At 31.9% G+C, this 60,977-nt stretch overlaps 2 protein-coding genes across 2 annotated transcripts; one reads left to right on the forward strand and one right to left on the reverse strand.

Annotated features, from left to right (window-relative positions):
- The first annotated feature begins 9,333 nt into the window (after nt 1–9,333).
- LOC114173095 (myosin-6-like) lies at nt 9,334–19,074 on the forward strand. Its single transcript, XM_028057317.1, is given in 24 exon segments — nt 9,334–9,517; nt 9,739–9,867; nt 10,254–10,397; nt 10,495–10,640; nt 12,110–12,266; nt 12,398–12,456; nt 12,564–12,723; nt 12,961–13,110; nt 13,210–13,352; nt 13,449–13,595; nt 13,696–13,797; nt 14,420–14,477; nt 14,564–14,665; nt 15,616–15,653; nt 15,788–15,914; nt 16,019–16,190; nt 16,193–16,407; nt 16,497–16,606; nt 16,702–16,762; nt 16,883–17,060; nt 17,165–17,370; nt 17,755–17,874; nt 18,604–18,702; nt 18,854–19,074. Coding segments are annotated over 24 exon segments (2,916 nt in total). The 5' UTR covers nt 9,334–9,514; the 3' UTR covers nt 18,944–19,074.
- Nucleotides 19,075–37,888: 18,814 nt separating this feature from the next.
- LOC114174021 (uncharacterized protein At5g23160) lies at nt 37,889–39,512 on the reverse strand. The gene is made up of 2 exons (XM_028058753.1): nt 39,005–39,512; nt 37,889–38,436 (listed from the first exon to the last, which is right to left on the reverse strand). Exons 1-2 carry the CDS (start codon nt 39,347–39,349, stop codon nt 38,047–38,049), a joined length of 735 nt encoding a protein of 244 aa, XP_027914554.1. The 5' UTR covers nt 39,350–39,512; the 3' UTR covers nt 37,889–38,046.
- Between the last annotated feature and the right edge of the window lie 21,465 nt (nt 39,513–60,977).

Below are 60,977 nucleotides of genomic sequence, written 5' to 3' on the forward strand. Positions count from 1 at the left end.
CTATGCTCTTCAGCGGAAAGGTCAAGTACTTGAAAAGTTCAATGAATTTCATGCTATGGTTGAGAGGCAATCAGGCAAGAAGCTGAAATGAATCCGTAGTGATAATGGTGGTGAGTACCGTGGACCTTTTGATGTTTATTGCAGGCACCATGGTATTAGACACGAGAAGACTCCTCCTAAAACTCCTCAGTTGAATGGTCTAGCGGAGAGGATGAACAGGACCTTGGTTGAAAGGGTTACATGTATGCTTTTAGAAGCAAAGTTGCCTAAGCACTTTTGGGGAGAGGCATTGCTTGCAGCTGTGCATGTTATTAATCTCAGTCCCGCAGTTGCTTTGAATACTGAGGTGCCAGACAAAATTTGGTTTGGTAAGAATGTTAGCTATGTTCATTTGCGTGTCTTTGGTTGCGGGGCATTTGTTCATGTTCCTAAGGATGAAAGATCCAAGTTAGATAAAAAGACAACGCAATGTATCTTTATTGGCTATGGTGAGGATGAATTTGGCTACAGGTTTTATGATCCTATTGAGAAGAAGCTTGTTAGAAGCCGTGATGTACAATTCATGGAAGACCAGACCATTGAAGACATTGATAAGGTGGAGAAGACCACACCCGAGAAAGATAGTAATCTCACTGATGGTAATCCGATGAGGTTGCCCGCTCACAATTTGGAAAATGTTGAAACGGAAGCTCAAGACAATGAGCAACATGGTGATGTTGATGATCAACAGGTTGGAAGTGGAGTAGAGGTTCCAATTGACGATGCTCAAGAGGAACATGATTATGATGATCTTGGTGATATACCTGAATCACCTCAAGTCCAACTCAGGAGGTCTAATAGACAGAAACAACCTTCTATAAGGTATTCTTGTGATGAGTACATAACCTTGACTGACGGTGTAGAACCTGAGTGTTTTGAAGAGGCTTTGGATGGTGAAGAGAAGAAACAGTGGCTGGATGCAATGCAAGATGAGATGAAATCTTTGCATGATAATCACACTTACGACTTGGTGAAATTGCCTAAGGGCAAAAGGGCATTGGAAACTAGGTGGATTTTCAGGGTGAAACAAGATTCAAATTCTATGCTTCCAAGGTACAAGGCCAGATTAGTGGTGAAAGGTTTCAGACAGAAAAAGGGTGTTGATTTCAATGAGATTTTCTCACCTGTGGTGAAAATGTCATCCATCAGAACTGTGCTAAGTTTAGCTGCTACTCTTGATTTGGAGGTTGAGTAGATGGATGTGAAGACAACTTTCCTTCATGGTAATTTGGAAGAAGAGATATACATGAAGCAACCTGATGGTTTTCTTGTTGAAGGCAAGGAAGATTATGTGTGTAGGCTAAGGAAAAGTCTATACGGTTTGAAGCAGGATCCAAGGCAGTGGTATAAGAAGTTTGAGTCTTTTATGTGTGAGCAGGGTTACAAGAAGACTACTTCTGATCATTGTGTCTTTGTTAAAAGTTTTTCTAATGATGACTTTATTATCCTGTTATTATATATTGATGACATGCTTATTGTTGGGAAAGATATTTCCAGAATTGACAGGTTAAAGAAGACACTTGGCGAGTCTTTTGCCATGAAAGACTTGGGAGCTGCTAAAAGGATTCTTGGCATACATATCTCACGTGATAGGAGAGAAAAGAAGATTTATCTATCACAAGAGCAATACATTAGGAAGGTGTTGCAGAGATTCCAGATGGAAAATGCTAAAGCTGTGAGTACTCCTCTTGCTACTCATTTTAAACTGAGTGTTAAACAGAGTCCTTCAAATGAAGTTGAGAAGACCAATATGAGTAGAGTTCCTTATGCATCTGCGGTGGGCAGTTTGATGTATGCGATGGTGTGTACAAGACCAGATATTGCACATGTTGTTGGTACAGTTAGTCGATTTTTGTCAAACCCAGGTAGAGAGCATTGGAATGCTGTGAAATGGATTTTGAGGTATCTTCATGGTACAGTTGATATGAAGCTTTGTTTTGGAGGTGATAAACCTACTTTGATGGGTTACTCAGACTCAGATATGGCTGGGGATATTGATTCCAGAAAGTCCACTTCGGGCTATTTGATAAAGTTTGCAGGGGGAGCTGTGGCTTGGCAATCAAGACTACAGAGGTGTGTAGCGTTGTCTACTACAGAGGCAGAGTTCATTGCTATTACTGAAGCATGCAAGGAGGTGTTATGGTTGAAGAAATTCTTGCAGGAGCTTTGTTTTAGGCAAGATAACTATTCATTGTTCGTTGATAGCCAAAGTGCTATCCATCTTGGTAAGAATCCAACTTTTCATTCTAGATCCAAACATATTGATGTGAGGTATCATTGGATACGTGATGCTTTGGATGCTAAGTTGTTGGAGTTGGAAAAGGTTGATACAGATGATAATGGTGCTAATATGATGACTAAAGCATTGCCAAGAGGAAAGTTTGAAGTTTGTTGTGAGATCGCCGGTTATCTCCACATAGTTGTGAGGGGGAGATTTGTTGGGTATTGGGCTCCCTTCCTATGTGGAGAAAAGGCCCAAAATTTGAGAAACCCATGTCTCACTTAACCTAGTGGAGAGGAGGCTATAAAATAAAGAAAGAGGTAGAACAATAGAGTGAGAATACACTGAAAGCCCTAACACATAGAGGGAGAGGTAGAGGGAAAATTCTGTTCACGTTTTTCATAGAGCTGTCGCAGTAAATTCGGCGCTGCGGATTCGTTCACCGTTGGATCGGGCTGAAATTTTTACAGCAGGTTCGGAACTCATTGCTCTTCATTCTGACCAGTCGGATCTTTGATACGAGGTATGAGTTGGGAGATATTAATTTCACACTGCAGCAGTGATTTGTAGAGGTTTTCCCCTCTTGTTCTTCTCTATTTGAAAGCTTTGTTGCTTTGTTATTTGGTTGGGTGTCGGCACTAATTTGTGTTATTGATTGAGACTCTTTTGTACTCTTGTTGATCATAGTGGAGCTATTTCTTTGGTCTGGACGACTCGTGGTTTTTACCCTTGATTTGAGGGTTTTCCACGTTAAAAATCTTGGTGCTTTTATTTGTGCTTTTGGTGATTTATTATTGTTGCTCTTTGATTATTGCTCCTCATAGATTCTTGCAAGTTAGGGGAAATTATATCCACTGCATTCTCTGGTATATTGTTTGTTGTTGTTTTCCCCATCAGTGATCACCACCAAGCTTCTGATTAGCATGGAAAGAAAGATCCATCACACCTTTCACAGATATTTTATAATCTTTAAAACCTTCATAGCGTCACCATCCAACTTTGTATTAATACTTACAATAATTGATTAGTTGACGTACACAAAACAAAAAACATGAACAAAAATCCAGTTTAACAGAAATAGCAACCTTCAGAACTAAGGGATCTTCAAGCAAAAGCCCTAAATTTCGAGGGGTTCCAGAATGAATTAGATAAAGAACATGACAATGACTATTGTCACCACATAACTGCATCACTGCTACCTTTCCGGGTGGAACACCTATGAAAGTTTTATATATAAACATGCAGAGAATACTGTCCCACATCGCCATTAAATAACCTTTTCCTCCACATTTAGTGCGCCAACTACTACATAAAGTCTAACATTTTATATTAGGGACATCTATTTAATGATTAATTAAGAATATGAAATGTTATAAATTTACCCTTTAACTTCTACACTTCCTGTGTAGGTAGAAAACAGAAATTGAAATGAAATTTTCCTCTTATTAGGGAATGCCATTCCAACACGTCTTATCAACACTCAACATATGTACCAAACATAAACACAAACACAAACAATTTGCTTGTAGTCACTAGATGTACCTTGACTCTACAGAAGCCACTGGATCACAACCACATGTGATGGAGGGCCAGAGTGACGGAGAGGGCGTAACGAAGTTGAATCACGGAGCTAGCGCAACGGAGACGGCGCGACGGAGCTGGCGCAATGAAGATCACTGCAACGAAGGCTACGACATGGCTTAATCGCGGAGCGAAATTGATTGGCACTCTGAACTTAGGTTTTCGAGTGAAAGAGAAAGATTCATTACTTTTATATCTTTTTTTTTGTAGTGGGTTATGATAAGATGAAAAATATATTAGAGATGTGAATGAGTTTCATAAGAAACCAAATAATTAGAAGAAATAAAAAATAGACCGTGTATATCTATATATATATATATATATATATATATATATATATATATGGTTATTTAATTAATTGTGAATATTTTAATAATTTAGACGGAGATATGACGGAGACGGGTATTATGGCGGGGATATAGACATCCCCATACCCATCCCCATACCCAATTGAAAAAGTCGGGGATTCCCCATACCCATACCCATACCCAGTCAATGTGGGGATTCCCCGTCAAAGCAAGGACGGGTTCGGGCAATACCCACGAGGACAAATTTATTTGTCATCTCTACATGTGACCTCTACAACTAGGACACCTCCTGTCTGATCATCCCATTATATAAATTAGAAAAAAAATATTCCTTTGCTCCCTTAGCAGTTGACTTATTGTTTGGACTCACATGAGAAATGAACCATATATATAAAACTGGCAAACAACATAACAACTTCTTTCTCTTAAACTCATAACACATTCAAATTCCCATAAACATCAGCTAAGATTGTAGTGATCGAACTTATGTGACCCCACCAAGCCCAATTGCACCTTCAAGCCCAAGCCCAAAAGGCCCAATAACAAGAAGTATGATGAAAAAGATTCAAATGGGCCTCCCAATAGATGGACACAAATCTAATGGGCTTGTCACATTATTTTCATGGGCCAAAGAAATCACCAAGACTTAAAGAAGTGCATCAAAGCCCAGTAGAATAGATTTTAAATTGGGTCAATGTTTGGGCTTTGCTTTCAATAATGGTGTAAGACACAAAAATAGGTGTTACATGTACAAATGGGCTCGGCCCACTAAGAGTCTCCCTTAGGCTGTGACTTCCTCATGGATCATGCATCCCATGGAGCCAAGTCCACACTCCACCCATTCGTCTCCTTCATCCAAGGGTTAATAGACTGTCTTCTTTTCCAAGTCTTCATCCAAAGGCTATGAAGATGCCTCCTTGTCCAAGCCACCATCCAAGGGTGATGATTAAAGCTTCTCTTCCAAGCTTGATCTAAGGCCAAAAATTAGTCTAGCTTTTAGGCTCACATATAATAGCCAAAAGTAGACCATTTGTACATTTTTACTCTTGAATTTTGCAATAGAAGCATAGTGTTGAGAGTACTCCACCCTATTGCATTTAAGAGTCTCCTTTGCTACAAGATTGAATCATCTCCTCTAGCCACCTTTCCCTAGCTTTCTCTTAAGCTAAACCTTCAAACACTTAGTCCGAACCAATGCTTAGCAAGAGCCTTAAACACTTGCTTCCACTCTCTTCCATGGAAAACATCTACTTCATGGAGCTTTTATCCATTCCGCACCAAGAGCTCCACCACGAACTTTCTTCATTGACTTTATATGCTATGAAGACGTTAATAGTTGAAAAGTCAATAAAATTATCAATGCTTGGGAAAAGCATAACACTATAAGGGTGAACGCTAGTACATCCATAAATGTTTCCCCGATTTCTTTGTTAGCCAATTGGCACAAATGCCATTCTGGAAACCTTTGAGGGATGCCCTTGGAATTTCCCTTTTTGGTAATTTTACTTCCCAACTTTGTATGGTGTACTTTCATGATCCCGGTCGGGGTCGAAACAAAGGTATTTGCATTGCATGCTTGTAATTGGTTTTGCATTCTATTGGTAGATCCTGAATGTGCCCTAATTTTTCTACTATAACACTAAATGAAAATTTTGGAAGATAAAGCATCGAAGTTGTGGATCATAATATTGAACCAAAATAGTGATGATTGGGACATGTGTGAGAACCTCTAAAAGATTCAGCAAATTTCCATATTTCCTTAGAAAGGTGTTCCTCTCAGTAGTCTTCATTTTTCCCAAATTCCTTAATAATCAATCGACCAATCATACAAGATTCATTAAATAACTTACATACCAAAATCACTCATACAATTAATGATAATTACCAAACTCAATTAGTCACAAACATGCCAATATCAATCATCATACTAGATCATAACCATCATACATGCTATATTAGAATTCCTCAATCACAGCTAATCTCATTTCTTAACTTAAAAGTAACAACATGCCAAAATTCCAGATTTATTAAACAATTTACATATACCAAAATCACTGATACAATTAATGATAATTACCAAACTCAATTAGTCACAAACATGCCAATATCAATCATCATACTAGGTCACAACCATCATACATGCTATATTAGAATTCCTCAATCACAGCCAATCTCATTTCTTAACTTAAAAGTAACAACATGCAACCATAAATTTTTGTTAAACTCACACACACAGAGAAAAACTAGCTTCCCTTACCTGACAAAGCGGCTCAACTGGCCTAAACAACTCAACAGACTTAAGGAACATCAAAACACATTTAACTCCACATGATGCTCTATTTACACATAAAAACATCACAAGAACGATCAAGACATATTGTTATGATCACTAATTAGTAGAGACTCATACTGATGATTAAAACGGCACATGCAAGTAGGAGAGGGCTCACATGCGACAAAAAATAGAAATAGACAAAAAAGATGTTAAAAACTCAAATTACGTGAACAGAGAAAATGAACAGACCAACTTAAAGAGCTCATCAAAATGATCAATACTACAGTCTCGGTTCTTCAATCAGACGACTAGAGAGATAAAACTCCTAGAGAGAAGTCAGAAAACTCTATAAATGTGGTCTCTAGAGAGATTGTGTGTTTTAAAATAATGAAACTCATTTAACAATTTTATTTATACTAAAATAATTGAGTTTCACTATTTTTAAATTACTATCACTTTTAAAACGCCATTTTTTAGGATCTTACACCTAACTTGCCCACCTTATTGGTCCGTGCAGATTACAAATTATGTGGTTTAACAAATTTAGAATTGCACTCTGTCCCACACTTTTAACCAAAGGCTTGTGGGCCCGCTCGTGGGCCGGTCTGCTTGACCTGTTTCACATTATTATCTTTATAAAATATAAAGGGATACCATTCTTTTTGTCCACATTTTATTTTCCAAATTTACCTTTAAATATATTTTTTAAAATTATTATTTATTAAAATATAAAAAGTTTTTTTGTGTCCGTAATTTGTTTTTCAAATTTATCTTTTAAATAGAAGTTTATTTTTCTAAATTAAAATAATTATTTATCAATTTTACATTTTTTTTAAATTTAACCGTTTTTTCAATTTTATCATTTTTTTTCAACTTAACCATTTTTTAATTATAAAACTACATATAAAATAAACATAAAAATATTTACAATAAAGCTATAAAAATTATTTATATTTAATTTCATAATTTATACTATTATATAAAGATGATTTTTTTTTTCAATTTCATCCTTTTGAGTAATATTTTTTTAAATTTAACTGTTTTTCTATTTAATTGTTTTTCTAAATTTAATTAACTTTCCTAAAATTAAAGAAACAAAAATAATATACAAAATAAATAAAAACTATATATAATTAAATTGTAAAAATTATTTATATCTATTTTTGTAATTATAATTTCATTATTTTTTATTATCACTAGCGAACACACAGACGTTGTCGTGTATGTGTATCCGCATTTTTTAATTTTTATAAGATAATAATATTTATTTTTAAAATATATATATAATAAATTTTAAAATAGTTGTTAAATAAAATAACTGTTAAACAAATGTTTTTAGAATAACGGTCAAAATAAAAATGATTTTAAAAAACAATTAAAAAAATAATTATAAAATAAATAATTTTTAAAATAATAGTTAAGGGTAAAATTGGAAAATAAAAAATGGATAAAAAAGAGGAATTTTCTTTATATATTGTTATAGATAAATAAAAACAAATACATGTGCGCACGAGTTTCGTGGTTTTAGATAGCTCTTTTATAGATAGTTACTCTAATTTTAAAAAGTGGTTAAATTTTGAAATAAAAATAGTAAATTAAGTAAAGATTAAATTAAAAAAAAACTGAATTAAATAGTAAAATCGGTAAAATTGATTTCAGAATAAATATTACTTAAAAGGATAATAATATAGGGGGAAAAAATTGTAAACACTAAGAGAAATAATCTTTTATGCAATAGTATAAACAATTTACAAGTATATAGATAAGAAACAAATTACAAGACAAATACAAAAATAATTATAATAAGTTTATAATAAGATTGGAATTTAATATCAGTACTAGTACTATAATAGAAAAAAATAGATTAAAAATAGAAAATGAGGTAGATTTAACCACGTAGAGAAGCGAGTTAGATCTCCGGTTTTCCTCGAATAAGGGTAAACAAACATTGGTATGATTCATATCTGTTAAGGAAAAAAGTTAACATGCCACCGTTGCACCGATGCAACAAGTGACATGTTCTAAGCCATTGAATTCTGCCAAAATCAATTTTTCTATCAGCTATTCAGATTCAATCCAATGGTTGAAAAACTACCACACTGGTGATGTTACACCGATGAGTTCTTCAACGACGATGAGGGTGGATGCTAGAGGCTTTGATTCAAGAAAAGGCGTGTAGATTTTGTGTTATCTCTTAATTTCTTTGGATTTATCATAGGATTATCATTCGTGGATGATGATGCATGGTGTGGAAGAAGAAGAAGGGCCAAGGGAGGAGAAAGATTGAGGACACTTTCTGAGATTGATCAGGTCAAAACTCTCATCACATGCATCGACAATTTGCAAGACATGGTGTATTTGGATTCAAGAAAGAGGAATCCCATGATGGCATAGTGCATACGTGCATGTGAGATTCATGTACGAACAATGAATCCAAGGTGTGAAGAAACAACGAGGGATTCAGAGATTTTCTATTTTAGTTGGAAGTGTATATATGGCATCTTGTGAGAGGAATAAGGACAGCATGTGAAGTTGGATTTCATGGGGTGCCAGTTACATAAGATTAGGATACAAATGGATGTTGGAGATATACCTACACACGTAGTTGTTGTTTGTGATCACGTTTCATGGGTCATGCTATAACGTGTTTGCGTTGTTGGGGAAGACACGCACCAGAAAATTGGCTTGGCTTGACACATAGAAGGAAAAGAGTGAGGCAGAAGCAAGAGAAGAGAATAGAGGGAGATAGTTGCAGAGGAGGGTTTAGCATAGGTTGGATCATCTTCTTGTGAAAAGCCACGTGATTGTGGAGCCTCTTCTGCAACGCTACTTTCCTGGTGTGACTCCCATTTTGAAGCTTTCAATCTTCACACCAAGAAAATGCTAACTTATATATATAACAAGTGCAAGTTTCTTTCAGGTAGAGATAGATAAGCAGATAGCTCATCAAGATATTTTACTCCTTGCACCCTTAAAAGTTCAATATTCTCAAGTCATTTCTCCACATTGCTTGGTAGACTCTGGTGATGCAATCCAAGGTTTGAGTAGCTGATCCTCGGATTCATTTGGGTGCATAATATTTTGTTGGCAATGGTAATAATTTCTTTTACACTTTCCATTTCACATTGTGTAACTATGTTTTTGAAGTTTAAAGGGTGCTTAACTAGGTGGTCTTTACTATGTTGTGATGTAAAAATGACAGCGTTGGTTTCATTTATAAGATTGACCTTTACTTGTAATGTGGGAGCAAAGTCTCACCAATTTGTTTGCATGCCCACAAATGATAAAAGCACTGATGATTCTTTTGAATGCAGGCTGATAAAGTCAATTTCGTAGTGGGATCCCATGTTTGGGTAGAGGACCCTGAGTTAGCTTGGATAAATGGAGAAATCCAGGAATCTAACAAAGACGAGGTCACGATCCTCTTTGAATCGGGCACGAGGGTGAGTATCCTGAATATATGGTAAATCCGTATATATGTGTCTGTAGCACACACATAAACGTGCAAACAACATTTTCTCTTTCTGGTATATGGAGTTCATATCTCCAATGCTTTGTACTTTTTGAGGTAATTGTGGGTGTGTGATGTATTATTGTATGGGTCAAAAGGAATATCATGGTATGTGATAGAGCTTGTACCTTCTCTGTTCATCTGATATTCACATCATGGATACTTCTTTAGCAAGGAATTGTGTGGTTTATCTAAAATCTTGTCAAGAAGTTTGTTTGCTAGATTCTCCATTATAATTCAAAGTTAAACCAATTCACTAACACAGTGAGATTATTAAACTGTTGAAAGTACTGAACACCATGTGCATCTCCGTGGCAGGTTGTGAGAAAATCCGCTAACATGTATCCCAAAGATCCAGAATTCCCACCTGCTGGTGTGGAAGATATGACAAGACTGGCATATCTGCACGAACCAGGAGTTCTTCAGAATTTGCAAATTCGATATTCCATAAATGAGATTTATGTAAGATGATGTCAAATCGATATTCCGGATGTGCTTTCTTTAGCTGTGACACTCACTGCAACGAAGCTTTAACTACTTTTTGTGGTGTTGTTTGCAGACATACACGGGAAGTATACTGATAGCTGTAAACCCTTTTCAAAAGTTACCTCATTTGACTGAAACTAGTACCATGGCAAAGTATAAAGGTGCGGCTTTTGGTGAGCAGAGCCCGCATCCTTTTGCAATTGCAAGTTCTGCATATAGGTACCTTGTTGCTGCTCTCAGTTTTTTTGCGCCTTGGTTGGTGGCTTTGACCTGTTTCTATGCTTTAAAGATGATAACAGGTCTACATAATTAAGAAACAAATAAGTTTGTGGTATGGAGAGTATACCATTTGATAGTTTTTATTTTTGGTTTTTCCATCCATTGTTAGAACTTTTGCTAGTATCTTTTACAAACTGAGACTTTTCTAAATATATGATCACATTTTTTATTTTCTATTTGTTCTTGTTTGTTAAGTTGAAATCAGTGATAATCGTTGTTTTGTGAGGAGTCTAGGTCCTTATTTTGTAGAAATTTATATCTCTCTTTTGAGTATTAACCAAAATGAAAACTTCTGTGATCTATCTTTTTGTAATATATTGCCTACTGAACTCAATAATGAAGTGATAACTGTCTTTCTGGTTTTATAACTTATTTTTACTGCTTCTAGTTTCATAACGTGATATCGGAACTCCTTCACTTTTAATGGTATGTGAGAGAGAAAAACAGTTATCATTTGGTTTTAAAAGGCACAACTGATTATGGCTTATAGTTTTTAAAGGATGAAATTTGAGATCTTCAAGAATATATAGATAGTGCGAACATAAGAAGTTTAGATGATATCAAGAATACCTCAAGTTATGTTTTCTCATTTGGTAGAGGTGTTTTATCGTGGAATTCAAAGAAAAAGGAGATGGTAGCTCAACCCACAACTGAAGCTAAGTATATTATTACTGCAGCAGTTACAAATCATGCCATTTGATCTAGAAAATTTTTATATAATGTGGAGCAGCTACATGATGAATCTATTGTCATATGAGTTGATAATAAGTCAGTTAATGCAATTGTGAAAAATCCTGTCAAGCATCGTGGAACTAAGCACATAAAGGTGGAATATGATACCATTAGAGAAGTAGAAAAATCAAAGGAAAACATCCTGGAGCATTGCAATTCGAGGAAACAGATCGCATACGTAATGACCAAATGACTTTCAAAGAATAAGCTTGAATTGTTAAGATCAAAGTTCAGATTATCGAAGTTAAATCTCAAGAAGTGTTAGAAATTAAGACTTTTCGAAATACATTTGTTATTTTTCTATTAGCTCTGTTTTGTTTGGCTGAAATTGATAATCCTTGTCTTATGGAGAGTTAGTTGTATGGTCACTGGGGATGGACAGAAAAGAGTGTCGATCCTTATTTTGTGGAGATTTACATCTCTCTTTTTGTGTGTTGCAACAACTTTGTGATCTATCTTTCTGTAATACATTACCTACTGCACTCGGTAATAGAATGATAACTGCTTTTCTTCCTTCTTCTATTGAGTAACTACACAAAAATTGTTTTTTGGTTTTATAACTCTTCTTTACTGTTTCTGGTTTCATAACAGTATCAAAGGTTCTTGGCAATTTTCAAATGATATAAAATTATGAATAAGACGTGTCTGCATTCACTAACCAAGATAAATATCTACAGCAAGATGATAAACGAAAAAAGAAGCCAATCTATTTTGGTTAGTGGAGAAAGTGGAGCTGGCAAGACAGAGAGTACAAAGATGCTTATGCATTATCTTGCTTTTTTGGGAGGGAGAGCAGCAACTGAAGGACGGTCGGTGGAGCAACAAGTTCTCGAGGTAAGTAACTAATCTTGAGCTGCATTTTGATTATGTTTCTGCTTTTTAGTTTTCTTGTCTAACCAAACATTCTTGAGACATTTAACTTTGGATGTTATTACTTATTTTGCTTGTTATTTACACTTGTGCAGTCCAATCCAGTTTTAGAAGCATTTGGCAATGCAAAGACAGTTAGGAATAATAATTCTAGGTACTGAGTTTGTTGTCCAGTAAGATCTTTTTTCCTCGTCTTTGCAATTTCCTCTGCACCCTTTTTTGCCTAAATTGATGTCCTAAGCTTACATAGTATAATTTCAGTCGTTTTGGTAAGTTTGTGGAGATTCAGTTTGATCAAAAGGGGAGAATTTCAGGAGCTGCTATCAGAACATATTTGCTGGAACGATCCCGTGTTTGTCAAGTTTCTGATCCTGAGAGAAACTATCATTGCTTTTATATGTTGTGTGCTGCACCGAAAGAGGTACATGATTCTTCCTTGTTTTTGGTACAACAATGACAAAGAGGTTTGTTTTACAAACTCAAACTATTCAATTCCCTCGTCACTACCTTGATCCAAGTAGCTTACAGGATTCATGGTTTCATAACAAAAGTTTATGAGCATTCTCTACATGCATATGAGCTTCAAAAGTTGGGTTTTGAAGTTTTTTAAGTTTGCTTACAAGATTCATTGTTTTTATTTGAGTTTTCCCATGTCTAGGAATCTGGTAAGTACAAAGTGGGGGATCCAAGAAAATTCCATTACCTTAATCAATCAAATTGCATTGAGCTGGATGGGTTGGATGATTCTAAGGAGTACCTTGCAACTAAGAGAGCTATGGAGGTTGTTGGGATCAGCTCTGAGGAGCAGGTACCTCTCAGTAACATCCCCATTGGAGAGTGTATGTATGTTTCTTCTTTTTTTCTATTAATTGTTTTCATTAGAAATATTTGGCATCCCTCTTCTCAGGATGCTATATTTCGAGTAGTAGCTGCAATACTTCATTTAGGAAACATTGATTTTGTTAAGGGAGCGGAAGAGGTGTTTGATTCCTGCCAGCCCAAGGATGAAAAATCCTATTTCCACCTAAAAACCGCAGCTGAGCTTTTGATGTAAGTGAAGTCGTTAATTTATTTGTTGTTTCTCTTGAAGATTAATCTCCAAGTCTATTACTTGTATGGTTATTTATATTTGTTTGTTTGTGGAAGGTGTGATGAGAAGTCCCTTGAAGAGTCTTTCTGCAAACGTATTATAGTGACTCATGGCGACACCATAACAAAATCACTTGATCCAAATTCTGCAGCTCTCAGAAGAGATTCATTGGCTAAAATAATTTATTCAAGGCTTTTTGACTGGTATTATATCTGTGATGCTCAAAAGTTTACATATCCTTATAAAAGCTCATTTTAACACATAGTTTCAGTGATTCTATTGGTGCAAACATGTGTTGTCCAGGATTATGTGTAAGATAAACAACACTATTGGGCAAGATCCAAAGTCAAATAGTTTGATTGGAGTTCTAGATATATATGGATTTGAGAGTTTCAAAACCAACAGGTGCTTAGCCAGTACCCTTTTTTTCCAGGTGTTGACTTCAAGTGAAATTATTAACGATAGAAACTTCTGTGCAATGCATTTATTAACTCTACTTTCTACAAAGGGGGAATATCTTGGTTACGGATCTGTCTTCTTTGCATGCCATAGTATTTTGTTTGTGTGATTCAAGCATAACATAAATGGTTAAAAAATGTTGAGTTTTTTTTTTTTTTTTGTTGAGGTAGTTGTGTTAGAATTTTGGGAGTAGAAATAATTGCGTTGGTTGTTGAAGGATGAGAAACTTATAGAAAGAAGGTATAGTTGGAAATTTTGGAAGATAATTTGTAGATGATTTAGTGTATAATGTAGTCCTTAACGATGGTGGAGTTATAATTGCTCTAACTTGACTCCTAATAGTGCCTTGCTATTTATGTTTGTAACTTGATCTTGTCTCCCACATTACTTGAGTTGAGTTTGCTTATATATATTTTATTTTAGTAAGATAGTCCTATATTATAACATTCTAACTTAATAGAAAACACGGAAAAATATAAAAGAAAAATAAATCCTAGGATTTGACCCTTTTTCCTGTGGTACTAACTTTTCTAAATCTCCTGTGTAATGTCTAATTGGTGGCACACAGCTTTGAGCAATTCTGTATCAATTTGGCAAATGAGAAATTACAGCAACATTTCAATCAGGTTTGATTCCCTTAGTTTGTCCATCTTGTTGGCATTCATCATCTGGTGAACAATTTCTGTTGACTCAATTAACACTTCATTTGCAGCATATCTTCAAAATGGAGCAAGAGGAATATAAAAGGGAAGAGATTGATTGGAGTTATATTGATTTCGTGGATAATCAAGATGTCATTGATCTCATAGAGAAGGTGTAGTTCACACTTACATCCATTTTGCTATTGTGGGAAACTTCTATCATTTTCTCATCTCAGTCTTGCATCAGATGTATTTTAATTTATATATATGATTCTACCATGGTTTCCACTCCCATTTGGACTAAAAATTAATCCTGCTCGTGATAATGTGAGTGTGGTTGACCTGATGAGTTTTCATGATGCCTTTCTTAAAACATCCATTCAAATTAAAACTCCTCGGTAAGTCAATGTCCTGATTAGTTGTCCCGGTATACTCAATAGTCCCACATCGCTTAAGAGTTGAGGTAATTTAGATACCTCTTCCACCTTCCGAACTGTTTTTAAAGGACAAAACCGTGACAGAATTCCAGATTCTAAAGTGGACAATACCCGGATACAGTGATTGATCCTAACGATGTCGTCAACCAAATTTCAAATAGAAGTTTCAGAATTATTACAGAAATCTGACACTTTGAGGGTCTAGAAATCTCCCACTATCCACTAATTTTCCAATCCTCCCCCTATAACCCCAAAACACACCTATATATACAAGCTTCCCAACAACATAACTACTAACAGATTGTACAGCTGTTTTAATTAAAACAAACAGTTGTATTTTCTTTTTTCCTTATTTCTTCTTTAATAGACCTTTGTAATAGGAGGTGGTGTCCTAACAGAAGTTTTGAATATATTTTGTAAAACTGGACACATTCCATTATAAAGGAGTAAGCTCCTTTGAAGGGGTGTTTTGTTCTGTAGATACCTTGGTTCCTGGCTTCTGGCTTCTGATGAGTTTTCAGTAACAAAAGAGAGGAAATTCAGAATCTTTTCCCTGTGTTTACTGTTGTTTCTCGTTAGAATTTTAACATTTTCTTTTCTGAAAAGAGTATGTGTTTGAACTTTACTGAGCTATACTTGTGTCTTTGCATTTTACATTTGTAATTGATGTACACTTATAACTTCAGAAACCAGTTGGAATTATTGCTCTCCTGGATGAGGCCTGGTATGTATTTCAATACTGAGTGGCTCAAACACTGACTACTTTTGCATTAAATATTTTTCTATATAGTATATGCAATGGAATCTGCATATGCATGTCCTTTGAGATTTTGAGGTTCTCATGCTTATTCTTTGTAGTATGTTTCCAAGATCAACGCACGAAACATTTGCTGAAAAGCTGTACCAAACCTTCAAAGGCAACAAACGGTTCAACAAGCCAAAATTCTCTCGCACTGACTTCACCATTAAGCATTATGCTGGTGATGTAAGTGAAGTACATTTTTGTCTACATAGTTTTCTTAAGTGCTATTATTTTCAATTCATTCACAACGAAAAAAAGGGTTAATATATGACTGTTTTCAAATTCAGGTCACTTATCAAACTGACCTTTTCCTGGATAAAAATAAAGACTACGCTATTCCAGAGCATGCTTCTATACTCAATGCCTCCAAGTGCTCCTTTGTTTCAGGGTTGTTCCCACCTTTACATGAGGATGCTACAAAATCGAAAAAGTTCTCTTCAGTTGCCACTCAGTTTAAGGTCCGTTTTGTTTTGCCAAGTATATAAATGCAAATTATCTCTGCCTTGTATTTATCTGCATTATGGTTAATGCACGTATTACAAAGCTGCAACTGCAATCTTTGCTTCAAACACTTAATGCTACCGAGCCACACTACATTCGTTGTGTAAAGCCAAATCATCTTCTGAAGCCAAGGATATTCGGGAACAAAATTGTGTTGCAGCAGCTTCGATGTGGAGTAAGTTGAATGCCATTTTGGCTGTGTTCTCTTGTATGACATGAGTACTGTGGCCAAGTGAGTTGAGAGTTTGCGGATGCCATTCACAGGGAGTAATGGAGGCAATTCGGATAAGTTGTGCTGGATATCCCACTAGAAAGAAATTTGATGAATTTGTTCAGAGGTTTAGCATCCTGGCACCTGAGGTTCTGAAAGAATGGTATTTTCATGCCTTTCCATTGCCTTTTCCAGTCATATAGATCAATCTGATTGGGGAGTATTTGAAACTGAATAACAATAGCCATACATTCTCAGCCCTGATAAGAAGACTGCTTGCAAGAGGCTTCTAGATAGAGTGAATCTTAAAGATTATCAGGTGCCAATTATCCAACTGGAATTTTTACTTACCTCAGTTGTAGCATTTACATTGCATGCTGGTTTGCTTTAACATGGACTTGGAATAAAATGTTGCTGACTGAACTATTTCCCATTGCAGATTGGAAAGACAAAAGTGTTTCTGAGAGCAAGTCAAATGGCAGAACTGGATGCATGTCGTGCAGAGGACCTGGGAAGATATGCAAGTGTCATTCAGAGCAAAGTCCGCACGTTTCTCTGTCAGAAACAGTTCATCTCATTGCTGTTGTCTGCCATAGGACTTCAAAGGGTTGCGAAAGGTGTAATTTATGTGAATCCTTTAGGACTGTTTGTAGTGTTTTACTATGTAATCAGTTAAATATTATTACTGTTTGTATATTTTTGTGCTGTGAATTTAATGTAGGACAACTCGCACGACATCAGTATGAATGCATGAGGAGGGAAGCAGCTTCTTTGAAAATTCAGAAAGATTTTCTAATGCATATTTCCAGAAAAGCTTACAAAAATATTTATGACTCAGCTATTTATATTCAAATTGGTTTGAGGGGGATGGTTGCTAGAAATGACCTGAGATTCAGAAAACGATCACATGCTGCAGCTGTTATTCAGGTAGGATAGAGAAGCAGTTTCTTCTTGGTTAAAGAAGAATACTATCTCAAACTTCTGCTTAGATTTGCCATATAACATTTTGGATTAGAAGTAGTGTTATTCTCTTATGTCAGTTTGGTTCAGATTTTACTGGTATTGTACCTGTTCGGTGATCCTTCCTTTGAAAAAAATCCATCATTTATAACTAGAATCTCAAGTGAAATTTGCCCTTTCTGTCATTGTAATATGCTTTTTTATAATGAACAAGCATGAGGTTAAAGCAACAAAAGTGTTGGGCAATTGTTTATCTCACTAAAAACTATACATTCACATTGTATGATGTTTGGTGCATTATATATAAAACATGATAATTTAATGTGTTTTTATTTTTTCTTCTTATCACAGGGTCTATATAGAGGTTATACTGTTCGTACTTATTTCCGGAGGTTAAAGAAAGCAACAATTTTCGCAGTGTGTTCCTGGAAGAGAACAGTGGCTCGGAGAGAACTTCGAAAGCTTAAAATGGTGTTCCATCTTCCCTCTTGTTTACTTTTCTTCATTCTTCAATCATTCGCAAATTCCTATAGTATTTTTCATTTTAAAAGTAATCAGCATTATTAGTCATTTATCATAACAAATTGGTGAGCTTTGTTACCATAAAATTCAATTCTAAACTTCTCTAATACTATATATATATATACTATATATATATATATATATATATATATATATATATATATATATATATATATATATATATATTCTAATGTAGAAAATATTAATTAATAAGTTTATTAAATTTAGATATTTTTAATTGAATGTTCATTAAATTTTGTTACTATATTGTCTCTACGTGTTAAGAAATGTTGCTCATATAAAATGGTAGTTTTAAATCATTTGATAGTAGTCATGTAAATAATAGTTCATGATGTGAAAACTATTAGGATGACGATTTTATTATCTAATATGTTTTTCATAAAAACAATAAAAATCATTTAGTCATTTATTATTTTATATTAACTACAATATTATTTTTATATTAATCACAATTTTTCACAATTTTTATATTAATAAAAACTTAATTTAAAAATGCCCAAATTTGTCAAGAAGTTTAAACTTACAAAAAATATGAAATTCTCAACAATTGGCAAAGCTATAACTTTTAGATTTTTAATGTGGCTCTTTTACTTTCCTATCTGTATAGTAAATCAGTTTACACCAACTAATATATACATAAATTTGAATTTAGTGCAGGCTGCCAAAAACACAAAGGCACTTGAAGCTGCAAAAAATAATCTGGCAAAGCAAGTCAAAGATTTAATTTCGTCTCTAGAGGATGAGAAGAGAATGAGGGTAATTTATTTATTCATAGTAAATGAAAATGTAAAAGCATGAAAGAGTTTCTTCATGCCTATTATTGCTAATTTGGTTCTTTTACCGATAGAGGTATTGTTCATATCCAACATGCTAAATGTTTTGTGTTTTCATTATGATATTGAGGAAGCTACGACACAAGAAAATGAAAAACTACAACATGCTTTGCAAGAGAAAGAGGTTCAGTTGGAAGCCAAGACACAAGAAATTGAAAAACTAAAGCATGCTTTGCAAGAGAAGGAGGTTCAATTCCATGAAATAAAGGAAGCCAAGGAAAAGGAAACTGAAAAACTGCAGCTTGATTTGCAAGAGATGGAGTTTCAGTTCCAAGAAACTAAAGCAGTGCTCACCGAGGAACTAGAGACTGCCAAGAAAGTAGCTGAGCAACCTCCCACTGTGCAGGTATTTTGTTAATCATGTAGACATTTAATTGATTGATTAGTTAATCATGTACTACGAATAGAATTTGTCAACAAAACAATTTTACTGAGAAGCATCAGAGAGAAATTAAAAACCAATTAATTGGAAATGCTTCGTAAATATAGGAAACAAGACGTGAAGGTTATATTCTTTGCATGATGCTGTTAGGAAATAACGTATGTTTCTTATAATCAAATCTATGGAAACAATATAAATACAGAATAATCACAAACAAAATTCATAACAGAGTTCAACCAATTATGCTAATATCTCCGGGTTGTTGCAGATCTTGTATTGAAAAAAAATATTAAAATGGATGTTTATAAAACACCCAACTCAACCAAAATAAATCTAGAAAAATTAAATACTATTTTTCTTTTTTTCAATCTTTTGTTTTCTTTTGGATTGAGTAATAATACTTTGTGCCGGGTATTTATACATAATGCAAATAATATAACCCTCACGTCTTATTTCCTATATTTATATAGTGCTCTCAATTTATTGGTTTTCAATTTCACCAAAATTGTTTAGTTGACCAATTCTAACAATTTCCTACTAGACTAATTTCAATTGTCTTCACATCTTGATCAATGCAGCAACATTGTCTTCTATGTTATTTTAGCAGACCAATTGATGTTGAGCATAACTTCAACTTGTCAATAGTTACTACCTTCACCAACATATTTGTTGGATTCTGATAAATACAGTATCGTCTACAAAAGTAGGGGGAAATAGGCTGTTATACAGTTAGGAATTTAATTGTAGAGACTATAAAGGGTTTAGTGGGGGTAGTTATTCAGTACTTGGTTTAGGGAAAAGTCTTTAGTGGGGGTAGTTGTTTAGTACTTGGTTTAGGGAAAAGGGCTGGGAGAGATTCTCTCAGTTTGTAAGAAGAGTAAACTCGTGTTACAATCCTTGTAAGATTGAGTCATTCTTCTGTTATTGATAGGGAGAAGTAACCCGTTCAAATCAAAAACAAAAAATCGTTGTTGGATCCAAAGCCCTTCAAATCCAAGAAAAATCCTTAACATTTCCCTTCACATCGTATCATGCAACCATCACCAAAAAATGAGATTGAGACCTTGGTTCAAGATATGTTACAAGCAGGAATCATTCAGCCCACATTAGTTACTCCAGCTCGATCATTTTGGTTAGGAAGAAGGATGGCGAGTGGCAATTTTGTGTAGATTACAGGGCCTTAAACAAGATAACCATTCCCAATAAATTTCCAATTCCAATAATTGAGGAATTACTAGATGAATTGGCAGGGGCATCTATCTTCTCAAAGTTAGGATTTGGAATCCGAGTATCACCAAATTCTAATGAGGGCCTATGATGTCGAAAAAATTGGGCTCATTCTTCCTACACTTCCAAGTATTTTTTCTGCACCTCCAAAATTTCTTTAAATTTTTTAAAAACCTTTTGACCATTTAAGGAAATCCACGGACATCATACCTCCAAAATTACTTCCGGATGTCGATTTCCGGAAGTCAAATTATATGACTTCCAAAAGTCAAAATATATCACCAGAAATCGACTTTTAGAAGTCAAAATATATCACTGGAAGTCAATTCTTGGAAGTCAAAAAATATTACCGGATGTCGACTTCCGGAAGTCATAAAACATTATCGGAAGTTGACTTCCGAAAATAAAAAAATTAATTATATTTTAAATATTTTTAATTATCTTTAATTTTCTAACTTTTATTTTATTTTATTTTATTTTTTAAAACACATATTAAAAATATTAAAAATTATAAAATATATAAATTTAAAAGAAAAATTACTTTAGATTATTTTTTTTTCTCTTTTTAGTTAAAGTTTTACTATTTTAATTTAAATTATTTTTTAATTTTATTTTTAATTTTATTTATTTATTTGATATTATTATAATTATTTTATTTATATATTTAATGTGTATAGTATTTTATATTTTATTTCAATTTTTTAATTTTATTTAAAATTTAAATATTTAATTTTAATCATATTTAAAAAAATCAATTATATATTTTTTTATATTTTTAAATTTATATTTATTTTAATATAATTTATTAAAAATTTAATAAAAATTAAAAAAATCATATACAAAATAACACACACATATATATATATATATATATATATATATATATATATATATATTTGTGTGTGTGTGTAAATAATGAAATTTTAAATTTAAAAAAAACGAAAATATATTTTCTTTTTTTTCTTTTTTTTAATTTAAAGTTTTATTATTTTAGAATCAATTTAATTATTAAATAAAATTAAATGAAGTAGAATAAATTTTTTATTTTTTATTTAAAATATTATTTTAATTTTACTTATTTTTGTATTTATATTTATTTTTCAGTATATTAAATAAAAATAAAGTTATATATATTGATATAATATTTTTTATTTTTAAAATATATATTAAGAAATATGAAAACATAAAAAATAAATAAAATAATAAATAATAAACTAAAAAAACAATTAAAAGTTAGAAAACACAAATTTTAAAAGGAATTAAAAATATTTAAAATAGAATTAATTTTTTGACTTCCGGAAGTCGATTTTCGATAATAATTTTTGACTTCTGGAAGTTGACTTCCAGTTATATATTTTGAGTTCCGAAAGTCGACTTCCAGTGATATATTTTGAGTTCCGAAAGTCGACTTCCAGTGATATATTTTGACTTCCGGAAGTCGACTTCCGGTGATATATTTTGACTTCTGGAAGTTGACTTCTGGTGATATATTTTGACTTTTGTAAGTCATATAATTTGACTTCCGGAAGTTGACATCCGGAAGTAATTTTGGGGGTGTGGTGTCCGTGGGTTTCTTAAATGGTCAAAGGGTTTTTTGAGAATTTAAAGAAATTTTGGTGTAGAAGAAATTTTGGAGGTGCAGGAAGAAAGACCCAAAAAATTGCCTTTTGAACTCATGAAGGCCACTATGAGTTTCTCGTCAAGCCCTTTGGGCTGACCAAAGCCCCTAGCAACCTTCCGGGCCTTAATGAATGATATCCTTAAACCCTTTTTAAAGATGTTTGTGTTGGTGTTCTTTGAAGATATTCTAGTGTACAATCTCGGTTTGAACTTACATGTGCAACACTTAATGGATGTTTAGAAGGTCCTACATGAGCATCACTTGAAGTTAAATAGAAAAAAAATCTAGTTTTGGCCAACCAAGCCTAGAATACTTGGGCCATATAATTTCCAGTCAAGGGGTAGCACTAGACCCCAAAAAAGTAGAAGTTATGCGCAATTGGCCTGTACCTAAGGATGTCATGGCCTTGAGGGAATTTTTGGGGTTAACGGGGTATTATCGAAGGTTTGTGCAAGGTTATGGAAAAATTGCTAAACCCTTGACACAATTATTATCTAAGGAAGGGTTTCACTGGACGGTAGAGGCTTAACAATCTTTGATGAGTTAAAAAGGGTTGTGGGACAACTTCCTATCTTAGCTGATGATAGAACTGACATGTAACAAGACTGAACAATACTTCTTTATTTGAACATGTTACTTCTCCTATCAATGTAACAGAAGAATGACCCAACCTTACAAGGATTCTAACATGATTTTACTCTTACAAACTGAGATAATCTAGTCCTTTTCCCAAAACCAACTACTAAACAACTATCCCCCCACTAAACCCCTAGTAAACTTATATAGGTCTGTACAGTTAAATTCCTAATTTTATAATAGCCTATTTCCCCCTACTTTTGTAGACGATACTGTATCTATCAGGTTCTTACTTCCTCGAAATTTTCTCAATGTTAGCACCTCATCCTCAAGCAAAGATATGACGAAGTGATAACAAAGACCAATATGTTTTATTTTAGAACGAAATGTGAATTCTTTGCCAGATGTATTGCACTTTGAGTATCACTATACAAAACACTCTTCTCAATAAATCAATTAAGAAACCTTGAAGCCATATCAATTTTTTACTAGCTTCAGTTAATGCTACATACTCAGCCTTTGTAGTGGATAAAACAACAATATTTTGTATCTATGACATCCAATTGACAGGAGTAGTACCAACAATGAAAATGTAACCAGTAGTACTTCTTTGGGGATCCATTTTACCTCCAAAGTTTGCATCTACACATAGCCTTGTATTTTTAATTCTCTTTTACTAAAGTACAAACATTTTTTTGTGGTGCCTCGTAGATATCTCAAAATTCATTTAATTGCTTCCCAATGAGCTTTACTAGGATTTGACATAATCCTGCTAACAATTGTCATTGCATGGCTAATGTTTGGCCATGTACATACCATCGCGTATATCAAACTTCCAACAGTTGAAGCATATGAAATTTTAGCCATGATTTCTCTTTCTTCATCTATTTGGGGTTATTGGTCCTTGGATAAACAAAAATGACTAGCCAAAGGTGTGTTAACTGGCTTGGCATCTTCCATGTTAAATCTATGCAAAACACGATTAATGTATTCTGCTTAAGATAATCAAAAAATTTCGTTTTGTTTATCTCATGTGATTTGCATTCCAAGGATCTTTTTGGCTGGACCCAAGATCTTCATGTGAAATGTTTTTGGCAGTTGCATCTTCAAGTTTAATTTCACCCATATTTGAACATGCTACTCACATATCATCAACATAAAGTAATATAATTATATCTCTTGAAGAAACAACAATAATCAGCATTGCACTTCTAGAAACCTCCCTTATGCATAATGTTTTCAAACTTCTTGTATGTCTTAGATCTTATTTCAAACCATACAAACTCTTATTTAATCTTCAAACCATATTCTTTTCTCCCTTCATCTAAAAAACCTTCAACATATAAATCTCTTCATCTAAGTCTCCATAAAGAAATGTACTCTTTACATCTAATTGCTCAAGGTAGAGAGCCCTTCACAAACAACAATACTTAAGATTGACTTGATAGTACTAAGTTTCACAACTAGAGCAAATATTTTTGTGTAGTCAATTCCTTCCTTTAGTTGAAATCATTTGAAAACTAATCGATCTTTGTATCTCTTAAAGCCATCATGATCCTCCTTTACTTAATACAACCATTTGTTGTGAAGTGTCTTTTTCCCTATAGGCATCTCTACTAGTAGTCATGTCTAATTGGATACTAAAGACTTCATCTCATCTTTCATAGCTTGTATGGTTTTAAACAGGTTTTAAACAAGCTCCAAGACAATGGTACAAGAAGTTTGAAAACTTCATGCACAAGGAAGGTTTCTAGAAGTTAGATGTTAACCATTATTATTTATTCAAGAGATATAATTCTAATTATATCATTTTGTTACTTTATGCCGATGATATGTTAGTAGCAAGTTCAAATATGGATGAAATTAAAAACTTGAAGATGCAATTGTCAAAAGAATTTAACATAAAGAACTTAGGTCCAATGAAAAAGATCCTTGGAAAGCAAATCACATGAGATAAGAAAAAAGAAATTTTGCAATTTTCTCAAGCAGAGTACATCAACTGTGTTTTGCACATTTAACATGGAAGATGTCAATCCAATTAGCATACCTTTGATTAGTCGTTTTTTGTTTATCCAAGGACCAATCACCACAAACAAATGAAGAAAGAGAATTCATGGCTAAAATTTCGTATGCTTTAACTATTGGAATTTTGATGTATGCGATGGTTAGTATGAGGTCGAACATTAGCCATGCAGTGAGAGTTGTTAGCAAGTTTATGTCAAATCCTAGTAAAACTCATTGGGAAGTAGTTAAATGGGTTTTGAGGTAACTATAAGACACTACAGTAAAATGTTTGTACTTTAGTAAAAGAGAATTAAAAGTACAAGACTACGTAGATGCAAACTTTAGAGGTGAAGTTGATAATCAAAGAAGTACTAGTTATTACATTTTTAATGTTGGTACTATAACTACTAGTTGGATGTCACAAATACAAAAAGATTGTTTCTTTATCTACTGTAGAGGTTGAGTATGTAACAAAAATAGAAGCTAGTAAAGAATTAATATGACTCTAAGGTTTGTTAACTGAGTTAATCCAGGGAACGGTTAAGTATCGTGATAGTCAGAGTGTAGTAAATTTGGCAAAGAATTCAACATTTCACTATAGAAAAAAACATTTGGTTTTTGTTACCACTTCATTGGATCTTTGCTTGAGGATGAGGAACATTAAGAATAAATCTAGGAAGTAAGAACCCAACATATATGTTGACAAAGGTAGTAACTATAGACAAATTAAAGTTATGCTCAACTTCAATTGGTTTGATAAAATAACATAGAAGATAAAGTTGTTGCATTGATCAAGGTGTGAAGACAAATTTAAATTAGTCTTCAAGTGGGAGATTGTTAGAATTGGTCAACAAAACAATTTTGGTGGAGATGTGCTAGAGAGAGAAATTAAAAACCAATAAAATGAAAGCATTACGTAAATATAGGAAATAAGATGTGAAATATTCTTTGCATTATGCATAAATACATGCACACATAGTATTATTACTCATTCAGAAAACAAAAACAGAGAGAAAAAGTAAAATAGTATTTATTTTTTCTAAGTTTATTTGGGTTGTGAGTTGAGTGTTTTACCCATCTTATAACTTTCTCTTTTAATATAAGATCTGCAACAACCCAAAGATGTAGACATAATTAACTGAACTCTGTTATCAATTTTGTGTGTGATTATTCTGCATTTATATTGTTTCCATAATTCTAATTCTAGGAAATGTGTTTTCCTTTTTAACATTGACACAGACATCCGACTCGATATAAATGTTGTCACACGTGTAATATCTTAAATGTAGGATATGGAAATACAAATTAATATATATTATCTCATTATGAATTATTTAAATGAACAATTAATATTTGCATATCCAAAATCATCTATAAACAAAGATAGTCAAATACAACAATCTAAACATATTATCACTTAAAACAAAAGTGAATTTAATCCATTTATCTAACATCTAAAAAGTGAAAAGATGATATATTTTATTTAAGATATTTTATCCCCTTCTTTATCATTATTATTGAAAAAGACACTTTAGTCAAAATTCATTTAAAGATAAATTAAAAACTTTAAAAAATTTCACATCATATGAAAATTTGATAGAAGATTAAATAAAAATATTCTTAATAATTTATATACAATATAAATATTTCTCATTGTATAGGATTTTTTCCTTGTTTCTATACTTGTAATAAAAACTTATAAAATAAGTTTGAGGTTTAGAAAATTACTCTATTTGTCCTTATTAACATTTTGTTAGAGTTCTCTTGTGTCAAAATTATGTCAAATATTAAAAAAATATCTTTTAAATTGGACATTTAATAAATACATGTCATACAAAAATATTGTATGTTTGTTGATGCTTAATACGTATAGACACATGGACACATTGTCTAAAGGACATATTCAACTTCATAATAAGCTAATGAGAAAAAAAATAATGACCTCAACACAAAAATTACAGAAGAAGTGTTTGATACTAAGTTGTTATATGTGCTTCATTTGTTGTTCTCTGTAGGAACTGGTGAATTCATTCGAAAAGAAAATTGTACAGGAGTTACCTACAAATGTTACTAACTATGAGTTGATCAATAACCTCACTTTAGAAAATAAACAAATTAAGGTACAAATCAAATACCAAGTATTTGAATTTTATGCATTGTTGTAATTATTTTTCTTTATTATTATCATTATTTTTTATGCTTTATAGGAACGCGTTAAATTGTTGGAAAAGAAATCTACTTCACAAGAGTTTCCTGTTAATCTTACTAACAATGAGTTTATCTACAAGCTTATTTCAGACAATGAACACCTTAAGGTACAATTTAAATAACGTTTTTGAAATTTATATTATTGTATATATTGTTACTGTTATATTTTACAGGAACAAATTAGTTCATTGGAAAAGAAAATTACACCAGAGTTTACTGTTAATGCTGTTGACACAATCAACAAATTTGCCTCGGAAAATGAACATTTAAAGGTACAAATTAACATTAGTTATCTTTTATTTAATCTAAAATATTTAATAGCATATTTGGTATCTATATTTATAATAACATTACAAGAAAATATTATATTATTGACAAAATTTTAATGGTAGAAAAAAATTTGTCAATAAAAAAATATTTATTGACGAATTTTACCGATAAAAAAAAAATGTTAGTAAAATAGAATCTACTTATGGATTTTAGAATTTTAATTATCGAAAGATACTCCAATCACTAATCGATCTATGGATAATGTATAACTTTTATTATCTATGGATATTTTCATAAGCAAAATGGATGTCAAAGTTTCCACTTTAGCTTTAAATATGTGAAGGTAAACTTCGTTGGTAATTGAATTTTTAAAAAATCTTTTAGTAATTGAATTTTTGAAAGTTTGTAGATAACTGTATTTTTTTAAAATATGTCAGTAATCTTGCTTTACTGACGAAATTTTGTGCTTATTGATGGATTTTGTCCATTGATAAATTCAATTTTTTTTTAATATAATGATTCAATGTTTCCTTTTTATTTTTATTTTTTCTCAATGTGATACAATGTTTTAAAATGGCTTAATGTGGTTCTTTTCGTTAAATCAATGTTAACCTAGTTTATAAATGATGAGCTGACATTTACAAATACAATCATCCACTCTTTTTACATTTTATTGTCCAATATCCCAAGGGCAAAAGGGGAAATGATATTAACATTAATTTAATGGAATGATCACATTTACTCTTACATATATATATATATATATATATATATATATATATATATATATATATATATATATATCGTCCATGTCTATACAAGAGGCGAAGGGAATTAACCCAGCAAGGATAGTATCTAAATCAAAATCAGATACCAACGAATACATTCCATTTTTTAACATACAAAGCAAGATAGTAAAAAAGAATCCTCGAAAAATAATACGAGAAATTCGAAAGAACTCATATACGGAACGAGGGCGACCCGTGGAAATACATCAGTTTCTTACTCGTGCAAAGGAACTATTTCTTGGCAACTTGGACAACTTATAACGAATATATATATATATATATATATATATATATATATATATATATATATATATATATATATATATATATATATAGAGAGAGAGAGAGAGAGAGAGAGAGAGAGAGACCACATTAAGTAAAAAATAAATAGAAAAAATATTGAGTTAAAAATAGAGAGAAAACACTGAATTATTAATACAATGTTATTAAACCAATGCAAAAACATCCTTTGAACTCATGTCCTTTATGTTCATGACATTTTCATGTTATCTAATTCAACTTCCTTTTCTCTTGGTTGTTGTTGCCAGCCACAATACTCACAACCTTCTTCGTCACGCCACCAAGCTTGCTCTCTTGCATTATCTCTTCGTCACCAATATCGCTCTCGTCTTTCTCCATCTTCTCACCCACACTCGAGGTCTCGTAATACCAATGGCCTTCATCGTCATGCCATTGTTCCCAACACACCACCTTTGCAAGCTTCTCATCTCATTTCTTCTGTAAGTTTTTTGCCATCACTGCATTTAGGGTGTTTTACTAATTATATTTTTCTTTACCCTGAGATGTTACTATTGGCAATACTTGCCATAAGTTATTTGTTGCTCATTGTTGAAAAAATTCGTAGCTAAAATGTACATAATTTGTGTTAAAAATATGCTTAAAATGTATTTCATTTTCTTTGTCTTATATGGTAGAGATCTCACATTAATTAGAGATAAAACAGATTTACACTATATAAGTGGTGTAAAACTCACCTTACTAATCAGTTTTATAATGTGGAGTTAGACTTAAAGTCCGTTTTCTAATATTAGAATATGAAAACAAAGAGCAAATTAGTTTAATAATGTTGAGTTAGACTTAAAATCTACTTTCTAATATTATAATAGAAAAGCAAAGAGAAAATGACATATTTGAGTGTTTTCATTTGTAATGTTAGACATGAGTATTTCAAACATGTACATGCACATGACAACTTAAAATGTTATTTGAATAAGTCGATGTTTAGGAGTGTAAAATTTTCATATAATTATTGGTGATATTAAAACATGATGTAGACTTAATGATCAAAATCAATTCCATGGAATATGATATCTTATCCATAGGATAGGTGGTCTTAAATTGATATAAGAAGAAGATTTTGTGAACAACAATAATAAATACACAACAAATAAAACCATAAGATTAATAGACTATGAAATGTAAATGAAAAATTAGAAAGAAAAAATATAAAAAGGAAAAAAAATGGTAGAATTCATGGATCACTTCTTATGAATAAGAATGGGTATGAAAATCATTTTGTAATCCATTGATTCTCGATCAAACAATGAAAGATATTATAAAAAGGAACATTAATATTAAACACCTCTTGAATGGAATCTGAAGATAGATGCAATAGAGAATCATGACTTGAATTTAAGAAATTCAAAATATGACTCATAATTGATAAATTCATATCTCTGAAAGAGAGGAAGCTCACAATAATTATTCTACAATTTCATTCCATCTACAATAACGAAGTTACAAAATTGTTGTCTCCAATCTACAAGCCCAAAAACAAAAAAAAAACAAAAAAGTTGTATATAATTAATTACTCGTTATTGTCGAATGTCAAAAGAATATATTTTTTGTCTTTATAGAAATTATGTAATAAAGTAGTTTCAATAAAAAATTAGTAACCACTTATACTTGATCAATAGTTTGGTAATGACATAATAAAAAAAGTTAGTTCCAAATTTTCCAAAGATATCCTTTAAAAGTAACTTAAAAACTTATAACTCTATTACAACTTATACTTCTAAGAAGTCTAACTATTTCTTTTAAAAAAACACTAAATAAGCAAAAAATGTACATAATCTATTTTATAATATTAATAACATAAGATTATATTAAAAAGTAATACACTAGCAAAAAAAAAATTACTACATTTTATAGTTCTTATTTATTTATCTTATTTTATTGTGCTAGAATTCTTCGATTCTCGGAATCTTTCTTAAGAATTATATATTTATTAAACAATATTTCATCCTTAGATGTTTACAATTATTAAGGAAAGAAAGAAAAAAAAGGAACATAATTAACTATTGAAATAATAATTAAATTATATATTCACCAATAATTTTAGTAAGGAACAAAATAACACAAAGTCATAACTTGAAATTGAATATTAACAAAATAATTCTTATAAAATTTACGTTAAAAGAGTTAGACAAATAAAATAGAAAATAAAAGAAAGAAAAGATAAAAAATATAAATCAAATAAAGAAACAAATAAAAAATTTTAAAATAATGATAAGCAAAATGGATTTATTTCACTATTTTTTTTTCAAGATAGGATTCATAGTTGATTTTTTAAATATTATTATTTAATTGATTTATGTCTTATATTTAAATATAATTAATATAAATTTTCAATTAATTTATTTTAGTTATTATTATATTATCTAAAATAACTTCACAATTAAAAGTAACAGTTTAGATTAATTATAGTGAATTTAATTAAAGTAACTTTTTAATTAAAGATTATTATGTCTAATCATATATTTTTTTATCTCTTTTATTAGGTTAAAAACTAATTAACAAAAGCAACTTATTGATTAAGTTTAATTAAAGTCTTGATAAAAAGTAACTTCTCAATTATTTACAAAAATTAATTCAATCACATTTGATTAAGTTTAATTAAAGTCTTGATCAAAAAGTAACTTCTCAATTATTTACAAAAATTAATTCAATCACATGAAAGTTTCTAATTTTAATCAAAGTATTTTTTCAATTAAAATTAAAAACCATTTAACTATGATATTTATCCTATATTGATTTAACACCGTGTTAACTTGTTACAATGAAAATTATTTTGTTTATTTGATTAAGAGATAAAAGACATAGATAAGAATAAGGGAAATCATTTTTTAACAATTAATTTTTAAATATTTTCTTTTACAACCTGAAATGATATCTTCTACGTGACTTTCTATTTTTTTATTTTCTCATTTTTCTATATTTCAAAACTATTTAGAATATACTACAAAAAATTGTCAAAATTTAGTTATTAAAATATCATTATCCTAAAAATAAATCACTGTAAGAATCAAAATAACAAATAATTTATTCCATCTAACCATAGAAGGAGTAGAAAATTGCAACAAAATCATCCTAAAGGTCTAAAACTCCATTAGAAGCAAAAATAATATAAGAATGGAAGAATAAAGAAAGGAGGATGTGGAAAAGAGAAAGACGGACGTGGATGGCAGGCCAAAATTACCACTTCTTTAATTCTATACTTTTTATAAATTTAATAATGTATTTTTATTTTAATATAAAAAAATTAAATTTTTTTGTTTATTATCATAAAATAACAGTAGACACATGTGTGTAGTGGCATGTGTTTGTATTACTTTTTCATATTATTGATTAAAGTTATAAAATTTTCTTTTGCAAAAATATATATAAATTTAATTAAAGTGACTAATAAATTTAAAAACTTTCAATTAAATTTTAATTAAAATTTTTAATTCAATTTTTACAATTTATTTTTTCTATTAAAAATATAAAAGATTATATGACGATAATTCTATAAAATATAAAATATAAAATGTAAAATGTAAGATCCTAGAAAATGACATTTTAAAAGTGATAGTGGTTTAAAAATAGTGAGACTCAATTATTTTAATATTAAAATGTTTTAGTATAAATAGAATTGTTATAAACGATATCTCGCCTAGGCGAGCCAGTCTCGCTTGAGCGAGAGTCACTCTCGTCTAAGCGAGACAGCTTAGCCTGAGCGAGAATTTGCCTAGAGTTTGGATTTTTCTCTGTTTCGAGCCTCGCTCAGGCGAGAATGACTCGCCTAAGCGAGAGAGCCCCTTTTGCATGGGCGAGACCTTCCAGCTTAGGTGAGAACCTCTGCAGTTGAGTGTTACTTTCTTGTTCTAATGGATGAAGCTATGTTTAAATATTAAAATGTGAACTTAGTTATGATATGCATGAATTGTTATGACTGATAATATGTGTGGTGAAATTTCAGGAAGTTGGCATATGAGAAGAAGTGGTTGAATTAGAATTTCAAGGGAAATTCAAAAGAGTATGTTAGTGTGTGTAAGGACGTGAGGACTCCGTATGGGTTGGTATCCTAAAACTCCAATAATCATTCACACCTAGATAGAGCATAATGGATTATGTCGTGAAGAGTAGCAGGAGGTCCTAGTCTTTGGACTTGATCAAGTCTTAAATGTGAAGGGGACTTACCCTGTGAGTGGTTGGGTGATAATCCCTTGTGTCCAAACTCTGCAGAGTTTGGGAACCTTCACAGGTGCAAGCCACCCAAAGATCCAATGTCGCTTACATAATCCAGATATCGAGTCTAGAGTAATATATCTGCATTGTCTTTGTGGTGGCCTATGTGATTATGGTGAAAATGAGAAAGATTGCATGATTTTTGTTTATAATTGAACTGTATGATTTCTTTAATCAAATTAGCTTACCCTTGCTTCTGTGTGTCTGTCTCGTGTTGTATGTTTCCTTTTGTGATGATCACCTATTCGGTGGAACAGATGTGGTTGCAGTGTCAAAGGCGCTTCTGGAGGATGAAGAGCCATCGTTTAAGTGTTGAGGATGAGGTTTCCAATGAGAGGTTTAGTAGTGATCAGTTTAAGTATATAGTTTGTTAGTTTAGTTTAAGTGATATATTTTTATAGTCATGTTTTTGTAAGATTGTATTAATATATTATGTACACTCAATTATCTGATTTGGAACCATGATGAAACTCCCTATTTTTATTAATTTTAAGATGCTAAAATTGCGATGTTACATAAAATATTATAAGATATCTTACTAAGATAATAATCTCATTATCTATTTAATAGTCTATCATCTTATTATAGAAAAATTTAATAACAAAAACTCAATTAAAAAATTTAATTTTTATGAAGTACTCAATAAATTATAAAAAATTAATAATAACACAATGGTATAGTTATGTTTAGGATAATGATATTTCAACAAAATTTTTTGACAAGTATTTGACAAAGGTGACGTGGCAGTGGTTTTTATAAATTTTAATTACGGAAAATTTTAGTTCGCACGTGCAGCGGAAAGAGAAACCAAAATGAAATTAAATGTCCGTTAGAGAGAGAAAGTGAAGAGAGAAAAGGGGGAAAGTGAGGCCGGTGGTTGCGAAGTGAGAAAGTGAAGAGAGAAAAGGGGGAAAGTGAGCCCGCCGGAGTTTGTGGTTGAGTGAAAGTGAGATTCCGGCAACCATTTCGCCGGGGGGGTGGTGGAGGCTCGTTATCAGGGAATGCGAGAAAGATAGAGAGCAAGAGGGATAAAGCGAGAACGAGAATGAGAGAGTGAGAGGAGTTAAGCATTGCAGATTAGTGGTGGATAATTGCATTCATTGACACCGTTTGGGTGGGCTACCGGAGACAGGTCGTAGAAGAAGTCATCGACGACAAGGACTTCGTCATTCCAAGCGTACAATCGAACCTTTGGCGGAGCCCATTTAACACGCCGATGTGGGGAGTAACGACGCTGTATGTGGGGAGTTGGAGCAAAGTTTTTGGAATAAAGCTGCAGGACAAGCAATAAAACTTTATTTAAAAGTGGTTAATACCTCATTCCAATTTCATTCGTTAAGAAAAAAAATTAATTTTCATGACCCAACTCTAATTGAATTAATTAAGTGGGAGTAGTAGCCTCACAGGACCCCAAGTATAAACCTGATAGAAAAGCGGGGAGTAACTCGCAACTAAGTGGGGAGTACACATGAACTTTTGCAATACTGCTTCAATATTGAATAAACACTATTCTTAAGTTGCCTTTTTCGACCATTGACCATCAAGTATCTCAATCACGAGGTGTAATGGACCAATTTAAATTGAATTAACGGAAGTATGTGGATTTAATATGTGCACACAACTGTATAAACAGGTGACGCCGATGTGGGGAGTAAGGACGCTGTATGTGGGGAGTTGAAGCAAGTTTTCTGAACAAAACTGCAGGACAAACCAGTAAACGTAATTAAAATGTGGTAAATACGTTATTCCTATTTCATTCCTTAAGAAATAAATTACTTTGCATGACCCAAGCGTTATCCATTTTAATTCAATTAATTTAATATGACTGTACCCTCACAGAACTCCAAGTATAAACTTGATAGAAAAGCGGGGAGTAACTCGCAACTAAGTGGGGAGTAGACTTGAACTTTTGCAATACTGCTTCAACATTAAATAAACACTATTCTTAAGTCGTCTTTTCCGACCATTGACCATCAAGTATCTCAATCACAAGGTGTAATGGACCAATTTAAATTGAATTAACGGAAGTATGTGGATTTAATATGTGCACACAACTGTATAAACAGGTGACGCCGATGTGGGGAGTAAGGACGCTGTATGTGGGGAGTTGAAGCAAAGTTTTCTGAACAAAACTGCAGGACAAACCAGTAAACGTAATTAAAATGTGGTAAATACGTTATTCCTAATTCATTCCTTAAGAAATAAATTACTTTGCATGACCCAAGAGTTATCCATTTTCAATTCAATTAATTTAATATGACTGTACCCTCACAGAACCCCAAGTATAAACCTGATAGAAAAGCGGGGAGTAACTCGCAACTAAGTGGGGAGTAGACTTGAACTTTTGCAATACTGCTTCAACATTGAATAAACACACTTCTTAAGTCGCCTTTTCCGACCATTGACCATCAAGTATCTCAATCACGAGGTCTAATGGACCAATTAAAATTGAATTAACGGAAGTGTGTGGATTTAATATGTACACACAACTGTATAAACAGCTCACGCCGATGTGGGGAGTAAGGACGCTGTATGTGGGGAGTTGGAGCAAAGTTTTTGGAATAAAGCTGTAGGACAAGCAAGAAAACTTTATTTAAAAGTGGTAAATACCTTATTCCTATTTCATTCGTTAAGAAAAAAATAATAATTTTCATGACCCAACTCTAATTAGGAGTGTAGCCTCAATGGACCCCAAGTAAAAACCTATTACAAAAAAGGGGAGTTACTCACCCCTATTTGGGAAGTACTGTTGGACTTTTTCAATAGTGCTTCCACGTTGAATAAAAACTCTTCTTAAATCGCCTTAGTCGAGCAATGGCCATGATGTAACTCAATGACGAAGTTAATCACGAAGTCCAGTACACCAATTAACATTGCATTTGCTAAATTTTGTGCTTTTTCAACTACACAAACCGGTAAAAAACATTTGACGCAGATATGGGGACTTATGCATACATTTGTGGGGAGTAAAGGCAAACTTTTTTAACAAAATTGCAGAAAAAGCGAACACAATTAATAAAATGTGTAAACACATCATTTGTGTTTGATTTTGCCCAACAAATATTCCTTTCCATTATCCATTCCCAAATCAAGTAATTTGGTTGGAGTGTAGACTTACTAGAGGCAAAATTCAAACCTGTAATGGTAAGTGGGGAGTTAAGTGCAACTACTTGGGGAGTGGAGTTCAACTTAATCAGTACTGCTTGCATCTTGTACACAATTTTATTTAAATCTCCTTATTGGAGCATAAACAATTATGCAAATTATTGACGAAGTTCAAACCTCCAATTAACACTGCTTTCACTGAATTTTGTGCTTTTTAAACTCCACAATCATGCGTAAAACATGTCACGCAGATGTGGGGAGTTATGCATATATGTTTGGGGAGTTGGGGCAAAATTTTCTAACATATATGTTTGGGGAGTTTGGGCAAACTTTTCTAACAAAGCTGCAAAAAAAACCCAATACAATGATTTTAAATTTAGTAAATACATCAATAATATTCGATTCAGTCAGACATATATTGCTTCCAATTATCCAAATCCAACCCAATTAATTTTTCGGTACTGTAGGCAAACAAGAACCAAAATAAAGACATCAAACCAATGCGGGGAGTTAGGACAAAATATGTGGGGAGTAGAGTTAATGATTATGATAACTGCATATGGATAGTCGAGACTTTCTATACATTTCCTTTTACGATCGATGATGATTCATTCAATAAGTGACAAAGGCATTTCCCTCATCAAACCTACATTCATAACGAAACCCTAAAAATCAAATACATGACATCGTTGAACAACCTCATATTCATAACCTGCCAGTAACGAAACCCTAGAAATCAAATACAAATGACGTAACTGCCAAAAATTTTACAATACAGACAACAACAAACGAGGACACAGATACGGACTTAGAAAACATGGGGTTTCTTCAAAATTTTCAAGTACCCACACCTCTATAACAGACAACACCGAACGGGAAAAATGTGTTCTCAAAAATTCACTAACATTCACCATAACACCACCAAATCACTTTTCCCCAACAACATCAAAAACCAACATGTAGAAAACCAACTTGTTCGCAAAAGAAGTCAAAACTTGACGAAAACGACAATAACTTCATCATCAACCAACACATTACGCAAATGTCAAATGGGACCAAAAGAAACTTACAATGCAACGAACACGACCACCAAATGGTTCCCGCCGACCAAGCAACGTGGACCCAGACTTCGCAAAACACTACCCACTCCAAAACCTTCGTCTTGTGGATGATAGGGAGAGTCTTCGCTTTCCCTGATAACGAGCCTCCACCCCCCAGCGAAATGGTTGCCGGAATCTCACTTTCACTCAACCACAAACTCCGGCGGGCTCACTTTCCCCCTTTTCTCTCTTCACTTTCTCACTTCGCAACCACCGGCCTCACTTTCTCCCTTTTCTCTCTTCACTTTCTCTCTCTAATGGACATATAATTTCATTTTGGTTTCTCTTTCCGCTGCACGTGCGAACTAAAATTTTTCGTAATTAAAATTTATAAAAACTGCTGCCACGTCACCTTTGTCAAATACTTGTCAAAATTTTTTGTTGAAATATCATTATCCTTATGTTTATAACAACACAAAATACTAACCTTAACATTAATCATAATAAAAGTAGTTAGAAATGTATTAATATTAATGTATAGATGATGAATGAAAAGATAAATATATAAGAATACTTACAAATCGTGATTTATATTAAAATAAATAAATAAATAATAAATACCATTTCCAAATCTTTGACTTTATTTTTATATTTATCCCATTAAGAACACGTCATTCACGAAACGCCGCCGTGAAACCGGCAACGAACATTCCATTTTTTACAGACAAAATGTCGTGAATTCAAAGCTAAAATCAGAATCAGTGTTAGAAAATAAGATACACTAAATTATAATTTTGATCTTCTATCATTTTTATCCGCGATTTGATCTTACTCCCACTTTATTTTTCAAACATTTTATTCTTCACGTTTTAAAATATAGTACGATTATTCCATTCAAATGATTAATCTGTTTAATTCAGAATTCAATTACATCTATCACCATAAATATTATGTTATTCTTTGTTAATTATACTTAAACCTTCACCTTTATAACAACTTGTACAATAAAACATATTATGGAAATTAAATTTAAATTCTAACAAGAAAATGGCATAAATAATATACATATACACAGAAGTAAATTATTTCTCACTAGATTTTCTTAAATTACGTTTACCTTCTTTGCTTTTTATTTACTATTATAATTATCTTTTTTTCATAAAAATAGACCGTGTAATGTAAAATGCAATTTGTTTTATATAAACAATTTTTAAAAAGAATAGAATTAGTTTCATAGAGAAAATATCATGAATATCAATATAATTTATGATCTTAAAATAGGACTCAAAATTAAAAATTATACTATAATCACAGAAGAAAAATAGAAAAAGTAAATAAATAAAATCACATGTGAGATCTTTCAGAAACCAGATTTTGAATTTAGAAAGAAAATCTTTTTACATGAAATTTCGTGAATTTACAATTGTTTTTTCCTTTTCATTCTGGTACTAATTAATGATAGAGAAAAATATGAAGGTAACAGAGTCAAACGACAGCGTTGCGAGATTCTTCTTCTTCAAAGCACTGCTCTGTGATTTCTCCCAAGCAGACCCTCCATTATCACTTTCTTCTTGTACTCCTCCGAATCCAAATCCACCTCGTTGGACGACGTCGTTTTGGGGTTTCCGTCGTCGTTTAGGCCACCAATTTTCCCCAAACGCGGAGCACAGTAGAGCCACACCGAAGTGCAGAGAATGGCACATAAACGACCCCAGAATATCATAATCACCAAAGTTACCACCACCACCGACATGCCTAAAACACCGTCGTTTCGTGCCTTCTTAACTGTCGTTTGCATTCGCACCGCCGTCGACGGCAGCCGCCGCGCCTGCCGTTTTGCTTGAGCAGGAGAACCTCTCCCCTGTTGACGCGTGTCCTCTGCGTTGTTCTTTAAACCGTGTCTTGTCTGGAACATAGTTTAAGAATATAACGAGTTGAGAACATCGAATTTATCGAAATCGGTAAATAATTGAAAAAGAATAATTATTACTCCAGTCCCAATTTATTTTAATGGAGGGAAATTAAATTTTTTAATATCGATAATGTATAGTCACTAACATTTCTTTATTTAAAGATTTGACTTGCATAGTTTAATTACTCTAATAATAATAAATTAGTATTATTATTATAATTATTTAAGTTCAACTATTCAAAAAAATCGTATTTTGTCACGATATAATTTTTATTTTGTATGCATTTTACCAATCCATTAAATGTGTAACAAGGTTGAATGTAAATATATATATATATATATATATATATATATATATATATATATATATATATATGAGGTAAACTCATTTTATTATCAAGTTTTACAAATTTGATCTTTTTGATGGTATTTTATTAGCTATTAACTTTTTAAAAAAACTTGTTATCACAATTAATAAATTGAAAAATGTGTAAAAAAATGGAAAATATAATGTTACAAAAGCAAAATGAAAATTTGATAAGATGATGATTAGAATAAATACCTGTGTGGGGGTATAATAGGGTGTGGCGGGTGGCTGAGTGGACGGCGGAGGGTTGGTGGTTGCCGGAGACTGAGGCTTATGAGGAAGAGTTGACTTTGACTTGACCTTGGAATAATGAGCATGCTGAGAGTGAATTGAAGCTTCAAACGGCACCGTTTTGTGAGATGATTTCTTGGTGAATCGAATTCTTAGCCATGAAAAACAACTTGTGGTAGTAGTTTTGTTCTTCCTCTTTTTCTTCTTGATGTTTGAGACAGGAATAGTAGAGGGTTTTGTGGGAGAAGATTCGAAGGCATGGGAAGAGCCAAAACAACATAGAAAAAGAGAGGTTTTGGATTTGGCCATGGAAACAGAGAGGGTGAGAAAGAAGGATTTGATGAGATTAGTGGGTGATGAACATGGTTATTAGAATGATGAAGAAGAAGAAGATGAAGGGTTATTGAGAATAGAAATATGGTTAGTGATGGTGTTGCAATTGAAAGCATGGTAATTAAAATAATGATGAGGTAGGAAATGGTTTTGTTTGATATATAATGTTAATTAGGGTTTTGGGATGGAAGACTTTAGACTTTTAACGAGTCCAAATCTTCTTCACACGTTTACACCTTCCTCACGTTTCATCATGCATTCAATCTTTTAATTTATCTTTGAAGGCTTCTCTAAGGTGCTTATGCCTTACGTGCATGCACACAAATGTGTAGTCATCACATGGTAAAAACCATAAGAATGTAATTAGTTATAGTTGGCTTGACCACAAAAACAATTGTGTAGGTACATGTTGGTAAACATTAATGGAAGTCAAGTTTTTCTAACTTCTCTCTTTTTTTTTTCTTTTTTTTTCACTAATAGGAAAACTTATTTGTGATCCCATTAATGAGTTTTAGTATGTAAATATTTCTTTACTAGTTTGCAAAATTTACTTAAAATAAAGTTACATAAAACTCTAGTTTTCAAGACTTTTATGTTTTTTCCATTGTTTAAAACTATTTGTTCTTTTGTTCCTAAGATAGGATTTTATCATATTTTTATATAAGAGAAATTAATATAATATAGCATGCATATATATATATATATATATATAACAACTCAACAAAATAATTTTTTTTGTTACGTAAAATATTCATTATGATAAACAATAATTAGTTTTAATTATTTTATTTACCAAAACAATTTTTATATATACATATATATATATATATATATATATATATATATATATATTATTTATTTTAACTATTATATATTACAAATATTTTTTTACAATTTGGACATTAAACTTAAAAAAAAAAGGATTGCTTTCTATAATACATTTTTTAACCACTATAGTAATTAAAATAATAAAAATATGATATCTACTTAAAATAATTAGGTTTAATTAATCGTATAGTACCCAGTTTGTGGCTAGTGTGTCAAATAGGTACCCAATTTTAAAAAAGTGTCAATTGCATCCCAACTTTTGAAAATTGTTTCAATTAGGTCCCTTTCAAACAGAGTTGACTAATGCCGTTAATCAACGTGCCACGTGTCAATATGTGATTTTTTTGATTTTTTTTTAAAAATTAATTTTTTTTTTAATTTTTTAATTTTTTTTAATTTTTTTAAAAAATAAAAATAAAAATGCCACGTGTCAAGTTCCTGTGTGTGACACGTGGCATTGTCAGTGCCACGTGGCATTGTAATGTCACGTGTCAAATGTCATTGTGTTGATTTCGATTTAGTCCCCATTTATGTTTTTTCGTTTCAATTTAGTACCTACTTATGTGTATTTGATTCAATTTTGACCTAATAATTTTTAATAATTAAAATATTTTTTTATAAAATTAAAAGTAATTAAGTATAAAAGTTTTACAAAAATTAAGTATTTGATATTTATATTAAAATTTAGTGGTAAAAGTCATTTTATTAAGTCATTTTTAATAAATAAAAAATTAGTATAACATTCATACCAATAAAAATCTTGATTTAAAATTAGTAAGAGACAATATTGTTCTATTTTGGAAAAAAAAATAAAAATTAACAAAACATGAGTACTTAATAAAAAAGTAATTAATAAAGTAATATGTTAAAAAGTCGTTTTTAATAAAAAATATTAGTATAACATTTATACAAATAATAAATTTGGTCTGAAATTGAGAGAAACATTATAACTATTAGTACTTAATTTTGTAAATATATTTATACTTAATTAATTTTAATCTTATAAAAAATGGATTACAAAAATATTTTAATTATTAAAAAAAAATTGGGACAACATTGAATCAGATACACATACTTAGGTACTAAATTGAAACAAAAAGACATATATGGGGACTAAAATACTATACGATTAAAGAAAACCATTTTAAAATATGTAATATAAAATGTGTAAGGCCCGGTTTTATTTCTGTCCTAATGTTTAAGGGTTGGCCTTAATCTGTTGGGCCTAAGGACTGACCCATAGGGTGCTAAGGCCGTAAAGCTGCTAGGGTTTCCAATTCTGATTCATTCTTGCAAAACAGAACCCTAAGCGCTACCTCCTTCCTTTCAGAACACTCTGCTAGGGCTTGACTCCGATCTTGGCCAAAGATTTCTCGACTCAGTTTTGTTTTTCGCTCCATGTAAGTGTTTCTCAAGCTCGTACCTGTACTCCCTGAAGCTTATTTTCGTGTTCTTCCTGTTAGGGTTCCATAGTAACTTTGTTCTTTCACTGCCCCGCTGTTCTTCCAGTTTCTGAGACTGCTTCTCGGACTGTTGCACTCCGCAATTGGTGTTGAGGTCTCGTATAAGCCCTTTCCAGGTAAGGGAAGCTAGGGTTCGTGTTTCTAGTCATTTTTAGCTTGCTATAATATTATTGTATGATTTTGTGGACTGTATGCTACTATGATTTGATGAAAATGTCGTTGTGGCCTTTGGGTTTGATGTTTGCATGACTGTTGTGTGGATGAACAGTGGCGGGCACTGGTTTTCTCGCCCAAGCGAGCATGCCTCGCCTAGGCGAGACTAATAGAGGCTCACCCAAACATTTCTTTTTTAGCGAGGTGCAGTCTCGCTGAGGCGAGAAGGGGCTCGCCTGAGTGAGACATAGCAGAACCCATTGTTTCCCTGTCATGCTCTCGCCTAGGCGAGAAGGGTTTTGCCTGAGCGAGAGGGCCTCTCTCGCCTGAGCGAGGCCTATTAGCTTGAGCGAAGCTGCGTACAGGTTTTGGTGCTATTGTTGAATGGTTCATTGATGTGTGGCTTGCTTGTCTGATCTAAATGCTTTACTAAAAGGGTTGCGGGATGTATAAAGTGTGGGTAGGGCGTAATTCCATGACTCTTGTAGTGAGAGCTCTTGGTGGCGCCTCATCTGTTGGACGTAATCCCATGGACACTCTTAAGGGGAGTCCTTGGTGGTGCCTCGATATAAGGACGTAATTCCACGCGAGTATCGTGGTGGTGCCTCACGGCCAGGATGTAATTCCACGAAGGCCACGTGGTGGTGCCTCTTGTAAGGGTATAATTCTGCGAAGGTCTCGTGGTGACGCCTCATTGCTAGGACATAATTTCACTGCCACGTGGTGGTGCCTCATTATGCGTATCCGGATAGTCAAGTCTTGGGGGTCTTAAATGATTTTGGTAATCCACGTGTGAATGTCTGTTATTCATGTTTGACTTGAGATTGCATGTTGACTGTTTTGATATAAGTTTTCTTTACACTAGCTTACCCTGTTGGCTTGTTTGGTTGTCTTGTATGTGGCTCTTCTCTTATTGCGATGATCACCAATTCTATTGATGTGAGCAGATAGGAGAACATCTGGCAGTGGTAATGATGATAGGAATGATACAACTTGATGGATTGGACGGGTATTGGGTCCACTATGGGGCCCATCGCTGAAGAATTTATTTGCTATGTTTTTCTTATCTGTACAAGACCTAGTACGATTAGTTCACTAGTACATTTTGTTTTGAGTCGTGTGGGGCCTCTTTTATGTTTTATGGATATGTTGGGGTACGAAGTACTTCATATCCCAAATCTTTGTACCCTCTGCATATTATGTATGTGCCATTTTTATTAAATGGGCTTTATCTATTTATTTGGGACGTTACAAAATGAATAGTCATAATATAAAAGTATAATAATTGAAAATAAAACATTTGTGATTGGTTGAAAATAACCCTTTATAAATTAATCAAATTTTAATTACAATTTCAAAAACAATATAAAATTAAATTGTAAGCAAGTAAATAATTTTTTTAAAAGTAATAGTAAGTTATTAATGAACAAGTAAAAACATTATTAAAGAAATAAAAATACAATTGATATAATATATTGAAAAATAAAGAAAAATCTAAAGTTAATTTAAGCTTTTTTACTTTTATGGTGGAATTTGCATTAATAATTATTAAAATGAGTAATTTTTAAAAAGTTACATACATGAGGAAATTGTACCAACATCACACGACTTTATAAGAAGTCGTATGTCACAGTAAAAATACAACTTTACCAAGAATGAAAAAGTCCTACACAATAAAGACGACTTCAATACTAAATAAGGTGATTAGCATTTAATCAAAGGATTAAGTTTGATTTTATTATCAAAAGGTGAAGTCGTATATGAGTTATACAACTTGTAATATTGGATGGATTTTGTTTTTTATATCGAAAAAGGGAAGTCATATGTGATTGATCCGACTTTTACACAGGCATAGGACGATTTTATAAAAAAGGAAGTTATGCTTGGTTTGCACGACTTTTGTGGACAAAATGAAACGAAGTTGTTTGTTGAGGGCATAACTTCAGTTTTTTTTTATCATGAATTGAAGTCATTTGGTGGTGTCACGACTTCTGTTTTTTGTTATATTTATGAAGTTGCGGGAAGGTTTTGAGTCATTTTGAATGGTAGGTAATTTTGTTGTAAAGATATATTTGTATTAATAGAATAAAAAGAAATTACATAACTTGCACCGTAAATGAATGAAAAGTTAATGAAATGATATGTTGAATATTTATAGATATATTGTAGAAGAAGTAATATGAGATTTAATAAGTTATAATTATAAAAAGGAGAAGTGTTCTACATAAATGATTAAATATGAAACTAGTACATACAAAAAGTTTAAGTAATAATATAATTGTACTAAAATATTTATTTATGACACGATGTTCTACAAGGAGACCTTCTTTTTTGCCTTCTTGATCTTAATTGAGGGGGTGGAATACAGTCATCATTAGTTTTTTGATCTTCATCTTATTCAGCATTGTCATGTTCTTGAGATGGCATCATGGGTTGATAATATTGCATGGGTGATGTGGGATGGTATATAGATGGACGTGTTGATGTTGAAGTTGCAAACATGTTATGGACCAGAAACAAGATTTGGTTGAGAAGGAAACATGTTGTATGTGTGAGGTGCTGGAAATATTTTAATATAATTTAAAAAATAAATAATTAAAATAAAAATTCCATTGTTACTCATTTTTTTATGGATCTTTTAATTTTATGGGTTATTGCTATTTATGATTAACCATTATATTTCTTATTACAATTTACTCGTGTGTCTATCTTTTTTTACCTATAAATACCACCTAGGTGCATGGGAAAAGACACAACAAACACTAGAGTTTTCTCAAAAGTGGTCTTATATTCTTTTGTATACTATCTCTCAAAACAATGGTGTTCATAAGGTTCGAAGATCCTTTGCTGCATTCGATCAATATAATGGGTTGTTGTATCTTGGAGAGAAGCATATATGATTTTGTTTTGCCCTGTATAGTAGGGACATTTCTCTCTAAGGATAACGCTATGCATGTCTCAACCCAGGATATTTCTACTCATTTTCCTTATTTATTTTTTATTTATTATTGTTATTATAATTGTTTATCTCTGATTAATATTCATTGATATATATATATATATATATATATATATATTTATTTATATATGTGTGTGTGTTTTAGTGCTATTATTGCTCTAATTATTATTAATAGTATTATTTTTTTAATCATTTTTTAACATGAGGGCTTGGTGTGACGAAGAATAAGAAGGCATATGTTGAATATGATCCATATATATACATGACTGGATTTCATATCTGACCTTGCATGCGACGTAAGGAGTCAGGAAAGTCTCCTACCAATCGTATCCATAATAAAATGAATCACCCAATTTCAAAGAAGCAAAAAAAATTTCTATTATAGAAGTGAAGGTCATAATAGAAAAAAAATGACCATTTAGAGAATAGGGAAATCATTACTTCTATACTTATTGTAGAAATTTAAAATTAATATCATCATTTATAATATATTTTATCATTTTTCCTATTAGTAGTTTTTTTCTTTAATTTTTTAATAATACGTCATCTTTTATTTATGTTATTATATTGTTTTAATACAACCTATGTATAAAAGAATTAGGCCTCATGTTGGATTAAATTATAATAAAACTATCATGTTTAATTATGAGTACAAGTCAACTAAAAAAAAGTACAAGTAACTCGTATAAGAAAAAAAAAGAAGTCTTTGTGCCCCATATATACAACTTAAGTTCATTTTTATCGCTAGGGGAGTCGTGCAGACCGAACACGATTATTGTACCCATGAAGTCGTAAATGAATAATATGATTTATTTTCCAAAGTCGCCCAATTCACATAAATTTTTTTATTAAATAAGAATACACTGTTTAATTAATATTTATCAAATTATATCACGTTAAAATCGTCTTTACTATTTATGACTTTTTCATTCTTAGTGAAGTCGTATTCGTTACATACGACTTCTTCTTTTGAAGTCATAAAAGTTGTCCATTTCATTAATTATCAACATTACACCATAAGGGTATAGGCTTGGTATGATTTTTTCATATCTGTAATTTTTTTAAAAGTTGTCCATTTCAGTAATTATCAACTCCAATTACACCATAAGGGTAATTTAATCTTTTTAAAAGCTGTCCATGTCTGTATATAATAATAAATACTTATGCATGTAAAAATAATTTAATTATCTCAATTTAATGTATTATTCCTTATTTTAATTAATATTTTGAACTTTCAACACTAACTAACTCTAATTAAGGAGTTAAAAAGGAAAAGTAAAATGACGTAAGTGTGATCGAACTAATACATTTTCTTAACCAGAATTATAACGGAATTATACCGAGTGTTTTATTATTTGTAAGCTCCTTTCATTAGGAAGAAACACAATATCTAATTTATTATATGCAATATCTAGATTTTGCATTTTGTAATTTTATGGGGCATTTATGCATACAATTCTCGTGTTTAACTCCGTAACAAAATAAAAAACAAAAGAAGTGGGTTAGTGAAAATCACAAAAGACAGAAATTAGATTAGAAATTTTCTGTACTTACATCAGAACATAAATTTAAAAATTTAATTAAAAGTTTCTCTATTATTAATTGCAACATTTATGATAATGAAAGGCGACTTAGAGGAGGAGTTTGGGTTGGTTAGTTATGCGTAATACAATAAATTATTATAAAAACTTCTTAGTTTCAAACTTGGGGAGCAATCAAAGGTGAATAGCCTCCTTTAATTAGAAGTTAAATAGAAGGAGATAGTGACATAAACAAAAAATATAAAAGAATATTATAAAGAAAATGACATAAGTTTTTAGAAAATTTGATTTTCAATATACTATATCTATCATATCTTTTTTTATTTTTTTCCTTGTCTTCATGTAAATTTCTACTTTGTCAAATCTTTATAATCAAAACACAAGACCCAAAAGCTTGTTCTAAGTTGACATTTTGACAACAACAATACCTATGATCTTGATGGATCGATCAACATAAATCCACATAAATTGCTCAGGTGGGAAATTGTTTTTTTTTATTCTTATAAGTGTTGGGGTGAATTGAGAGGTTTAGTGCATTTTTACTAGTTAATTATTTTTTGTTATTTTTTTTCAATTTTATTAGATTTTAAAATTTCTAAGAGTGATGATATATATGTCAAGAAAAAAATTGTAGAAAAATAAAATAAAGTCAAAACAGTTTTTTGTAAAAGTTGATGCTGAAACAAAATCGATTTGCTTTTTGTCCTGTTATTTTTTTGGTGGCGTCTCATCATCATTCTATTATATATTTGACCGCGATCAGCAGAATGTGTGAAAATTAAAATGTTTGATTGTAAAATATAAAAATTTAGATGGGAAAATTATAAAATGAAAGTAGTTAGATAATAAAATGTGTACCGTAAGGATCAGTATAGGTCGAATACTTCCCAGATAACAAGGGACAGGATATGTCAGATACTTTCAATATCGCAAGGACCAGAATAGGTCGGATACTTCCTATATCACAATGGCTAGAATTGGCCGAATACTCCCTGTATCACAAGCGATTGAATTGGAACCGTTAAAATGGATAATTTGGTCCCGTTAAAATAGATAATTTGGTCTGATCTGACTCAATTTAATATGAATTGATGATTTAGTGAATCAACCCAATTTAATTCATTTTTTAGCGAGCTAAAAAAATTTGAACCCGGCTTAACCCACCACGGGTTGACAGATTAAACAGATTAATTCACAGGTTCACTTAATTAAAAAATATAATTTTTTATTTATTTTTCAATCAAAACTAAATTATAATTCTAATTAAAATCTAAATAAACTTTAATACAATCCAAATACAAACCAAAATAAAAAAATTACAAATTATTTATGTGTTGGCTAAAAAAAACAACATAACATGACCCAAATATAAAGTCCAACTTAATAAAAAACACTTATGTGACCCTTTTATCTACAGGTTGGTGAGCCAACCTGGATCACCACGGGTTCAACCCGGATGAGCCGGGTAAAAAATCAATTCGTATTGAAATTTGTAAAAAAATTTCAACTCAACCCGACCCGAATCCGTGGTGAGTCGGGTTGGCTCGCGGGTTCCAACCCATTTTGACAGCTCTAGATAGAATAAGCCGGACACTTCCAATACTACAAGAAACAAGATAGGTTGTATACAACCCATTCCATAAAGGTTAGACAAGGTCTATTACTTCTCTGTCAAGCGTATACGCCTGCGATTACAGGAAACTAGTAAACTAGTATGTATACAACCCTTTCAAGAATAACTTAGACAAATATGAGGGAATCCTCAATAAAACTCATCGATGGAAATCGAGCTTGTAGGGCCAGGCCCAAATAAACTCAATAAGAGGACTTAAGGCCCATAAACTAGCAAGGTAATACATGTAAGACAAGAGTCAGATAGTTATTACAAGTATAAATGGACCCCTACAATTAAAGTACACAATTCATTAATCACTAATATCACATTTGACCTTGAGGAGAGTTTTAGCTTTTGAGTCTCTTTTGTAGGTACATTGTAACGTTCCTACTGAAAATTACTTAATTAAAATAAATAAATAAGAAATGAAGCTTAAACGACAAAATTTATTATTTCCAAACACGGGAAAATTTAAATCATTATTCAATGCGCCAAAATTCGATTAAAGATAAAGTAATAATCTTATTACAATTTCCAAAATCCTACAAAATAGAAGAAAACATAATTTATTTTCTAGCTCAAGTCCCCAAGGTAGCCCTCTCTCCGTCTTTATGCATAGCCAGCATCACCTGTAATATCATCTGCTCCTGTGTAACGAGTCACACGATCATCGTCAAACACAAACATAAAGGGTGAGCTCATAATGAAATAACACATACCTTAAAAATATCAATTACCCAACTAATTTAGTCTAGTTAGTTCTTGGCCAAAACTTTAATACGCCAAGGCTTTTCAACCTTCAAATCACACAAATAGTTAGCCTTGGATTCAGGATTTATGATACTCACACGAACTTTCCTGCTTGTGGTCCCGCCTTTACGAACCTCTTCGCTCGTAATTCTATTCTACGAACCTCCCCGCTCGTAGGCCTGCTCGACAAACATGTCCACCCGTAGTCCAACACACATGATCCACCAGCTACGTACCTCCCCGCACGCAGCATCTCTCAAGTGTGAGCACAAAACATACGAACCTACCTCGCTCATATCCCCACACGAGAGTATCAGGATATGAACCTCCCTGCTCATATAATCACGTGTTCACCACCATCCATGAACCTACCCGCTCATGGCACAACATCCCTTGATCCAAGTATCACATCACTGCGTAAAAGTAACACGCGCAAGCCACTAATCGCAGCATTATCGCTTGGCGCTGCCTACACGCCGCCAGGCGAAACCTGTGCAGACCGCCTGGCGAAACCTCCTCACCGCTAGACGCCATGCCTCTCATAGACCCACTATTGCAGGGTCTATCGCTTGGCGGAGCACACCTTGCCGCCAGGCGCAACCTGTTGCAGAAAGCACCTCTGATAGCCTACCGCCTGACGACCACACCCGTGCTGCTAGGCGCTACACCAGTAGCGAAACTTCACTGGTGTTAGCACCCAAAGTAGACAATCCTGCACTCTCCAAAATACCTCCCAAGGTATTATCACTCTCTCGTTCCCCAGTGTCGAACCCTTGACAACCTCTCACCCTCTTATAAATCAAGTACTTAAAATTCCAATTGCAAATTCCTCGATTTAATGACTCTAACTCACCAAGTGTTCCTTCATTGTATAATGCTCAATAAATTATATGTAAATCACCATCAAATCCAATGCCTCATATAAACATTCTTCATACACTATCAATTTCTGCATTTTGATTCAGTAAAACTTAAGCACAAAACTCTCATCCCTCCAATTTTGACTTAACGAACCAGACCCCAAAACTACGATATTCAGTGCTGCCCATTGCCAAGCTGGAAATTCCAGCTATATCCTAGCGGCAGATCATGCGCCGCTAGGCGACGTATCAAATTTTGGGAGAATTCCCCTTTTCTTCCTTGCGTGAGTCCCCTTCGCTCCTCCGTCATCTCATATCGCCATACACTAATCAGAATTCATACGCATTCCCAAAAATACACATGCATGAATAATGCCAAACTTAAATAACTCTTAGACATTGGAATCAATTTTCTAATTGTCCTCCTTCAACCCTTCTCATAATTTCATGCTCACCCATGCACCCTTGGTCCAAAGTTTCATCATACACTCAATCCCATTCATATTAAAGCATAAATCATCACACACAACGTACATAAACAAGTTTCCAGAAATCACAATGACTCTTACGCCAAACAACACAAAAAGCCAGAACAGCTTCGCGTTGCTTGGCGGAAATTCATTGTCCGCCAGGGGGTTCATGACGCTACCCAGTAACTGGGTCACTATTGACGCATCGCCTGGCGGCATCATCATGCCCGCCAGGCGGTTTCTAGGCGGAAAGCCAGAAACTTACGAAAATGACGTGGAATTGGGTAAACTCTCATACAATTATACATGGCAAAGCACATTCATTCATGCACAGGTCAAAACATAATGAATAGTTCCCCTTACATTTAAAGTATCACTACAAAAAAAATTGAAATTACCGACGGAATTTTACCGACGGACATACTTCTGTCGGTAAATTTGAATTACCGACGAATTTTACCGACGGATTCTCAAATTTTAATTACCGACGGAAAAATCCGTCGGTAAAAAAATTTCATTTACCGACAGAAAAATCTGTCGGTAAAATCCGTTGATAATTCAAATTTTTTTTACCGACAAATTTACCGACGAATTTTTCCGTCGGTAAAAGAAGCGAGAAATTTCCCGCCCAAATTTGAATTACCGACGAATTTATCGACGGAAAAATCCGTCGGTAAAAAAAGCGAGAAATTTTTTGTCCTAATTTAAATTACCGACGGATTTATCCGTCGGTAAAAGAAGCGGGAATTTTCCCGCCCAAATCTCACCTTATAAGAAGACGAGGAAAAGAAGAAAAGAAGAAAAAGAAGGAGAAGAAGAAGAAGAAGAGAAGAAGAAGAAGAGAAGAAGAAGAAGAGAAGAAGGAGAAGAAGAAGAAAAAGAAGGAGAAAGAGAAGAAGAAGGAGAAGAAAAGAAGGAGAAGAAGAAGAAGAAGAGAGGAAGAAGGAGAAGAAGAAGAGGAAGAAGGAGAAGATGAAGGAGAAGAAGGAGAAGAAGAAGAAGAAAGAGGAAGAAGATGACAACGGTGGCGGCGGCGACGGTGGCGGCGACGATGGTGGCAGTGCCGACGGCGATGGCGACGGCGACAACGGCGACGACATTGACGGCGACCACGAAAAAAAAGACGAAAAAAAAATTGAAAGAGGGAGGAGGAAGAAGATGAATAGTGTAATTAATTTACCGACGGATTTTTGGTAATTACCGACGGATATTTAGGTCGGTAATTACCGACGGATATTTTCCGTCGGTAATTACTGACGGATTTTTCCGTCGGTAATTACCGACAGATTTACCGACGGATTTTTCCGTCGGTAACATGATTTCCGTCGGTAAAATTTTACAGACAAGCATTTTACTGACGAATTTTTGACCGTCGATGATCCGTCGGTAATGTTGATTTAGCGACGGATTTTGGCCATTACCGACGGATTTTGACCGTCGGTAATAATGATTTTTCTTGTAGTGTATGATTATCATGTTCCCATATTTGCCCAAAATCCGTCATGATCATGCAACACTCGGTCACAATGATAGCATCACTAATGGCCTTTTTCACACACTTATAACATCATACGTTCGAGCTAACATATATAGGTTTATATATTCAACATGGCTCAACAAGCACTACACAAACATACTCATCAATCACACATCTATATATTATATGTATATATTCACCTTTACTACTAAAATGAAAATTAATTAAAATTGAAACTCCCCCAACCTGGAATCCTTGATCTGAAATGGTTGTTGGCATGGACCTGCTCATCTCCAGAGTTGCCCTGAGTCGACCTGTCTTAGTCGTTGGCATGTGTCAACTCGTCTCGATCGTTGGTCCAGACCGACTCGTCTTGACCGTTAACCTAGACCAACATGCCTTGATTGTCAAACTATCTTGAGCGTCAGCCTAACGTACCCCATCTCGATCGTTAGCTCAGGCCGACCCATCTTTGTTGTCAGCTTGGGCCTGCCCGTTCTCGGTCGACAGATCGGGATGACCCGTCTTGGTGGTCGGTTCGGGTTAGCCTGTCGCGACTGTTGGCTCAGCTCAACCCATCTTGATTGTCGGCAGAGCTTGCCCCATCTCGACTCTCAACCTGACCCGACCAATCTCTAGTCTCGGCCTGGACTGACCCATCTCCATCGTCGGGCCGACCTACGATGACTCAGCTTGATTTTTGACTCAAACCAAGAATATTTTTTTTAAGAGTTAATTAAAATATTTTATTAGGACCAAACCTATCTTAACCTAACCCTAACCCACTTGAGAGGAAGAGACTTTGGGATATGTGACTTTTCAGTAATCCCTCATTTGGGGACTTAATGAAGTGTGGATTAAAGCTGACTAATAGACATTAGACAATTTGACACATCTGGTTGCAAATTTGATGTAAATGTTATTAATATAAAAAGTGGGAGACTTTGTATGATTAATCAATGTAATTAGTGTTCATTAGTTGGAGCAAGAATTGATGTAGTACGACTTAAAAAACGAATCGAGATTGGGAACATTGGCATTTATGTAATGGACTCCCATATTTTTAGAATTACATTTTCTATATTTATATAGGTTTATTACCTAATTTGGTTCTTTAATTTTATTCGAATTTTTAAAAAGACCCATAATTTTCATTTGTTCAATTTAGTCCTCCAATATGTTCAATTTAGTTTTTTTCATTAAATTGACGTCAACTTCGTGTCTGTATAGTGTCACGTGTCATGTTATTGTCACCTAATAGTGCTTGTTTTGAATTTAGTCCCTTTATTTGTAATTTTAATCCAATTTTGTCCTTTTTTTTTATTAAAATGAAGCAATTTGGTCTCTCTCAAATTTGAGATCAAATAAGTAATTAAACTTAATTACAACTTATATATACATTTATTTATACATGTTAAATTTTAAAAAAAATTATATATCAGATCACTCCATCTAAATATTCAAATAATTTTATTTTTACATTTAAAAAAAATCTCTATTTAAACTTATAATATTTTAAAAATATTAAAAAATGTAAATATAAAATGACACTTGTCACATTAAAAATATTTGTCACATTAAACATTTAAAAATTACAAGTGTCACTTGACTTACATTTTTAATATTTAAAAAAATTATAAGTTTAAATAGGGAATTTTTTATGTAAAAATGTGAAAAAGAATATTTTGAATATATAGGTGGAATAATTTGATATATAAATGTTTTCAAAATATTTTAACATGTTTATATAAATTGTAATTAAGTTTAATTATTAATTTTGTCTCAAATGGAGAAGGACTTAATTGCTTCATTTTAAAAAAAAATAGGACCAAATTGGATAAAAATTATAAATAAGGGGACTAAATTGAAAACAAACACTGTCATGTGACAATAACATGGCACGTGACACTGTAGGACACAACTAGGGATGTCAACGGGACGGGTAGGGTACAGGTAGTAGCTCCCCCGTACCCTACCCGTTGGATAAATATCTGCACCGTACTCATATCCATATTCGTCGGATATCCGTTATGCGGGTACTCGCCTAGTTTTTTCATATCCGCGGGTATCCACGGGTATTTACAAAATTATTTAAAAAATAAATATTTAATCATAAATTCAAATAAAATAAAATATATCATTGTCATAAATTTTAAATAAATTTCAAATAAACTCAAGTTTCAAATAATTATAAAAGTAAATATAAAATGACGTTCAACACAATGAAAATTCTTTAATTAGTGTTTTGATCAACAAGCCCACTTTCTCCTATTGATTCCTGAAAAATAAACAAAATAAACAAATAATAAACCTCAATTGCTACATGCCAAATATTCTTATTTTGATTCTATCATTTGACAACAAGAATACCATAAACGTCATTGTCTATAGAGGGTTTGATGTATATGCCCAATTTTAAAGAAAGGAAAGCACTACAAAAAAATTTGTTAAATACGGCGGTTATTTGGGATATAAAACAGTGGTTTTGACTGTCATATTTTGCGTGTATGGCAGGTACGGGTACCGCCATATATCTTGCCGCTACAATGAATAATATGACAGTCTTGGACGAAACGCCGCAACACCCGCCATTAAATGCATTGCGCAAATAATGACAGTTCAAATCGCCGTATTTTGTGCGCAAAATGATAGTTAAAACCGTCTTAATTTTTTTATTTTTAAATAATTATCATGCCAAATACAACACCTAGAAATGTCATTATTTGCACTATATGGATGCGTTATACGACGTTTCAACTGCCATAATTTGAATGTGATTTTTTATATTATTTTTATGTAACCTACTTTCCATTATTATTGAACCTGTTTTCCATTAATATAATATTTTTATATTATTGAACCTGTTCTCGTGGAGACTGCTAGTGTGCCTAATTCGTTGAGGGTTTGGGCGGTGGAGGAATACGCAATGCAGTGAATACGAGGGAGAAATGGCTCGCGACTGAAGCGAAATCGAAAACCCTATTCGACACTATTCAGCAAAGCACGCGTTGTTGGTCCCCAATCTGCATGGCGAAGGAAGTCGCGAGGAACTCCACTTGCAGCGAGGAGTTGCAAGGGAGTCGATCTCCAATGTGCTGGTCTTGGTTGATGACGAGATGTTGTGGAAAGGTGGAGTGCTGGAAACGTCGAGTCGTTGTTAGGTCGCAATCAAAGTGGGAAGGAAGTCGCGACGAAGTTATGTGGAAATGTTGAGCAACGACAAAAGCTTATCTCCGGCGGTGAGGGGTTTGGAAACGACAAGGGGTTGTGGAAACGATTGTGACTTTAATGGCATGAATGAAAACATCCAGAGTTTGTAGGGTTTTGTCTTTCATTTGATAGATTTGAGAGAGTTTTATCTTGTCTCTACCATTAAAATTCAATTTTATAATTAAGTGAAAGGTGAATAAAAAAAGTAAATAAATAAGAGGTGAATAAAAGAAATCTATAATAAAAAAAGAGGTGAATAAATAAGAGGGAAAGATGGCGCCACATGGGAAAGATGGCCGTGAGAGAAATCTATAATAAGAGTATAGCAGCGTTTGTAAATGCCATATTTTGCATACAAAATGTGGCAGTTATAAAACTGTCGTATTATGAAGCAAATTATGGCGGTTTTTCATAACTGCCATATTAAAATCGTCATATTTACCTCAATTTTTTGTAGTGAAGAGAAGAATGAGAAGAATGTCAAGGGATGTACTTGGAAGAATACAACGTACCAATACTTGAAGCTGGAAGAATAAAGACAAAAGACAACACAAGATGTGCAGCTTAGAAAAAAATAGGCCAGAATTATATGAGGGTATTTGTGTGAATTAAAGTAGTATGGGTATCCACGGGTACAGATACTATGATACTCGTACCTGCCCTGTTAACATGCGGGTATCAAAAATATCTATACCCGCGGATAATGGGTATCCATTTTTAATATCCGTTTCCAACTCGTTGGGGGTTTTATCCGCGGATACCTTAAAAATAAATAAAAACTATTTTGTAATAATATTATAAAAAGTATTTCTATTTAATTTCTTAAATATAATAATAAAAAAAATAATTGTAATTTTTTATTACATATAAAAAATTAAAATATTTTTATATACTCTCTTTGTCTTTAAATCTTATACAAATCCATTCATTGTTTGTATTCTTTTCTAGTTTTTGAATAAAAAGTAAACAAAAACTTATATTCATTCTTTCTATTCATTCATCATATGTTTTCTTATGTAAGTCCCACTTCCTCTAGTAAAATATTATTTTTATAATATAATATTTATGATACACGACTTTTTAATATTTCATGTGTACTTTTTTTTTCATTTGTTAAGAATATTTGAAATATAAGAATTTGAATATATGTTATCTTCTTTTTCAAGTTCTTGTCGTGCAACTAATTTAAGTACTTTTAGTTTTTCAAAATAATTATTTATGGAAATTCTTTTTATGAACACAAAATGGAATCATGATTATTATGTGTATTTTATAATCTGTTTTTAATTATGAGTTATTTATCGCATATTTATTTTCTTATATATATATATATATATATATATTTTTTTTTTTTTGATAATTATGTTTCTTAAAGATAACTATGATGATAATATATATAAATTTTGAGTATATTATTTTGTTTCTCTCAAATTATTAGTCAAGATTCGTTATCCAGCAGGAGGGACAATTTTATAATGTGATGACTTTAATAACAGATACAAAGAGATATAATGGATTTGCTTGTCTATGTGATGAACAAAACCATACTAAACATATTGTATGTTAGACATATAATCATCGATTGTCAATAAGACCTAAATCAAAGATATTGAAATAATGAGTGAATTACTTTTGAATTTATATAAGTCTTGTAAATCTTATTTAGTTTTTTTTAAAAAAACTTTTTTGTATAACTTGAGACTCAAAAAAATCATACAAATCAACATGTCTCATGTTTATAATTAATTTATTTATATACCTATATTGTTAACATAAATAACGGTTTCAATGTACCCTTTTCACCAAACATATAAGTTCAATGAATCTAGAGTTTGAATGTACTTATGTTATCTATAGTTGTATAATTATAACGATCAACATTTGATTACTTTGGATGATTTTAGAGATAACCTACATATTTGTGTACAATGATACATTATCATTGTTGATGCCAAAGGTTGTTACATCCCAAGGTATAACACAATATGTCTAAAGCAAGTCATGTGAACCCTAACCAATTTATGGATTATATAACCGTTTGTTTTCTAGAGTTAGGTTTATGGCTTAGGGCTAAACATTAGGTGCAATTATTTTCTTTTGTCTTCTCCTAATATCCTACATAATTAATGATAAAAAAAATTAACATCATAAAATAATCTAAAATAAGACAAATATACGTAAAGAGAAATGGATCAAAAATAGACTTGTTAAGAATTTTGAAATAACCATAAATATGATTGCAGGTCAAACAATGATTATTTCAAGTATCTCTACTACTAATTGAACTTCCATTGCAGGTAAGAGGACTAGAGGAATGACATCTTTAACTTTTTCAATTGTCCTTAGTTAAATAACCTTACATATGGTTGTTAGAATAGTGTTACACAATGACGGATCTTGTCCAGTAATATTGGGGGAGCCAAAAAATGTACTCAAAATTTATATTTTTAATTATTGTCATTATACAATAAAAAATAATACATAATTTAATATAACCGTAACTAAAAAAAATCACACATAACTAAAGTATTATTTTTTTAATTCTTGAACTCATCAATAATTAAATAAAAACTAAAATTTTCAGCTATTTCTTTTAATATAAATATGAAAACCTTTCTAAATAATTAATAGGAAATTTCTCATGTAACTCGTTGAACTTTAAGAAAAGGATTTTCTAATTGAACAATATGATCATTAGTATTATGTTTCAGAATATGTAAAAAATTGAATTAGTCTTGTTTTCATCTTCACATGTAGCTTTTCTTTTATCACTTTCAAAAAATGAATTTATTATCTTATTCTTCATTAATATTTATCACAACCTAATAAAAGATTGAGAGTTCCTAAAAATGATTAAAATCAAAAAATAAGTTATTACAATCTAATAAAAAAATGATAATTCCTAAAAAAATCTATGATAATAAAGTCACAATTCAAAATCGGTTATGAAAAAACACATCATACATTACTTTTACTTTTATATTCATAAAAAATAAATATAAGACTCATGAGATAAAAGATAATGCTAACTATTAAACAAATATTTCAGGATGAAGTAAGACATGAGAATTTCCTTTTTTTCTTCAATAGTAAAAGAGAAAAAATGAAATTAAAAGAAAAAAAAAAGTTTGTATCCAACTTTATTTTTAAAAGCGAAAAAAAAATGTGAGAATAAGAGATAAATCTAATATGTAAAAAAACTCAAAAAGATAATAAAAAGGATGTATCTTAATAAATATTTTTAATTTTTATTATATTTGATTTTATGTTTTATCATTTATTATTATTAAATGTTATACTTTATAAAAAATTAAAAAATACCTAATTTAATAATCATATTTTTTTTAATATAAACTACATATAATTTAAACTTTTTAAAAAACATTAAAATTTTCTAAATTACATATAATATAAAAAATTAAACAAAATTGGGAGGGGGGCCATGGCCCCTCCTCAAAACATCTGCCATTGGTGCTACAGAATGTTTGCATGTGGAAAAAACACAAGAGGGAGGGTGAATTGGGTTCTTAATAAAAATTGTATTTTAAATTTTTTTTCGCTTCTAATATCAAAGTTCAATTAAAAGTATTTCCTTTATTTTAATAATCACAATAAAATAAAAAAAGTCGAGAAGAGAAAATTGCACAAGATATTTTATACTAGTTCGGATCAAAAGACCATACATCCAATTGTTAATCTTCTAGAAAAGGAGTTTAAATCAATCACTAAAAATAATATGATTACAAATAGGAATAAGAATAATTTATGATAGAAAGCATCTCTCTTGAAACTAGTGAGTTTTGCAAAAAATTAAACTCTCTTGGTGATCTGCTGCTTGGATTCTACGTTTTGACTATTGACCTACTAATTTAACTATTTTAAATAACATACATAAATTACAAAACTTCAACAACAAAACTACTAAAATCTTAAGTCTTTTATGTATATCTTGAATCCAAACATTTTTTAAATCTTCAACAATTTTTTATGAATCATCACACTTTTTCATAAGTCATCACCATCATCGTCAAAACTCTTTATTGAAATATATCCATCTTCTTTTTTTTGTCAACATGGTTAACCTTCCTAAATACACTATCGTAATAGTAACTAATTTGGGATAAACTTCTCTAACAAACAATTACATTAATAGAGAATTTTTAATGCATGTTTCTTCTTCTTCTCCTTTTTTATGAGCTAGAACTACTTAGATCGACTAAATTATGTTACCAAAAGATATTCATGGGCTCCAAATGTTGAGTAAACTCACTCATATGTAACTTTGTGCTTTTATTATATGTCATGAAGGTAGTATCTAGTTGCTCCATTATATCCTAACTCAAAAATCCACTAAAATAATTATGGTGAAGGAGTTTGTCTAAAACATTGTTGCATACCCGCACTTAAAACAATTGTCCCGAACACCACTAGAGCACTCTTTAATGTCAATAATAGTGGAAAATATGTTTAATGACCATGGGAATAAATATTTCTCTTGATTTATAGTCAACTAGTGAAAGTTCTATATCATATTTTTCACATGAAGACTTGTTCTAGTATATGTCACAAATTTATCTTAATTATCACCATTGTAATTATGAAAGAAAATAGATCGTTCTCTATGAAATAAAAACTCTTAAACTTAAAGTTTGCCTACAAAACAATATAAATTATAAGTGATTAACATTCAATAACATTTCAAAAGTACATTACTTGAATAAATAACATACTACAATATCATACTAAATCAAATTTTTTCTACTTCTATCACATGGTTATAATTATTACTAAACTAAAACTAAAAACGTTTGGTTAGGTTAAGACATCCAAATATCTAACAAACTGAACATGATTAGGATCTCAAGTCCTACTTTAGTCTGAGGAATTTGAATTACAAGAATTTTAAAATTGTGAATGTAGAACATGTTTCATTATGTGTAGTTCTTTAAATTTCTAATTTTATAATCAGAGTTGAACAATTACGCATACATTTTTCACGTCTTTTCACGCATAAAAGAAAACACATCTTATTAACTTTCGTTTTCTGTGTGTTTGATAACGAAAGGTGACAATATTTTTTATGCATTAGTTAAACATATCAAATTAAATTATTACAGAAACTTCTTAGGTTCAAACTTTCAAAGCAATCAATAGAAGAATATAACCTCCGTTGAACTTAAATACAAAGAGACAAAGACAAAAATAAGAAAATAAAACAAATGACATAAGTTCTCTAAATATCACATTGTTGCTATAGAATACCATATCTAATCCTTTTCATTCTTTGGGTTTCGTGCAAATTTACAAATTGTAGAATCTTTAGAGTAGTTCCATTCCACTTAAAGGATTGTTCTAATGAGAGTTGACAATAACACCACGTGATATCAAGTTTGATAGATTGACCAACGTAAATTATTCTATATAAAATAGTATGTTATGCATCATTATTAATATTGACACATTTTAAGTAAGTTGGGACTCAAATATTTATCAATAATAAGATAGGATGATAAAATAGATTATGTTTAGCATACCACTAATTTAGTATCATGAGTTGGCTTTTTGAGTTTATTTGTCTCGATTAGTACATTGGTTGTTTTTTAATTGAAAAGAAATGATTAATTTTTATTATTTTATTATATATAAAATGTAAATATATAATATATTAATTTATAATTTGGATTATGAATATCTATATTAAGTTTTAATTATTAATTATAATAAAATAATTTAACATATTTCAAAGGTTTTCCTTGACTTTGTCCGTGTTAAGAAACAATTCAAAATGCCTCGACTTTTTTAGAATAGGTCCGAGTCAAATAGCAATGATTCAAAACACTTTACACTATTTTGGAAACCTAAGGACTCAATCGTATGGATATGTAAAATACATAATTTCCTATCCTAATAGGAAAAGGGGGAACGGATGGACATGATTATCTTTTTAATTTATTGCATTAATTATTAAGGACTTATAAAATATTCAATGATTAAGGGTTTTTATCTATGATGCATAGATACGATACATGTATCATATAAGACATGTATCCAATACGTTAATACATTTATTTTGAAAATAATAGGATACAATACATTATTTATTTATGTATATTAAAAAGTGTACATAATTATTAAAAATATTAAAAATATATAATTATGGTTGTGAGAATCCAAATTAAAATCATATGTATCGAAATTGTGAACATAAAAATTATAAGCTATTATCATCATAAAGAGAGCTTGAAATTACAATTTAGCTCCATTGGGAAACCTAAAAA

The sequence above is a fragment of the Vigna unguiculata genome, chromosome 2 (genome assembly GCF_004118075.2).
Source record: "Vigna unguiculata cultivar IT97K-499-35 chromosome 2, ASM411807v1, whole genome shotgun sequence".
In the NCBI taxonomy this organism is placed as follows: domain Eukaryota; kingdom Viridiplantae; phylum Streptophyta; class Magnoliopsida; order Fabales; family Fabaceae; genus Vigna; species Vigna unguiculata.

Excerpts from the sequence above, each read along its gene's own strand:
- LOC114174021 (XM_028058753.1), bottom strand. The coding sequence starts at position 39,349 with ATGGCCAAATCCAAAACCTCTCTTTTTCTATGTTGTTTTGGCTCTTCC. Across the intron at positions 38,437-39,004 it reads CCTATTATACCCCCACACAG|ACAAGACACGGTTTAAAGAA; the intron begins GTATTTATTCTA and ends ACTATGTTCCAG.